Genomic DNA, 60524 nt, shown 5'->3' on the forward strand with positions numbered 1-60524 from the left:
AGATGACAAGGCACATGTTACCAACAAATAGTAGCGAGGTAAAAGAGTTTGTATATACATTGTATATATACACATATATACATTGCCTTATGTATATACAGCGGCATAAAAGGCCTTTTATGTCAGGTGAATGCCTAATGCCTGTGCAACATGCCAGTCCGCAGGGGTAGAACGCATGAGGTGCACGGTGGACCGGAATGTACATACAGTTCATCGGTTACTCACGGTTTAGCAGACGCCTCCCTGGGCCAGTAGTGCAGTGGAGAACAGCACTGGATTCTCCGAGGCACACTCGGTTGCAGGGAACACCGACCAGGTGGTGGTTGAGGTGCCCTTGATGGTGAATGGTTGTTGAGTGCCTGGGCAGCTGGGCCCCTGGTTTGAATAATGTCATGACGCCAGCACCTTTATGGTGCAAGAGGTTGAGGGTAATAGTGGTGTGGAGTTGGAAGAATGAGGCAGGTTCAAATCCAACGGTAAACTTTACTTTAACCAGGTTCTTGGTAACAGTTTAAATCCAGCAATAAAACAGTCTCTGATACACATGCAAGTAGGATGTGATAAATCCTAGTAACAGGCTGTGCTGAAGATACTGTGTCAGGCTAGGGTGATAATTTATGTACTCATGTACATATTTCTTGTGGGAATTTTAGCCAATGATCCCCCCTCTGGTATGTCACTGTCAATGTTGTGGGACTATTTGTGCGCTCATAGTTTGTATTTGGTGGCTGCAAATATGACCTGAAGGTTTTTCAGGTTCGCCTGCTATTAAAGTCAATAGGGAACTCTAGTCGACATGTGAGATGATCCCATTGCTGATTTGTGATCTCAGCGTGCCACAGATTTTTAGAACTTTGAAAATCTTTTAAAAGACAATCCCAATCCATATACCCACATATGGACATCAGATAGGGGGTTCCTCCAGCTTGGGACCCCTGTCTATCAGCTAGAATAGAGAGCTGTTCTATCAGTGAATGGCAGACATGGATCACTACACTTCCTCTGCAGGAAAAATGTCTGGCTGGCAGTGGCTTCCCCAGCATGTTTGGATGGCTGGAACAGGAGGTTCCAGCTCTCCAAATATGGCCATAGGGGTAAAAAGGATGTATCTTTATAGCCCTGCCCATGATTTTAAATGGAGGCAAATTCCTTAGTTCTTAGGATAGTATAGATAACTTTCTTCATAGTACTTCAATACACAGCTTTGAATTCTTCTTACTTCGCCTTCCTACACAGGCTATTCTGTCAAAATGGAGAATTATAGTTGTAAAGCAGCTCAAGTCTACTATTGATCCTTTACGGTTTTGCTCCAATACAATGTGCGTGATGGCATTTTTTTGCTTTATAATATTACAGTATGTGCAGTACAGCCATTCATCAATATACAAGCTCCTGGTCTGTGACTAGATCACTACAGGCATAAACACCATGTGATACTTCTCACATTATTTAAAGGGGTATTCCGGTTTTAATTTTTTAATTATTATTTTTTTAAATAATAGGAAATCATACAATATTCTAATATACTTGTATTTAAATTCTGCATACATACCTTCTTACATCAGACAGTTGACCCTTATATCTAGAAGAATAGCCCATGTATCAGTCCCATGTAATACAGCCATGGTCTAACTGAAACATGGCATCAGTCATGTAACATTCAGTAAGAAGTATTACATGGCATGCATGTGCTTAGTCGGCACACAGGACACATTCATGTCATAAGTAAATAGGACTAGTGGTGGAATCATCATTTCTTATTTTGGTTATTACAGTAACTACATCATTGTGTGCCTGTCTGTAGTGATTTGTAAAGTGGCTGCCTGTCTCTAAGTGATGTTGTTATGTTGTAAAAAAATAAAACAGCACACACAGAGATCTGCTTCTACACGGACACACATGGGGTGCTGCTGCAGGTAGTAATGCTGTATATAGTGTATATGTTCTGCTGCTTAATACACAACTATGCACCTGTTAGATACCTGGTAGTTAACTGAAAGCCAGATCACATGATACTTTTGAGCAGGGGCGGTCTGTGAACTAAAAGTGGCCCTGGAAAAAAAGGTAAAAGTGGCCCCATGTTGCAGGCAGATCCAAATTGACAGAAGGCGGGATAACAAAAATAGGCAGGGCCAGCAATACCATAGTGCAGGGCAGTATATTGCCCCAGCTGAACCAAATAGCACAGTGCAGCAGAAAATGCTGCCACCTGCACCACAGTATTCAACTGTATCGCTGTCCTGAGGACATCGATACAGTTGAATTGAGGAGGGCACCTGCGGCTGTTGGCCAGATGCTAAGAGGGAATCAGATCATTATGAACCTTACTGGCGGCCATGAAGAGGGCTTGGATGGCCCTCCTAGGCATCGGCCCACTGGGAAATTTCCCTGTAGGGTGTATGGCCAATCCGCCCCTGCTTTTAAGGGTCACATAACGGCTCACGTGACTGACATCATTTTTAGCCCCATCTAACTCTCCTATAGATGCATTTTACAGGAATAAAATGGACTGTACAATTTATTTTTCTTCAGGGAGAGGCAAATGCGTGGATATAATAAAGGTCTGCGAGCAAAATTTTAAATCGATGTAAATTAGAAAATGATTTGACACCCTATTATCTAAAGGGATTCAACAAGGTAAAAGTTTAAAAGAAGAAAAACTGCTACAAGAGGACATCGTTTTAAATTAGAGGGGCAAAGGTTTAAAAGTAATATCAGGAAGTATTACTTTACTGAGAGAGTAGTGGATGCATGGAATAGCTGCAGAAGTGGTAGCTGCAAATACAGTGAAGGAGTTTAAGCATGCATGGGATAGGCATAAAGCCATCCTTCATATAAGATAGGGCCAGGGGCTATCCATAGTATTCAGTATATTGGGCAGACTAGATGGGTCAAATGGTTCTTATCTGCCGACACATTCTATGTTTCTATGTTTAAATAAACAAATAGCATCACTAAAACCAGAATACGTTTTTAAGTCACTGAATTTGCAATGTGTTCACAGTGCAAGAAAAGGTAACTTTGGAGGGAGAAGAATTTCTGCACTCTATGGGGGAGATTTATCAAAGTGGTGAAAAGTAGAACTGGCTTAGTTGCCCATAGCAACCAATCAGATTCCACCTTTTATTTTCCAAAGGAGCTGTGAAAAATGAAAGGTGGAATCTGATTGGTTGATAAATCTCCCCCAAGATCTTTATATACATTTATGCAGCAACACACTATTCTGCAGATACCACAGAATGAAGAACAAGTGTGTGCTGTCATGCTACAATCTACCCTGAGATCACATTTAGAAAGCAGGACAATTAAAGGGGTTGTATGGTTAGGAGGCAACAACCCAATGCTCCTAACCTGTTTGCGGCCCTTAAAAAAAAACAAAAAACACCAAGTCAGTGGTTCCATGTGACTCTACCACTGCACCATTTGAGCACAAGTGACCGCTGAGACCAATGATTTTCCACAGAAGTCATGGGACTAAGCCACTTTCAGTCCTGTGGAAAAGAGAAGCGGCCAGGAATGGCTCAGTGGCACAGGCAGACAGGTGTTTTTTTTAATGGAGCACCAGTTTATAAGCACAGAGGTTGCCGGCTCCTAGGCCATACCACCCCTTTAAAACAGCCTTTTACTTTCTTATTCTAGGACTGTGTGTGGACGATTGCAGCTCATCTCTGTTGACATGATTGAGGATGGGGCTGCACTGGCACTGTTTCTGGACAAAAACAGCTATATATTTGTAAAGGGAGTTTGTCATCAACAGTATCAGTTTTACAAAGGCCAAAATGCCAGACGGGGCTCCATCCCCAAGTTATAAGCATCTTTATTTGCTAGAATCACTTCTCCAGTGGAAAAAAGATTTAATTCCATATGTTAATTAACTGTTATGTGCACTGAGGGCAGGCCCGAACCACTCAGTGCCACAGCCCTGGCTCTTTCCCCTCCCAGTGCCAATCTCTATATCTTGATTAGAAGGGGCAGGCTTCTGCAACATTATCGCGTCTATCTCTGTCAATTAAGCAGGAGAGGGAGGCGAAGGACTGGAGCAATGGAGCACGGATTGATTTGGGCTTTGGTGCACGTAACAGCTAATTAACATATTGAATATAAGCATTTTCCGCTGGATTGAAGCAGAGATCCTGGTATATAAAGGTATGACTAACACATGGGAAGGGGGCTCTATTTGGCATTGTGGGCAGTTTAAAACTGCTTTTGTTGATGACAGACTCCCTTTAAGAAAGGGACGTTTTGAGCATGTTTATATCTTTGAAATAATTTCTCTATTTCTAGTTTTCACCGTTTATTAGCAGAAATCCAGTGCAAAACACAGAAAACATTATTGCAGAGTCCCTCCTAAGGTTAACGTGTCCTTATTTGCTTCTTCAACAACATTAAGATAAAAGCCTAGAGTCCTGTAAGCCGTCAAAAGCCCTGTTCAAGGCTTACTTAAGAAGCGTCGTAGTCCAATAACAAATCCTATTAATCCTGTTTCTTGCCTTCCTCTACAGTTTGCTTTATGTCTCTGAGAAAGTAGGCTGGGCTTTGAATACATCGGAAAGCCAGTAGCTGCATCCCAAGGGTGTACAGAACATTCACTATCATGAACTCCCACCATGCTTCTCGAGGGACACGATAAGTATATGGTGTTCGGTGGTAGACTGAAGATCCTATGTGAGCAAACTGAGCCTGTGGAGAAAGATTTAGATAAATGCTTTCCAGGGTCCCATATATAAGACTAACATAGACAAAAAAAACAGCAGATGCCAACAGCAACCCATTGGGTAACTTTATTTGCGCTAAAAAGCTTACCTGTGCCATTGCACCAGCATAGACAACTGTCCAGTCCAACATCCATGTACAGCCAGGAACCAGCAGACCATAGATGGACACACACAGAAATGGGAGTAGGTAGAACATATTTACCAACATCTGAAAGGAAGAGACATTGGTCAGCTTATTCTTCTGCGAAATGTTACATGTATGTTGAACTACTCTATAAAAAAAGTGACCATTACGTTTTATGAAAATAAAACATATTTTAACCCCTTTCCAATATTTGCCATATATTCATGGCATAATAGAGGAAGAAGAAATCTCAGGAACTGTGGTTGCTACATCCCCGGCAGATGTCAGCTGGTTAATACAACTGACATCTGCCTGCAATACCCTGGATATGTCTAATCCCAGTGATTTCAATCCACAGATGCCGCAGTCAATAGTGACTGTAGCATCTGAGTGGTTAGTCAGAGATAGTGGGTTCCCTCTGACTTCCAATGGGCCCTTCCCCTGCCTATTCCTGCGGTATAACTGCAGGGTGCCAACTGGCTGTCTGAGCAGCCTGAGGCTTTAGGAAAGCTTTTAGCCTGCCACACTAATCTAAAGCCCTGTGGTAGGGCTTAATAGGAAGATGTTACAATCACTATAGACTGTGATACTATAACATATTTTTTTTTTTTATGCAAATGTTATTGTTTTTAAATACCTATATGTTATATAGGCTTTAGCAGAGCAGCGCTGGTACAGGCAGGAGCAGAGATGTTTGTAAAGCGCTCACTGTAGCTCTGCAGTGGAATCCGTACATCAGTATATCCCGATATGTCAGTGTGGTCTACGAGTTTATAGATTCCACCTGAACTTTAGTGGTAAAGCATAAGAAAAACGATATAGATTTGGTATCACTGTGCATTAACCTGCACTGCGCAGATCAATAGTGTGCAAGTGCCGACAACGTCATTCTACCTGGAAGCATTCCTCCTCTGACTCTGAAGCCACAGGCACCAACACTTCCGAGTAGAATAATATCAGCGGCGCCTGTGCACTGTGCCGGCGCTAAGTTTGTGAGTGACTGCACAAGCACCAGAAGACGGCAGGACGAGATGTCTTGCCCTGTTGATCAAATGGGAGGGGGGAGTGTATTGAGCACTGGTGCGCAGCTGTAGCAGTGCTCCTAGTGCTGCCGCCTGCCCCTTAGTGCTCCAACTAACTAATTTCCATAACTATCAAAGTAATGATTTCTCCGCAGCGGTAAAAGCTAAACCCAAAATAAAGATATAAGTTTAATCTGCTTGCCCGGTTTAATAGGGTTGATCATGCTGATAGGTACTCTTTAAGGGAGCACACTTTAATCAAGCATCACCATGAGGGGGCACTTAAGAGGACATTATACTGTGTGAGAGAAACTTAAGAGGACATCACTGTGTTAGAGGGGCCACTTGAGGGGCATACCTGTGTAAGGGGGCACTTAATGGGGCATCATTGTGTGGGGGCTACTTAAAGGGCATCACCTTGTGTGAAGGGCATTTAAGGGCTCATTGTGTGTGGGGGCACTTAGGAGTTTCACACTGTATAGGGGTCACTAAGGGGGCAGCATACTGTATGGGAAGGTACTAAGGAGGCATCATACTCTGTAGGGAGCACTAAAGGGGCACTATTACCATCTAGCACGGCATCACTACTGTGAGGTGGTTAAAAAAAAAAAATTGCCACAGAGTGCTACAGGCCACTGATGTTGTTCCTCCTTGCATTTTTTTTTTTTTTTTTGCAGCTCACATCTTGACCCTATGTCAGACCCAGGTACGTGGACCTTTACAAAAAGTACTTGAGTACCCCTGACCTATACTTTTCAAGCAGTTTCTATAATATATTAGGAAACTGTATTGTTAGCAATTCCCTAACTAATCCCATGAACCACTATGAGGCAAATAAAACCTTATTTTTAAGAGGGACCCCTTAAAAGTGTTTCTACTCCTATGGAACCTTTACTCCCGTTTCTACCTGAAAGAAGCTTGGTGTTCAGTTGAATACAACATTTGTTGGCTGCCTATAGTCTACCTCCATGATTAATGAGCATCTTTTTGTAAGCGGAAAGTAGTTTGCCATGTCTGGCTGCTGTTTTCTGGGGAGTCATTGACAAGGTTCCAAAGAGCCCCGGCATTCAAGGGCACACTGGTATAGAGGGATCTATACAGTGACCTGTATCATCTTTGCATTATAATGTTCAAGATAGATTGCTAAAGGGATCAAAAAGAAACCAAGAGCCATCATCCTCTATGTACCCTATAAAATATCTGGTGCCACTCATACCCAGCCACAGCTAAAGAGGACTGACTGAAAAAAATCTGAAGACTGAATGACTGGAGGGGTCTGCCAGCACCAGACACATTTTATCATTCACAGAACTCTTTATCATTTAATATTAAACACTTACCTGAACTTTAGGATAAGCCACAGGGTCTCTTATATATGGCTCATATTGGTAGATATAGGTAAAGCAAGAATCGGAAGGGCAGTCCAGTGCCAGCTATAGATGTAAATGAAGATATAATAAAGCATAATAAAAAACATGCAGTAAATAGGAGGGAATATATGTAAAGTCTTAAATAGCCTCAAATACACACAGTTGTACTACGGTTACATATTATATGGTCAAGAACTTCAATTGAGTCTTACAGATAGAACATGGTAAAAAAAAACAAAAAAAAACTTGTAGCTACATAAACACACTGCAAAAACTGCAGAGTCAAATTGTGGATGCTCTTTAAACTCTACATGTGACTTCATCCAAAGGTAGGCATCTACCTAGCTGTGCCCCTGTGACCATGAAAGTGCTGCACGTTTTCAGCATAGAAGCACAAAATACTAATGTAGCAGCATGGAATTAGGAGACCACTGGATACAACTATGGATCGCTAAGGTGTCAGTAAAAAAACGTATACAGCTCTTGAAGCAGCCATAGCTTGTTGAATCTAATTTGGAACACGCTAATATTAGTAATTTATCTTCGTGACTGATGAAATCATAAGGCGATGATGAAATGTTGGATTCAAAGCTATTTCTGAGAAATCTGAGGATGTACAATGCAGTCCTTGAACAGCTGTTTGATGGTACATATTGCTGTGCAAAATGTGTGCATGTCGCATTTTCGGAACCCCCGATTCTGGATCTAAATGAGCAAATTGCAACACAGAGATCCCATGATAATATAGAAAAGAGTTTGATGCGCGCTGTGCAAACACTCACTGAGGTAGATGTAGGGGAGGATGGTAGCATGCAGATGCAGGGAAGTGGAGTAGCTAGCTTAGGCCTCATGCACACCTCAACGGGGCCGCAAAAGATGCGGACAGCACTCCGCATCTGTGGCTCCGTTCCGCTGGCCCACTAAAAAAATCTAACATGTCCTATTCTTGTCCGCGCTTTGCGGACAAGAATAGGCATTTATATTGCCGGCGCCCGTTCCGTTCCACAAATTGCGAAAGGCAACACGAGCGGCTTCCGTTCTTTGCAGATCCGCGGTTTTCGGACCGCAAAAAACGTCACGGTCGTGTGCTTGAGGCCTTAATCACAGAAGGTAAGGCCTCTTGCAGATGAGCGTTTGTCACGCTGCAAGTCCGCAGCGCAGATCTCCCAGCGCTGACCGAGTCACATAGCATCATAAATCAATATAATGCTATGTAACCCTTACAGTTCTGGAATGTATTGGACAACACTGACATAATGCTGCCAGTGTTATCCAATGCATTCCAGAACTGTAAGGCCCCTTTCACATGGGCAAGAATTCCGTGCGGGTGCAATGCGTGAGGTGAATGTATTGCACCCGCACTGAATCCGGACCCATTCACTCCAATGGGGCTGTGCACATGAGCGGTGATTTTCACGCATCACTTGTGCGATGCGTAAAAATCGCGGCATGCTCTATATTGTGTGTTTTTCACGCAACACAGGCCCCATAGAATTGAATGGGGCTGCGTGAAAATCGCATAGCATCCGTAAGCAAGTGCGGATGCGGTGCGATTTTCACGCATGGTTGCTAGGTGACGATCAGGATGGGGACCCGAAACTTTATTATTTTCCCTTATAACATGGTTATAAGAGAAAATAATAGCATTCTTAATACAGAATGCTAAGTAAATTAGGGATGGAGGGGTTAAAAAAAAAAATCATTAAACTCACCCCACCCACTTGTTCGCGAAGCCCGACTCGTCTTCTTTCTTCTTCTTTGAGGATATGGGAGGAAAAGGACCTTTGGTGATGTCACTGCGCTCGTCACATGGTCCATCACATGATCCATCACATGGTCCATCACTATGGTCATGGACCATGTGATGAGCCCAGTGATGTCACCAAAGGTCCTTTTCCTCCCAGGTCCTCAAAGAAGAAGAAAGAAGACGAGTCGGGCTTCACGAACAAGTGGATGAGGTAAGTTTAATTTAATTTAATTTTTTTAACCCCTCCATCCCTAATTTACTTAGCATTCGGTATTAAGAATGCTATTATTTTCCCCTTATAACCATGTTATAGGGGAAAATAATAAAATCTACACAACACCAATCCCAAACCCGAACTTCTGTGAAGAAGTCCAGATTCGGGTCTGGGTACCAAACATGCCGATTTTTCTCAAACGCTTTGCACTCGCGTGGAAAAATCGTGCATTTTCCCGCAATGCACCCGCATCTTTTCCCGCAACGCAGCGGCCTAAGGGTTACATAGCATCATAAATCAATATAATGCTATGTGACCCCGTCAGTGCTGGGAGGTCAGGCCAGGTGCTGCGCTGCAGACTCGCAGCGTGACACACGCTCGTCTGCAAGGGGCCTAATGGAAATAGTGTCAGTCATGCTAGTCCTGATCTGGCACACCCCAAAAATGTTTTTGCAAGGTTGGCAGATGAGGAGTTTAAGGAGAGCACTGCGGCAGCTAGACACTTCCTCTGCCGGTCAGGGGAATGTCAACTCCAGTAAGCAGGGGATATGGAGAGCAGGGCAGGTCAGGTGCTGGGAGACTGGATCATTGGGGTACAGATAGGGCGATCTGTCACTCACAAATAGTGTGTAGTCTTACTGGCGCTCGAGTTCAACCAATCACAGATCAGGTTGATAGATTACTCGGAGGGGCTGGTGAAGACCTGGTGGTCATGGGGCACATGATTTTAGGGACTTAGGTCGCAAGCTCAAGGCGAGGACCTCAAATATAGTATTTTCTGAAATACTGTACTACCTGTACCAAGAGTCAAACCAGAAGTGCAGTGGGAGATCAGGAAAGTAAACAAGTGGCTCAGAAACTGGTGTAGAAAGGAGTGGTTTGGGGATCCTGGAGAACTGGGCTAACATCTCTGTTGGCAACAGGCCTTACAGTATGGGTGATGGCCTGCATCTCAATGGGGAGTGGGCAGCTGTATTGGGGAGAAGATGGCTAGAAGGTTGGAGGAGTGTTTAATCTATGGACTGCAAAAACACTGATGCACCACTTTTAGTTGTAATCTGACACAAAAAATCAATTGACAGTTATAGGAAGATCAGTTAATCTGATTGCATATAATTGCATCTGTTTTTTAATCAGCTTAACCACTTCCCATCTGGGCCATTTGCCCCCTTCCTGACCAGGCCTAATTTTTCAAATCTGACATATCTCAGTTTATGTGGTAATAACTTTGGAACGCCTTTATTTATCCAAGTCATGCAGAGACTGTTTTCCCGTGACACATTGTACTTCATGATAGTCATAAAATTGAGTCAATATATTTTACCTTTATTTATGAAAAATTCCCAAATTTAACAATATTTAGTAAAATTCGCAATTTTCTAAATTTCAATTTCTCTGCTTTTAAAACAGAAAGTGATACTTCATAAAATATTTATTACTTAACATTCCCCATATGTCTAATTTATGTTGGCATCATTTTGGAAATTTCATTTTATTTTTTTAGGACGTTAGAAGGCTTAGAAGTTTAGAAGCAATTCTTCAAATTTTTAAGAAAATTGCCAAAACCCACTTTTTAAGGACCAGTTCAGGTCTGAAGTAACTTTGTCTAGTGGACATAGTGGATACCCCCATAAATGACCCCATTGTAGAAACTACACCCCTACACCCCTCAAGGTACTTAAAACCGATTTTACAAACTTTGTTAACCCTTTAGGCGTTCCACAAGAATTAAAGGAAAATGGAGATCAAATTTTTAAATTTCACTTTTTTGGCAGATTTTCCATTTTAATAAAAAAAAATATTTAACACATTGATGGTTAACAGCCAAACAAAACTCAATATTTATTACCCAGATTCTGCGGTTTACAGAAACACCCCACATGTGGCCATAAACTGCTGTATTGGCACACGGCAGGGCGCAGAAGAAAAGGAACTCCACATGGTTTTTAGATGCCATGTCCCATTTGAAGCCCCCCCGATGCACCCTTACACAGTGGCGTACACACAATCCATGGGGCCCCCTCCCCGTCGCCGCCCCCCCCCCCCAACCTCCCTCCACCCCCAAACCGCCTAAATTTGTATTCCACCAGGTCTAGAGAGCCACAGGCTGAAGACTAATGCAAGAACAAGAAGGTATACCCCAATGTGCGCAGTCTGTTCATCCCTTTATAAGCAGATGTAGCTGAGCAGAGTTAACAAATGGCCTCAACCATAACTATGTACTTTTACTCAGAACTGCAGGTGTCAGCATCAGGTACCAGCAATGCATTGCCCACGTAAAACCAGCTACATTATGTAGCAGTGCTGGTTTTGTCATGCATTTCTTTTGCCTTCATATGGTAAAATACTCCATTGGCCTATCAATGGCTTTATAACTAAGGCTACTTTCACACCTGCGTTAGGTGCAGATCCGTCTGGTATCTGCACAGACGGATCCGCACCTATAATGCAAACGCTTGTGTCCGTTCAGAACGGATCCGTTTGCATTATTCTTTAAAAAAAAAAGTCTAAGTAAAAACAGATCCGTCCTGACTTACATTGAAAGTAACGGCTGGGCCAAACTGAACGGAGCCAAACTGATGCATTCTGAGCGGATCCTTATCGATTAAGAATGCATTGGGGCTGAACTGATCCGTTTTGAACCGTTTGTGAGATCCCTGAAACGGATCTCACAAACGGAATTAAAAACGCCAGTGTGAAAGTAGCCTTACTATATGTATTATATAGACTAGTAGCTCAGAATTGCACCAATAGCCATTTACTATTACCTCCAGAACATGTTGGGTGTAGTAGTTTCAGCCCAACTGGGCAGTCAGAGGTTGCAGGCTACAGAAATATAGCAGACTTAAAAGCCATTGATAGGCCAATGTAGTGTTTTACCATACCATATGAAGGCAATACAGACAGTAATATTGCCCAGTCAGACCCCACTCTGAGTCTGAACTCAGTGACCAATTTTTTTTTTTTACAAATCTTAATAATCTTATCTAGTCCCAATCCGGAAGGTCGGCACCGGCTTCTTTGCGCGCTCCCTTCTCCCTGCTGCGTCTCGGCGTCATGCGCCTGCGCAGCCTAGGGAAACGTCATGTCCGGTGCCTAACAGGAAATGACGAGGCACGCCGCACCCGCACAGGGAGGAGACTGATGGGGGGAGGAGACTCAAGGGAGGGTAGGCCTGGCTCTGCAGCGCAGAAACGGAACACTGGGCGGTGGGCCCCGGGCCGGCCGCCCGGGTTATTATACAAGCAGGCGCCAGCACACACAGTACTACTGCAAGGAGGGGCCAGGGGTCCACAGGCGGCCGGGCCCCCTGGAGTGCCGGGCCCGGTCGCAACTGCGACCCCTGTAAGTACGCCCCTGCCCTTACAGTAGAAACTCCCAAGAAGTGACCCCATTTTGGAAACTAGGGGATAAGGTGCCAGTTTTATTGGTACTATTTTTTGGGTACATATGATTTTTTTTATCATTCATTATAACACTTTATGGGGCAAGGTGACCAAAAAATTGGTTGTTTTAGCACAGTTTTTATTTATTTATTTTTACAGCGTTCACCTGAGGGGTTCGGTCAAGTGACATTTTTATAGAGCAGATTGTTACGGACGTGGCGATACCTAATATGTATACTTTTTCTTATTTATTAAAGTTTTACACAATAATAGCATTTTTTAAACCAAAAAATTATGTTTTAATGTGTCCATGTTCTGAGAGCTATAGTTTTTTTATTTGTTGAGAGATTTTCTTATGTAGGGGCTCATTTTTTGCGGGATGAGGTGACAGTTTTATTGCTACCAATTTGTGGGACATACGCCTTTTTGATCACTTGGTGTTGCACTTTTTGTGATGTAAGGTGACAAAAATTGCTTTTTTTGACAGTTATTTATTTATTTTATGGTGTTTATCGGACTGGGTCGATTATGTGATATATTTATAGAGCCGACCATCACGGACGCGGCAATACCAAATATGTCTATTTTATTTTTTCAATTTTTTTTTATTTTATTTTTTTAACACAATTTTTTTATTTTACACTTTTCGTCCCCCATAAGGTCATACAAGACCTCTGGGGGACATTTACTTCACTTTTTTTTTTTTCACTGTTGATTTCTCCTGTAACTGGGGCTGACATAGTAGCCCCAGTTACAGGAGAAATGCACCCCCCAGAGAGGCTGTACAGCGCAATACAGCGCTGTACAGCCTCAGTGCATGGCTGATCGAGGTCTCTGAAAGACCTCACACAGCTCCTGCACCCTCCGGTCCCGGCGATCACATGACCGCCGGGCCGGAACAGGAAGCGCATAGTCCTTCATGCTCTGCATACACAGCACTCGGTGAGCGCTGTGTATGCAGCTATCCAGAAGGCAGGGACACCTGGGCACTGTCCCTGCCTTCTCTAAGGGTTGCCCTGCTGTCACTGACAACGAGCAACCCGATCAGCAGCTGCACGATTAGCGTGCAGCTGCAGTTTCTGAATGGACGTTCTGGAACGTCTATTCAGAAATGGAGAACCACCTCCCGGACGTTTATAGTCAACGTGCGGACGGGAGGTGGTTATGGCTACATGCACACAAACGTATTTTTGTTCTGTTTTTTTTGCGGACCGTATACGAAACCATTCCTCAGGATAGGTCATCAATATCAGATCGGTGGGGGTCTGAAACCCGGCATCCCCGCTGATCAGCTGTTTGTAGAGAAGGCGTGCCAGCGCTGCCTCCTCTTCATTGTTTACCTGCTCGCCGTCACATCTGCAGCGCTGAGCAGGTGTAATTATTTCAATGGGACGGCTCGTTCCTATACAGTTCTAGGGTGTAATTACACCTGGCAGGTAAACAATGAAGCCGGGTGCCGGACCCCGCCAATCTGATATTAATGACCTATCCTGAGGATAGGTCATCAATATGAACAGCCCGGAGAACGCCTTTAAAGGGGTATTCCAGGTCCAGAGCTGAATCCAGACATATCCCCTTATTCACCCAGACTGCAAGGGCTGTTTGTTTATATTTTTACACTGCTAGGCTGAGGCTTCCACCTAGCAGTGTTGCTGGTGATGTCACTGGCAGTAATGGGCGGGCTTTAGCGCTGCCCTAGGCTATTTTACAGGCTAGGGGAGCGCTAAAGCTCACCCATTAGTTCCAGTAACGTCACCGTGCTCACTATTAGGTGGAAGCCTTCACCTAACAGTCCTTATGGAGAGCCCGGTACGTCACCGGATCTCAAGAAAATTCCCATTTAGAATGAGCGCATGGCAAGGGAAAGCATCGAAGCATTTCATATCTCATATCAGAGGGACTGCCTGGGTTAAAAAGGGGATATGTCTGGGTTCAGCTCTGAATCCAGACAACTCCTTTAACTATAGTAACCAGTGTCAGGTAGATGCTGCCAAAGCCTGTAAGATAATGGGTTGCATCCAAAGGGGCATAGATGCCACTTTACAATCACTAGTCAGACCACACATGGAGTACTGCGTACAGTTCTGGTCTCCTGTGAACAAGACAGACATAGCAGAGCTGGAGAGGGTTCAAGCTCTGAATCCAGACAACTCCTTTAACTATAGTAACCAGTGTCAGGTAGATGCTGCCAAAGCCTGTAAGATAATGGGTTGCATCCAAAGGGGCATAGATGCCACTTTACAATCACTAGTCAGACCACACATGGAGTACTGTGTACAGTTCTGGGCTCCTGTGAACAAGACAGACATAGCACAGCTGGAGAGGGTTCAGAGAAGGGCATCTAAAGTAATATCTGAAATGGGTGGACTACAGTACCCAGAAAAATGATCAAAATTAGGGTTATTTAGTTCAGAAAAAAGACATCTGAGGGGAGATCTAATAACCATGTATAAATATATCAGTGGTCAGTACGGACCCATGATCTCTTTATACCCAGGACAATGACTGTGACAAGGGGACATCCTCTACGTTAACAATACAGTGAATATGTATATGCACAGTGATTTGATACATCACATGCGCTCTCTCACAATGTTGATCAATGTGGCATAGTGCCATTCACACCAATATAGTGCCATGTATCTCTGACATGACTGTGAATACAATAAGCAACACTTCATCAAACGGAATCATATTTATACTTACCAGGCCTCTAAAAAGAGTAAATATAATAGCTCCTAAGAGATACACAATCAGTACAATATCTTTTGGGCGTTGAAAAATTCCTTCATTGTGTGCCACTGACACCTGAAAAATATATACATTTTTAGGCAAAATAAAAATAGACATTTTATATTGTAGATCACATTGGCGAATAAGGCTATTAATGCCAGAGTTACCTTTTCAGCTGGTATTTTTGTAAAGTTGTGCTTTGATCTGAATATTCTCATTCCTGCCCAGACAGGAAGAAACAGGTAGGGGACATTAAGGATGAAGGCAGGGCGTACTTCTGTCCCATACTTCCCTGAAATACAATCACACGACTCTGTAAAAATTCACTGCAGCAAAGAGATAAAAATTCCATCACAAATGAACAAGACCAAACTATCTCTCTTCATGTCACAGTACAATAGAAGTGACATTGACTGAGTCATGGGTCCCTAGTGAGATTTCATTGCTGTACAATAAGGCATAAACGCCCCCAGATCCACCATCTCTCATCCTGAAAGTGACAGAAGCATACCTTTGTCTCCCAGCGCACTATGAGACATCGACACATAAATCATAGCGACACCGTGGGATATAGGAGACAAGTTTTATTCCCATCTCTTATGAAATCAAACATTAGTTTTAACGGTTTATCCTCAGCTATGAGTCAGTGATGGAGCTGAAAGAGCAAAGTCTTGAGAGGTTTTTAGAGGGTTTTTCAATAACCAATTTAATAAATGTTATTACTCCTATAGCTTGAAAATGCCATGGATATAAATACATATATACACTGTCTTTGAATCTCATTATTGGTTATCTCTGCTCAGTCACCTGAACTTTGTCCTGTGAGATTGCATATTATTTTGTAGAATTGCTTTTAAATGGTGACTAACTTTTCACACAACTTGCAAGAAATTTTGTAATATGTTTTATCAGAGAGAAATCTCTAGTTCTTCTGTTTACCTCCGTCCAACCCCCTAATTGCTTTTCCCTTTTGAAAAATGCCTTTTTCACATCCAGTATGGATCATCTCTGCAGGAGGATCATACAAATGCAAGTCTATGGAGAGACTGCACAGCTACATAGAAAGGTTATAGCTCAGTAAAAGGGCTTCCTTCACAACCATCCAGGTGAGTACTTTTCTGTTCTGATCTTCATTATCCTGGGGCTGCTTCTGAGTGACAGTGAGACAGGTAGGAAGGAGATTCTCCTCTACTTTCTGTGTATGCAGTGGATGGCAGCTCGTCTACACCCATCAAGTCTGAGAGAACTGTAAACTAGATATTCAGCAAGCACAAAACTGCTAAAAATGTCAGATGCAAGTGATATAATGGCCATAAATAGTGATATTCCTCATGTACACACACTGTACTATTGATTAATGCAATGTATGCTGAAAACTTAGTGACACTTTAGGGTTCAATGATGGATTTGTTGGGCCAAGGTGGTGACCCCTGCCAATCTCATTTAGGCTTCAGATGGAGAAGTGCCACCTCAACTTCCGGGTGTAGCCAGACATCAGCGGTGCATGCAAAGTCAGTATTTGTACTGCTGAAGTAGGAGCCGTAGATAGCCGAAGGGAGCTATTGTGGAGATGCAAGATTGACATGGTCTTGTCAATCAAGGGGGAGTCTCTTGAGCAGCAAGGCCAGCACATTGCTGCTCCAGAAGATTTGTTAGAAACAATTTGCTCATCCACAGTGCAGGATTTGTCCCCCCGGTATAAATGCACCACTGCATATGGGGTTGAGCACTTCCTGCTTTTTAATACCACGCTAATTTGTAGTTTGTATTTAGAATTTTTGGAGGTGTAGAAACTCCTCGTCTGAATGTGCCTTTATTTCCATCCACAGGCAGCATTCTGGTGCACATGTGAGGCCCGGGCTATATCAGCCAGTCTTGGGTGGGACTCAGAGCTCTCTGCCTCCTCCCACTGTATGCATGGTCACATGCTGGAGGTTACTGGGAGATTGCTGTGAGTCGGACCTTGCGCTCCCGCAGTTCGCCCACTGGCTCCTGGTATTGCCCATACGGCACAGGTAGGTTTAGCGTTAGGTCACAAGCTACTTGAGAAACCTTGGCGCGGTGCTCTGGCTCAGACATGTCCTCACGTAGGACATGTTGGCTAATCTCTCAATTTTAACACCAGTTTGAGGGCTTAGTAAGACCGCAGAGAGCACCTGTCTTTGTTTTTGTTATATTATACCGTATTTTTCGCCGTATAAGACGCACTTTTTCTTCCCCCAAAATGGGGGAGAAATGCCCCTGCGTCTTATACGGCGAATGCAGTCAGTTTTACATCGCTGGCAGCGATGTAAAGAGAGCGAGGACTCGGGGAGGGACTGGGAGGAGGAGCTGGGGCCGGCAATAGCGGCGGGGCGGTGCAGTCACTGTACTAAAGGCCCGCCCCGCCGCTCCGGTGTACTAATAAAATATGTCATATTCAATGAATGGTTATTAAATATGCCCCTTTATGCCTAATAGTACCTTAAATCCTTAGCGCTTCAGTAGTATGCAGGCTGGGCGGGCGGCAGCGTAACTCCCTGATGTCACGTGCCTGCGCCGCCTACTTTATGAATGAAGCAGGCGGCGCAGGCAAGTGACGTCAGTGAGTGATGCGCCGCGCCGGCTGCCCGGCCTGCCGGCATTGTACTGAAGCGCTTCGGATTTAAGGTACTTTTAGGAATAAAGAGGCATATTTAATAACTATTAATTGAATAAGACATATTATATTAGTATACAGGAGCGGCGGGGGATCTGTGGATGGCACAGTTATGGGCTGGGAGGGTCTGTGGATGACACATGTATAACAGTGCCATCCACAGATCCCCCCTGTAACAGTGCCAGCCACAGATCCCCCTGTAACAGTGAAAGCCACAGATCCCCCATAACAGTGTCTGTCATCCACAGTTCCCCCCTAACAGTGTCCGTCATCCACAGATCCCCCCATAAGTGTCCGTCATCCACAGATCCCCCCATAAGTGTCCGTCATCCACAGATCCCCCCATAACAGTGTCAGTCATCCACAGATCCCCCCATAACAGTGTCCGTCATCTACAGATCCCCCCATAACAGTGTCCGTCATCCACAGATCCCCCCATAACAGTGTCCGTCATCTACAGATCCCCCCATAACAGTGTCCGTCATCCACAGATCCCCCCATAACAGTGTCCGTCATCCACAGATCCCCAGTAATAGTGCCATCCACAGACCACCTAGTTCCAAACCCACAGCACACCTTTTGGTTAAAAATATTTTTTTTCTTATTTTCCTCCCCAAAAACCTAGGTGCGTCTTATACGCCGGTGCGTCTTATACGGCGAAAAATACGGTATATACTGTTTATCACATCCACACAATTGCTATCCTGTGTAGGATGTCCATTGTGGTACTTGTGGTCCGCTGCAGGCATCCTCCATTGTATGCATTTTTGCTGGGGATTGCCATTAGCAGCGGACCACAAGTGCAGGATCTGCCCCCCCAGTATAGATGCACCACTGCATATGGGGTTGAGCACTTCCTGCTTTTTAATACCACGCCAATTTGTAGTTTGTATCATCCACAGTCATCACCATCTGATCGATGGTTGTCCAACAACCCACACCCCTCCGATCAGCTGTTCTGCAGTAGCTCTGATGCTGGAAATACACAGTTCTGTCCACTGTGTAGTAGACAGAGCTGGTTACTGTAGAAATGCTGTCATTGAAGAGCATGGGAGCAGTGCTTCAGTAATTAGTAATGCAGTAATCCAAGGCTGAGTTCTAGCTTCGGTGCTGCTGCAGAATAACTAGTCAGCAAGGTTGTCGGACACCCACTGATCAGACAGTGATGGCTTATCCTGGGGATATGCCATCACTGTAAAATCCTGGACTGCCCCTTTAAGGAATACCAAATACAGAATTACAGGAGCACAGACAATAGAGTACTATTATAGACAATAAAATGTGTGGGATGGAGCAGAAAGGAAAAAAATAGTACATTTTACTATGTCTAAAGGAGTTATCCACGAGTACAATATAAGACTTGTGCAGGTCCAATCAACTGATTGAATAGACCCCTGCCTTCCTGCGAGAGCTGCACCCACCTTCATTGTTTACCAGGCAGGGTCACAACCAAACGCACGGAGCAGTGCCTGGTGAACAATGAAGGGGTAAACAACCTGGATACTTCAGTTTAGTAGGATGTTCAGGCAAGTGAATGACAAATGATAATCTTGGCTTACCGACCACATTCCCAGGCAAAAAGACCACCATGCTCATAACCAGTGAGCCCAGCCAGTAAAGCCCCACTGTCTTGTAGTTTGTCCTGGGTAGAAAAACATGAAAAGAAGCAATGACTTGTCAGGAGTAGGGTTGGGCGCGAATATTCGAATTGCGAATATTAATCATGAATATCGGCACTTCGAGAATTTGCGAATATTTAGAATATAGTGATATATTCGTAATTTCAAATATTTGAGATTTTTTTTCATCAGTAACCCCCCTTCTTGCTTGTGGGCCAATGAGAAGGCTGCAATGTCTTTGAGCTTAGCAACATCCCTAGCAACCAATAGGAAAGCTGCCTACCCCCTACTATATAAGAACCTCCCCAGCAGCCATTTTCTACAGTTTTTAAAGTTCTGAGAGAGACAGCAGTGTCATTGCTGTGCTCTGTGTTTTCCACACTACATTAGATAGATAGTTAGATAGCTCATATATATAATACAGATAGTTAGTGGTAGATAGTCAGTGTAGGGTAGATAGTGATATAGTGTAGCTGATAGGTTCTGCTGCCCATACATACATGCTACAGACATAGTGCTGTGATGTCACAACAATACATAGTGCACCAATCAGTAATATGTAGTCAGACCTGATAAAATGTGAAGTCTCACGTACTGCGCCAAAATATTCACATCATTAGTGCCGATTAGCGCAATCGTAAATATATTGGAGCACTCTAACTGCATATAAAAACATTTTTAATGTTCTTCCGTGCCAACCATTTTCTCCAGTCTCAGGAAACTTCTAGCAGCTTGGAAAATTTAGCAAAAGTGACCCAAGCCGGTATTTCGCGCACATTACGCGAATATTACATTGTCGATTTTTAGCAATCAAGAAAATAATCTCGAATTAGCGAATATATGACGAATATTCGCCCCAAATATTAGTGAAATATCACAAATTCGAATATAGCCCCTGCCACTCATCACTAGTCAGGAGCTAGACATATTTTGTAGTCTCCATGGCCGTACACCTAGAAATAACAGTTAACAATCTGACCGGGAAAGTCGATCAACAACAGATATTTTTATCTGTATTTTGGTGTCGGTCTAGCAAATCAAAGGTATGATATCTCCTAGAAAACGAACCTCGGGGTGAGCGCCATCCTGGATTTAGAGTATGCGATGGACACTATCTCTTTCTACTACCTATCTGTAGATAATTTTGGCGTATAGCTTTGTTTGGTTTACAATAGGCGTGCTGGCTATTGATTTTTCTGTGCCCAGTCCTATTGGACTTTCACAGTATTTTACACAGAGTGTTTATTATGTTCCAGAGACTTGCGTTGCATGTCTGTTTTTATGTAACAATTGTGTGTTATCTTTATTACAAAATATCACATCTCTACCAGTAATGCCACCTTTTTCCTTCATACTCATTTTTAACCCCATGTGACTGTGCAGTTTAATAAAGACTATATGGTGTGAATTGGCTCCTTATCCTATGTATGTATATATATATATATATATATATATATATATACACACATACACTTTTCCATGGATAAAAAGTATATATATTGTGGGAAATATCTTTCCATATATCTTTTAAGGCTTGACATAAAGCTCACCATGAACAGCCTGCTTAAAGGGATGGCCCTAACTGGACAACTGCTTTTTACGATAACAAAAAAAGCTATAGGTTTAGCTGCTGAAGGGAAGCGACTATCTAATACACAGTGAAATTAAGTCCACAGAAAAACAATGGATGCTCAACCATATGCCCTAAGGACTTGCCCGTGCTTTGGACTGCAAATTGCGGTCCGCAATGCACGGGCACCGTCTGTGGGGCAGGCGCATGGGGATCGCAGACCCATTCACTTGAATGTGTCCACAATCCTTCCATTCCATAAAAAGATAGAGCAAGTTCTATATTTTTGCAGTGCGGAAGAACGGAAGGGAACCCCAGAAAGCACTCCGTAGTGCTTCTGTAGTGTTCCATTCCGATCTTCTGTTCCGCACCTCTGGATTTGAGGACCTATTGAAATGAATGGGTCCTCATCCGCGATGCGGAATGGCCATGGAACGGTGCCTGTGTAATGCGGATCCGCAGATGCGGTCCACAATACGGCAACGGGCAGCACACGTTCGTGTGAATGAGCCCTAATAGGGGACAGAGACATGCATTCATTATCAGAGGATGACAAGATTTCAAGCTATCTGAGAGAAATTCTATGGCACACCAATTTTGACTGATATTACAGAGTAGTTTTATTCATTCTTTTTGAACACTTTGTGTCACATTACATCCAATATTATTCAAGGCATAGCATGCGATTATGTACAGTTGTCCCGACGTTTCGGTCACTAATGACCTATATCAGGGGATCTGGAATCGATGCGCCCAGGAGGAAACGGATGTGTACCATAGACATCATAGACTGCCATTATAAAAATTGTCGCGCGACATTGGTGCAACAAAATGTCGCACAACAAATGTTGCAGTGTAGTTGTGCCCTATCTGTCGCTCGACAAATGTTGTCGTGTAGACCTAGCCTAAGAGCAATGATCTGCCGAACCCAGCAGTGCGCTCAAGTGCTGCAAGGGACATGAGTCCGATGCTGCTCACGGTTTCTGCCCCCTCCCCCGCCTGCGAATGATGATTGACACTGTTATTTTATGCGTAGGAAAGAAACCTGACAATCATCGCCTGCAGACAGGGAGAGCAGGGACAGCGAGGCACATCGGACTCATCTCCATTGCAGCGCTTGAGCATGCTACAGGGTTCAGCAAGTCAGTACTGTAAGGGTGCCTAGACATGATGCCGTTTTTCCAGGCAGATTTTCGTGCGGAAAAACAACAACATAATACAGTACCAACAAAGTGTATGAGATTAAACAAATCTCAGGTACACTTTGCTTTTTTTTCCTTAGATGTGGGAATCGATCTGCTGTGCGGATTTTGAAATCTGCAGCATGTCAATTGATGCTACGTTTTTCTTGTGTGTATATCACCCTCCTATAGAAGGGTGAGAGCTGTGGAAAATCCACACCAAAAACTGCATAAAAACTGCACACAAAAAAGCACAAAAAACATGATAAATAGTGCGGATTTATGTGCGGTTTTGGTGCAGATTCTCTGCAGATAAACGTGCATGGTGTGCAGCCATCCTTAAAGTACTGATGAGCAGATACCCTGTGCTGCCCCCAGTGAGGACATCTAAGTGCAGGTGACTAATTATTATTAAAGGGGTTATCCAATTTCTGAAACAGCCGGGTCCCTGTTTCTCTTTAATTGCTCTATTTATATAATTTGCAAGAATAGGGTCCTCCAGAATTCTGCAGATTTAGGTAAAAATGTCACAACACATGTTATAAGTTAATGCTATTATTTGTAGTGAATTTTAGAGCTGTCTGGTGAGCTTTTAAATGTAAAGTTATTAGGAAGTATCCAGATCTCAAAGCAAATTATTTCTTTACTTACCCACGGGCAATTGCTCCCAGCATAATCAAGTACAGCAAGTAATGTGCAGTCCCATCCCATAGGCAAATGAGCATTCCATGTGCAGTACGGAGGTATGGCTCCCCCTACAGGAAGAAAATATCAGTCATGCTACTGACATATCCATATTATAGTGGAGCTCTCTTGTTGCCATCTTTGTCAGCACACCCTTGTTAAAAGCTTATGATACCATGTCCTTGAGATAATAGCCTAGACTCTTCTCCCGTTGCAGTAAATAGCTATGCGGTATACAAGCTCCCCTGTTATAGTGTAGTGTGCATATTTGAAAAGGTGAAAGATAATACATTAGCGAACCACTGGGTTCACAAAAGGAAGGATAGTGCCATAAATGTAGAGAAAATATATAATCCCCACCCTAGGTACTGTGGTTGGATTTATTAGGACTGGCATTTCGTATGCCGGTCTTAATAAAATGTACATTGGAGTAAGATGTGCCAAATTTATTAAGAAGTGCATGCTACATAATAAATTAGGTCCATCTTCTAGCAGTCCATGCACCAGAAAAAAAATGTATGGCAGCTATAAACTGTCATAGATTTGCACTATAATTTATTCCAGTTTATGGTGTAAATCACAGTAAGGCAAACTATGGATGCCGCCCGTGTGCCATCTGCATTTTTTTGCAGACCTATTGACTTTAATGGGTCCGATACCATTTTGCCGACATATTCTGTCTTTTTGAGGAAAGCACACGGATGAGCCGTATGTCTGCTCAGCAAAATGATAGAACATGTCCTATACTTGTGTCCAAAATGAAGTCAATGGGTCCGCATAAAAAATGCAGATCCAACACTGACGGTATCTGAAATTTGTGGACCACAATACATATGTGATTGTGTGCATAAAGTCTAGATCTGTCAAGAACAGGAGGCTAAACCCACTCGTGCCAAGTCCCATTAACTTTAATGGGTCAGTGGATAGCATTTTGTGGACATATTCTGTCTTTTTGAGGAAAGCACATAGATGATCCATATGTCTGTTCCGCAAATAGATAGAACATGTCGTATACTTGTGTCCAAATGCGGACAATGGACCTCAAAAAAGTTGATGGGTCCGCAAAAAAATGCAGATGCAACACTGACGGTATCTGTAATCTCCGGACTGCAAAACGGATATGGTCGTGTGCATAAAGGCTAGATCTGTCAAGATACAGGATGCCAAGACCACTCGCGTCAAGTCCCACACACTTTAGGGTTAGCATTAAAAGACCCCAACATTTTTTTGCACAAATGATGCTTGCGGTAAATCTGAGTCTTTTGACACCAGAAAAGGCCAATTTCTAAAGTAAACTATAATGAATCTGTCAGGAAGCAACATCCTGGGTCCTCCAGAGTGAGAAGTGCTTTTTGAAGCCACTCTCCACTCTCTGACCAGTAGATGAGGGGACAGAACAGCCTTCATTCCATAGAATTCTCTAACAGGGTATTAAAATGACCACCAGAAGCTTCATTTACATTCAGCCATGTGCTCTCAGAAGAGCCAAGACCCACTTGGGTAGCCTTGGGAAAGTCAGAGAAAGCTGACAAAGCACTTAACTAGCTACCTAAGCATCTGTCACAGAAGCACTCAAGCAGTCCCATCCTATCAGACAGCACTATTTTACTGCAATCTCCACACATAGGTCTCCTAAGGGTTCATGTTATGTAGAAGACATTGCAAGTGTGACACGTGGGAAAACTGTGTTGCGTAAGCACGGTAAATACAGAAGCTCCCATGTATTTCAATGTTAGCAAGGCTTTATGAAGGACCAAGCTCTAATGACTGAAACTACACTATGACTTCTGTTGGAGGTCTCAAAGACAGTAGGCAATCTTTTCATTTCTATACCTTTTCCAAAAATGTTATAGTTACTCTATATAAATAGATCAAGCACTATCAGTCAGCAGCTCTCCTCTCATCAGGGTTCCTGTGGAATTAAAGTTCAATACTTCCATAATATGGTTCGGGGAAGTCCTGTGGGACTAAGGAAGTGCCTTCAGCACCTTTGAACCTGACTTATAATGGCTGCCACTCGCCACTCTTTTTTGACCTTAATGAGTCAAAATCAATTATTTCTTTTAGGTCTTTCTTTCTTTTTTTTTTTTGTGTGAAAGTGTAGATCCTTTAAGTTTCATTCATTTCACTCATTCTAATGGTAGCGACTTTAGATTTTCAATCCCAGCTGTCGGTTTTTCTTCAAAACGATATGCAAAGTGCTTGGACTGAAAGTCAATATGTATCTTGCTGAAATTGGCACCCATTCAAAGCAGGTGGCAATTTCTTAGAAGCAATTCTTCTGAATGTTCATTATCCATACTTACAGAACCACTGGAGAGCATGGCACATCTGCAGTGACTGCGCACTTGACTGTAATGCTCACCTCCTTCATGTAGAACTCCATAAATCCGCTGATGTAGCCATCTTCTTCCATCCATATTATTAAGTCAATGACACTCGTGAAGGAGAAGATTGCAAAAACTAAAGATGTTTGGGGGAAAAAAAGGAAGGAAATAAAAAATTCTTAAATAGATAAGTGGCATGCCAATGTTTAATAGACTAGCAAGAGGAGGACAGAGACATTAAAAAAACATCAAATGAAACCTTGTGCATTTTAAGGCACATTAAGGCACATTATAAAGAAAAATGAGTTAAAGCAAATCTTCCCACTTCAGTACTTGCAGTGTAGAAGAAAGATTCACCCAGATGGACAGTTTTCATAGTTTTCCTGAGGCTACTCATAAACTGTCCACAAAATGCAGCTGTCACAGGGACAACTAAACACCACTGAAAACATCCCTGTCCCGTCTGTAACTTGCGCTCAAAATAATGGCATATATTACTTGGACTGTAGCCTGCTCATGTGGAATAGATGGAGCAAACACTACAGGGGTCAGTGATTCCTACAACTGTACTGCAGTGAAGTGCAGAGGAGAGACAACTCTCGCAGGGATGAATGGCTGTTAATAGCCCCTCTGGATAAAAATGTGTCTCCTTTCCCCTCTGTTGTCCCTTGTTATTTCCCCTGCAGAAGGAGTCTTCTCAGCTACAGCCGAGGCTTCCCTGAAAAGCGAGGTAGAAAGCTTTACTATCGGCTGCAGTGAACAGAGGATCACTACACAGAGACCTAGCTGTGGGGAGAATGACTGAGCATGCCTGACCAGCAGCACTCTCCTCAGTAAGTGGACATGCACATTGCTATGTACTCTGACCACCAGGTGGCACCGTACTATGCAAGTAAATATAACTCCTCACAGAATGTATTTCAAAATTTTAATTTTTTTATCTATACTAGCACTCCTCAAACTGTGAGACAGTGAGGTGTGGGGCCCCATTATGATTAATTTTTTTTATGTTTTTTATATATTTTTTTACTGAAGTAAACAGTGTGCAGTGTTCTGCTCCCCCTCCTCCTTCCCTGAGGCTGGGTTCAGACCTGAGCGTTTTACAGCGCGTTCCTACGCGCTGTAAAACGCTCAACAAGGAGAAACCAATGATTCCCTATGGGAATGGCTCTCACCTGGGTGTTTTACAGCGCGTACGATCGCGCTGTAAAACGCCCGACGCCCCAAGAAGTACATGAGCTTCTTTGGGGAGTCTTGTCGCGCGTTCCCGTACATAGACTTCCGGGAACGCGCGACAATGGGCGTTCGCTTGTCTCTGTATGCGCGATTGCAAACGCCGGTACAATCGCGCATACAGAGCGCGACATCCCGAACGCTCAGGTCTGAACCCAGCGTAATGGTCTAATAACCCATACCACCTCTTCATTATCTTCATGTCTGGGTCAGCAGGAGAAGGAAAGCGCCAGGAGACAGCATATCAGTCAGTCTGGACCACCTCCAGAGTGAGTACCGGCTCAGTGCTGTGCACCCACGTCTCTCCTCCTCCATGACACAAAAGGGAATCTGTAAGCTCCAGAACACATCCCAAACTAAATTAAGAGCTGAATAGTGCAAGGCCGTCTGCTCACCAGCTCAGCACGAATTCGTGTGCGTTTCTGCACCATATCCGCACCAAAATTAGCAATTTCAAATTGCAGATTTTGGTGCAGATTAAATGTGGTTTTGCTGCAGACCTCACCCTACATTGAAAAAAGGGAAAAATCCGCACCTAAAACACAATTGACATGCTGAGGATTTGGAAATCCACACGGCGGGTCAATTTGCACACAAAAAACATCTTCAAAGTGTGCATGAGATTTGTTGAATCTTGTAGACTTTGCTGGTGCTGTACTGCATTGCAGGTTTTCCGCAAGAGAATCTGCGCTGAAAAACCGCACGTATTCCATGACGTGTGCAGGAAGCCTAAGTGGCGCTGAGTTCGATTATGTAATTTTCATCTTCATACTCGGATGCATACTCACACAAACCAGCAGTAAAATGCATCGATAGGTCTCCTCCTCTAGTCCTCTCCATTATGTGCCTGAGCTCGGAGGTCCTCTCCATGCATCTTACTGCTGGTTTGTAGGAGCACAGTGTCGGAATACAAGTGAGTATGAAGGGGAAATTACAGTAGCAAACTTTGCATCACTTACACTATACACATTACTCTATTTTATTTTTATTAAAAAAAATTTTGGTGGGGGGAGTGTTTTGGAGCTGACAGATTCCCTTTAAGTCAGACAGAACATGGCATCCAGCACTGATCACCACAGAGGTGCAGCCAGCCTGGGACTGGAAGCAAGGAAGGGAAAAGGGAGCGAGGCTGAGACTAGGAATAATTTAATTGTATGGGCAGGCGCACCACTCCAATCATATATATCATTTAATATACCACAATGTAATTATCATTTGCTTGGCCTGCTGGGGTTATTTTGCTGTATTGTCTTGCGCCAGTGGGGAAGTGCACTAGCATGGATTGGTTGGTGAGGCAGGAATATAAAAAGTTTGAAAAGTCCTGCCCTATACAATGTGTTTAAGGGAAACCAAAGTTGGTGGTCCACTTACCATAAAATAGAGGATCTTTAGGTGGGTTTCCTTGTGCAAAGAAATATAAGACGACAAACAAAGCCAAGAGCACCAGCACTCCGACGCCAGCTACAACAAGGGGGCTGAAACCAGAAGAACACCTTCCATTACAATGGCTTAGAGTGATGGTCTATTGAGTTGCTGTAAAACATAAGCGTACACATTCTACCAATAGGCCTCAGCAGCTGATACCCACTGGCTTCAACAGCCCATTTACAAAATGGCTGCCGACTGGTTGAAAGAATAACTAACACAATTGCTTGGAGGCCCATTCAGCAGGAGGAAGGGGAAGCTCTTACCAACTCTACCAAAAATCTCTGTCCTGTTGAACAGGTGACTTGCATTTATAATTCAAATGTGCTAAAATTGACTTTTTTTGCTCACACATAGTGGAGGGCAGGCCTCTGGAAGAGGAGCCGTCTCCTCTCCTGACATGTATGTTTTAGTAACATGTAATATCTATTCTCATTACTCTATGTAAGGGGTGCACAACCTGCGGCCCCCAACCATCTGGGGACAGACATGTATGTCTATGTCTTGTGGCTGCTCAAATGTATCTTTCACATATTCTCCCATTAGATGGGAGTCCTGGAAGTGTAACTAGACATTTATGGTATATACTGTATGTACATTATGCCATAAATACAGTATTTCAGTTGGTAATACCGCTTTAAGTTTTATTTTCGGCCCTTGGAATTGGTTCAGGCTGACAATGTGGCCCCCAACCAGGAAATATTGTGCACCCCTACTCCCTTTATTATTCCTGCCAGAAGTTATAAATGAATTGCAGGCAAATGAATTTGCAACGAAGGTCCAGATGGATGTTACCAGTTGGAGGTATGTCTAACATTATCCAATCAGTGTTGCAGGTGTTGTACCTGCTGCATATGGAAAACACTCTCCAAACACTGACTGTGTGAATTAGGCCTCATGCACATGACCGTTGTGTGTTTTGCGGTCCGCAAATTGCGGATACACAAAACACGGAAGGTGTCCGTGTGCGTTCCGCAATTTGCGGAACGGCACGGACAGCCATTGATATAACTGCCTATTCTTGTCCGCAAAACGGACAAGAATAGGACAGGTTATACTTTTTTTGCGGACCACAGAACGGAGCAACGGATGCGGACAGCACACGGAGTGCTGTCTGCATCTTTTGCGGCCCCATTGAAGTGAATGGGTCCGCACCCGAGCCGCAAAAACTGTGGCTCGGATGCGGACCAAAACAACGTTTGTGTGCATGAGGCCTAAGTCATTCATACCTCCCAACCTTTGAAAATCACAGAGGGACAATATGTGCAATACACATCACACAGTATTTTTCTTACTAGGCCACGCCTCTAACGCCGCCCAAAGCATAATTACTGAATCCATCGCCACTGTGGTAGCTGGGAATGGATTAGGTGAGTATAAGTTCCTTTACTTTTTTTTTACAGCACGTGGAGCCCCTGAGACAAATGTTTTCTTGCGCTTCAATATCCATTTAAATATTAGCATAAAAATCATTGGATTCTAGATTTTAAGGTCCAAATTGCACCAAATAATGACGTTATGGTCTAATATACAGGTAGAAACCAGACAGATAGTTTAGTAAGAAGCAATTTAGTTAATTTATTAATGCACATTTACTGTATGCATTAATTCCCCAGGTCAAAAAGAGGGACATTTAAGGATCAAAGAGGGACTTGGGTCAAAAAGAGGGACACTTGGGAGGCATGGGCATTATGTGAAGTGTTTGGGAAGGAGTTAACAACAATCAATGCTATGATGGCCACAAAACTGCAATAAAATAGCATTTGTTTAACTAATTACTGTAATTTTAGCAAACTTTGTATAAAGTGCAATAATACAGGTAAATATAAGAATATTTGAAATATATCTTATAAAAGAAAATGCCTCTCTTTCTAGTGGCTCACTCCCCCTCCCCCTACGCTCTCCACAGACTTCTATGGGCAGCTATGTAATATGATCCTTCAGTGAACTTGCAGTCCATCTTGGTCTCTCAAGCAAGATTTAGCAGAGAATTCAGATTGAGGCCTCATGCACACGGCCGTTGTGTGGCCGTTCCGTGCATTGGGGACCGCAATTGCGGTCGCCAATGCACGGGCAACATCCGTGCAGCGGGCCGGACCCATTCAACTTGAAGGGTCCGTGGTATGTCTGCACCGCAAAAATGTCATGTCATTTTTTTGCGGTGCGGAACCACGGAAAGAAACAGCACTGAAGCACTTCGTAGTGCTTCCGGTGTTCCGTGACTCCGTTCCGCATCTCCGGAATTGCGGACCCATTCAAGTGATGCGGGGTGCACACGGCCAGTGGCCGTGGATTGCCGACCTGCCGTTTGTGGGCCGCAATACGGCCACAGCCGCCCAATGGCCGTGTGCATGAGGCCTGAAGTGTATGATAAGTGGAAAAAGAAGTATTTATCTCTGATCAGATATATTTCAAAGTTTCCTATGTTTGCCTGCATTATTGATTTATGCAACATTTGTTAAAAAGTTTCAAATTCAGTTTCCATTTAGCCATTATGTTATTTTTCCCACTTATGAATTAAAGGGGTTATTTCATGATTAATGCACAAAAAAATATAAATCAGACATCATATAGTACATCTCAATCTCCTTCTAACAAGGCTCGCACCAGCCATGTAAATCAAATAGATCTAAAGCTCCCCCCATTAATTTCTCCAATTGCTCTGCTAGATCTTCTTCAGGCTGGCAGCTTGTGTGTTCCCTCTAATGCAGCTCCCTCCCTAGTTTCAGACGAACGCGTTCACTACAAGAAACATGCTCCATGTGGGAGCGTGATTTCCCATCCTGAATGCTGCTTTTGTCACAGGGCCTCATGGCATTATACTGATTTATAATGTTGTGTGTCCCTGCCCAACATCATCTGGAATAAACTCTACTGACATAATGCATTAGTACAATTCATTACAGCTGATGGCAGGCAGGGACACACAGCATTATAAATAATTATAAGGCTACATGCACACGAACGTTGTTGTTTGTTTCCGTGTCCGTTCCTTTTTTTTTTTTTGCGGATAGGATGCGGACCAATTCATTTCAATGGGTCCGCAAAAAACGCGGACAGCACACCGTGTTCTGTCCGCATCAGTATGTCCGTTCCATTGCCCCGCAACAAGGATAGGCATTATTACAATGGATACACCAAATAAACGGATGCCATACGGAACATCATCCTTTTTTTTTGGGCGGATCCGCAATTTGCGGATCCTCAAAACACATACGGTCGTGTGCATGTAGCCTAATGCTGTGAGGTCCCATTACAAGAACAGAGTTCAGAACAGGAAATCACGCTTCCACGTGGAGCATGTTTCTTAGGCCTCTTTCACACTACTTTTTCCGTTTTGCAGGCTTTTTTTTACGTTCCGTATATACGGAACCATTCATTTCAATGGGTCAGCAAAAAAAAACAGAATGTACTCCGTATGCATTCCGTTTGTGTTTCCGTATCTCCGTTCCGTGCAAAGATAGAACATGTCCTATATTTGGCCGCAAATCACATTCTGTGGCTCCATTAAAGTCAATGGGTCCGCAAAAAAACTGAATGCATAGGGAAATGCATCCGTATGTCTTCCGTATCCGTTCCGTTTTTTGTGGAAGCATCTATTAAAAATGTTATGCCCAGCCCAATTTGTTCTATGTAATTACTGTATATCCCATACGGAAAAACGGAATCACAACGGAAAGAAAAAACGGAACAACGGATTCATGAAAAACTGACTGTAAAACACTGAAATAGCCATACGGTAGTGTGAAAGAGGCCTTACAGTGAACTCACTTGTCTGAAACTGGCCTAATCGTCACAGATGGTGGCAGTTGAAGGATGGAACTGAGCACGTGCAACCACCTCGGCTATTCATGACATGAGGTAGACAGTAATATACGGTAATTAAAAGAATAAACAGCAGGTGGCGGTATACCAATAGGCTTTATTGAATCACTCAGTAGCGATACTAAATTTTTAATGGGATGCAATTACAAAAGTATTCAGATCTAGGTGCTGTTTTAGAAAGGGTAGACTATTTTTATGGGACAATCCCTTAAAAATACAAAAAAATTAAATCAAGATATGTACTGTACAGGTGTATATTGTAGGTGCATTTATCAGCAATGTTCTACACAGAATGCACTGAATAATTTCATTTATCTAATATCTGGGAGGCAAAGGTCACATGTGTATTGCTCCATATTACCAGGATCATAATATAAATCCACTTGTTGACTCAGCCTTACATGGGAAGATAGTAGATACGATTTTTTTTTTTTTTTTTTTTAGCAGTGAAAATTTAATTTGATCTTTTAATGAAAAGAATATGGATTTCAAAACCATAGAGAGGCTCCCAGGTAAAGGAGCATTGGTTAATGCCCATTTTACAAGCTGCTATATAATACACATTTTCCAAGAAGTGAATTATTTGATGCTTCTGCCTGGAATCAGTGACTTTTACAGGAAGGAGATGGGTATTATATTGTCATGTTTTATTCATAAACTCACAAGGAGCGAGTACCTTACAGGACAGCTTGGAAGAAGTAAGGTGAATTCTTCTCTGGCATATTAGGAAGTCTGAGGGTCTGGGTTCACACGGGCGTCATGTTTTGGCTCAGGATGCATCCCGGGTGCATTGCGGCAAACCCGTGCGAGTAGGTATTGTCAGTTTTGACTGCGATTGCGTTCCATTGTTCAGTTTTTATCGTGCGGGTGCAATGCGTTTTGCACACGCGTGATAAAAAACTGACTGTGGTACCCAGACCCGAACTTTTTCCCTGAAGTTCAGGTTGGGGTTCAAGGTTGTGTAGATTGTATTAGGCCTCTTTCACACGGGCGTTGCGGATTGGGGCCGGATGCGTTCATGGAAAATTGTGAGATTTGTGCACTAAAACAGTCCGTTTTCACTGCGATTGCGTTCAGGGTTTGCATTTTTTCCACGCAGGTGCAAAACATTGCATCACGTTTTGCATGCGCATGAGAAAAATCGGCATGTTTGGTACCCAGACCCGAACCCGAACCCGGACTTCTTCACAAAAGTTCGGGTTTGGGTTAGGTGTTGTGTAGATTGTATTATTTTCCCTTATAACATGGTTATAAGGGAAAATAATAGCATTCTGAATACAGAATGCATAGTACAATAGGGCTGGAGAAAAAAAAAAAATTTAACTCACCTTAATCCACTTGTTCGTGCAGCCGGCATCTCTTTTGTCTTCTTCTTTGAGGAATAGGACCTTTGATGACGTGACTACGCTCATCACATGGTCCATCACATGATCCATTACCATGGTGATGGATCATGTGACGGACCATGTGATGAGCGTAGTGACGTCATCAAAGGTCCTATTCCTCACAGAACAAGACAGAAGAGATGCCGGCTGCGCAAACAAGTGGATCAAGGTGAGTTAAATTTTTTTTTATTTTTTTTTAACCCCTTTTGCCCTATTGCCCTATGCATTCTGGATTCAGAATGCTATTATTTTCCCTTATAACCATGTTATAAGGGAAAATAATACAATCTACACAACCTTGAACCCAAATCTGAACTTCTGTGAAGAAGTTCGGGTCTGGGTACCACATTCAGTTTTTTATCCTTTCCATCACATTATACACAGCATGTATCCGTGGTTATTACCACCGTGTAATCCAGCAGCGGTGGCCATACATACACACTATAGGTAAAGGTGTAAATGTGTAAGCATGGCCACCACTGCTGGATTACACGGTGGTAATAACCACTGATACGTGCTGTGTATAATGTGATGGAAAGGAGGCAATATCACAATACATTAGTAAGTGCCTTGTATTAACTGCATGATAAATGCAATTTACTGAAGTGAGACAAACCCTTTAACCATAAATGTCTGGCATGAAATTTACCAAATTGTAACCACCTCAGATTGCATATAATCTACAGTATATTTAAAAGAGTTGTCCTACCATAATGACCTATTGCCCATCTACAGGATAGGTGATAAATATCAGATTGCTGGGGTCTGACTGCTGGAACACACACTGATCATGAAAAAAGGGGTCCTGAGACATTTAATTACATTACCGCCAATCTATGTACACAAGAGTCTTAAGACCACACGTTCCTTAGATCATGAGGGTCCTAGCAGTCAGACCTCCATCAATAAGACACTTATCACCTGTCGTGTCATAGCTGTTGGACCTTTTCACATTCCCTATCTTTAAGGCCCCTTTCACACGGGCGAGTATTCCGCACGGATGCGATGCGTGAGTTGAACGCATTGCACCCGCACTGAATACCAACCCATTCATTTCTATGGGGCTGTTCACATGAGCAGTGATTTTCACACATCACTTATGCGTTGCGTGAAAATCGCAGCATGCTCTATTTGGTGCGTTTTTGACATAACGCAGGCCCCATAGAAATGAATGGGGTTGCGTGAAAATCGCAAGCATCCGCAAGCAAGTGTGGATGCGGTGCGATTTTCACGCACGGTTGCTAGGAGACGATCGGGATGGAGACCCGATCATTATTATTTTCCCTTATAACATGGTTATAAGGGAAAATAATAGCATCCTGAATATAGAATGTATAGTATAATAGCGCTGGAGGGGTTAAAAAAATAAAATAAAAATTTAACTCACCTTAGTCCACTTGATCGCGCTGCCGGGCATCTCGTCTGTCTCCTTTGCTAAACAGGACCTGTGGTGACGTCACTCCGGTCATCACATGTTCCATCACATGATCTTTTACCATGGTGATGGATCATGTGATGACCGGAGTGAAGTCACCACAGGTCCTGTTCCTGCAATGAATGCTCACCACAGGTCCTGTTCAGCAAAGGAGACAGAAGAGATGCCGGGCTACGTGATCAAGTGGACTAAGGTGAGTGCTATTTTACTATGCATTCTGTATTTAGAATGCTATTATTTTCCCTTATAACCATGTTATACGAGTGCAAAACGCATTACAATGTTTTGCACTCGCGCGGAAAAATCGCGGGTGTTCCCGCAACGCACCCGCACATTTTCCCGCAACGCCCATCTGAAAGAGGCCTAAAGGTTTTCTTTGGGTGTAAAAACTAAAACAGAAATGCTCACCTGTTAAAGGCCCTTTGATCACTTATCCTCTATCCAGGGCATACAGTTACGTTCAAAATAATAGCAGTGCTTTTAAAAAAGTGAATAAAACTCAGAATCCTTCTAATAGCTTTTATTTCCATACACAAAAATGCATTGGGAACACTACACAGTCTATTCCAGATCAAAACATGAAGTAGTGGATGGTTTGTGTGCTGGCACATGGTAGGGTACTTCTTAGTCACACAAAAAACTACCTCAATTCGGGAACTTTTGGTGTAATAGCTGTTTATTGTGCAATGGAGAACACGTTTCAGAGTTTATAACTAGGGATGAGCGAACTCGAACTGTATAGTTCGGGTTCGTACCGAATTTTGGGGTGTCCGTGACACGGACCCGAACCCGGACATTTTCGTAAAAGTCCGGGTTCGGGTTCGGTGTTCGTCGCTTTCTTGGCGCTTTTGTGACGCTTTCTTGGCGCTTTTTGAAAGGCTGCAAAGCAGCCAATCAACAAGCGTCATACTACTTGCCCCAAGAGGCCATCACAGCCATGCCTACTATTGGCATGGCTGTGATTGGCCAGAGCACCATGTGACCCAGCCTCTATTTAAGCTGGAGTCACATAGCGCCGCCCGTCACTCTGCTCTGATTAGCGTAGGGAGAGGTTGCGGCTGCGACAGTAGGGCGAGATTAGGCAGATTAACTCCTCCAAAGGACTTGATTAACTGATCGATCTGCAGCTGTGGATCATTGAGCTGCTGATCCTCAATTGCTCACTGTTTTTAGGCTGCCCAGACCGTTTGTCAGTCACATTTTTCTGGGGTGATCGGCGGCCATTTTGTGTCTTGTGGTGCGCCAGCACAAGCTGCGACCAAGTGCATTTAACCCTCAATGGTGTGGTTGTTTTTTGGCTAAAGCCTACATCAGGGTGAAGCTGTCACACCAAGTGCATTTAACCAGCAATAGTCTGTTCATTTTTTGGCCATATACAAAATCAGGGGCAAGCTGCGCCTGTCACCAAGTGCATTTAACCCTCAATGGTGTGGTTGTTTTTTGGCTAAAGCCTACATCAGGGTGAAGCTGTCACACCAAGTGCATTTAACCAGCAATAGTCTGTTCATTTTTTGGCCATATACAAAATCAGGGGCAAGCTGCGCCTGTCACCAAGTGCATTTAACCCTCAATGGTGTGGTTGTTTTTTGGCTAAAGCCTACATCAGGGTGAAGCTGTCACACCAAGTGCATTTAACCAGCAATAGTCTGTTCATTTTTTGGCCATATACAAAATCAGGGGCAAGCTGCGCCTGTCACCAAGTGCATTTAACCCTCAATGGTGTGGTTGTTTTTTGGCTAAAGCCTACATCAGGGTGAAGCTGTCACACCAAGTGCATTTAACCAGCAATAGTCTGTTCATTTTTTGGCCATATACAAAATCAGGGGCAAGCTGCGCCTGTCACCAAGTGCATTTAACCCTCAATGGTGTGGTTGTTTTCTGGCTAAAGCCTACATCAGGGTGAAGCTGTCACACCAAGTGCATTTAACCAGCAATAGTCTGTTTATTTTTTGGCCATATACTACATCAGGGGCAAGCTGCGCCCGTCACCAAGTGCATTTAACCCTCAGTAGTGTGGTTGGTCAAGCTGTGACACCAAGTGCATTTAACCAGCAATAGTCTGTTCATTTTTTGGCCATATACTACATCAGGGGCAAGCTGCACCCGTCACCAAGTGCATTTAACCAGCAATAGTGTGGTTATTTTTTGGCCATATCCCAGTCTAATTCTGTCACTAAATCCATACCGGTCACCCAGCGCCTAAATACTAGGCCTCAAATTTATATCCCGCTAAATCTCTCGTTACCGCTGTCCTGTTGTAGCTGGGAAAGTTATTTAGTGTCCGTCAAAGCACATTTTTTGTTCTGGGTTGAAGTACAATTCCCAATTTAGCAATTTCATAATTTAGTGGTTTCTGCTATATCAGAGCTATTTGAAATCTATCCCTAAAAGGGTATATAATATTCAAGGTGCACATTGGGTCATTCAGAATAACTTCACACACACCCGCTACTGTGTATTTTCAAGTCTAATTCTGTCACTAAACCCATACCTGTCACCCAGCGCCTAAATACTAGGCCTCAAATTTATATCCTGCTAAATCTCTCGTTACCGCTGTCCTGTTGTAGCTGGGAAAGTTATTTAGTGTCCGTCAAAGCACATTTTTTGTTCTGGGTTGAAGTACAATTCCCAATTTAGCAATTTCATAATTTAGTGGTTTCTGCTATATCAGAGCTATTTGAAATCTATCCCTAAAAGGGTATATAATATTCAAGGTGCACATTGGGTCATTCAGAATAACTTCACACACACCCGCTACTGTGTATTTTCAAGTCTAATTCTGTCACTAAACCCATACCTGTCACCCAGCGCCTAAATACTAGGCCTCAAATTTATATCCTGCTAAATCTCTCGTTACCGCTGTCCTGTTGTAGCTGGGAAAGTTATTTAGTGTCCGTCAAAGCACATTTTTTGTTCTGGGTTGAAATACAATTCCCAATTTAGCAATTTCATAATTTAGTGGTTTCTGCTATATCAGAGCTATTTGAAATCTATCCCTAAAAGGGTAGATCATATTGAAGGTGCACATAGGGTCATTCAGAATAACTTCACACACACCCGCTACTGTGTATTTCCAAGTCTAATTCTGTCACTAAACCCATACCTGTCACCCAGCGCCTAAATACTAGGCCTCAAATTTATATCCCGCTAAATCTCTCGTTACCGCTGTCCTGTTGTAGCTGGGAAAGTTATTTAGTGTCCGTCAAAGCACATTTTTTGTTCTGGGTTGAAGTACAATTCCCAATTTAGCAATTTCATAATTTAGTGGTTTCTGCTATATCAGAGCTATTTGAAATCTATCCCTAAAAGGGTATATAATATTCAAGGTGCACATTGGGTCATTCAGAATAACTTCACACACACCCGCTACTGTGTATTTCCAAGTCTAATTCTGTCACTAAACCCATACCTGTCATCCAGCGCCTAAATACTAGGCCTCAAATTTATATCCTGCTAAATCTCTCGTTACCGCTGTACTGTTGTTGCTTGGAAAGATATTTAGTGTCCGTCAAAGCACATTTTTTGTTCTGGGTTGAAGTACAATTCCCAATTTAGCAATTTCATAATTTAGTGGTTTCTGCTATATCAGAGCTATTTGAAATCTATCCCTAAAAGGGTATATAATATTCAAGGTGCACATTGGGTCATTCAGAATAACTTCACACACACCCGCTACTGTGTATTTTCAAGTCTAATTCTGTCACTAAACCCATACCTGTCACCCAGCGCCTAAATACTAGGCCTCAAATTTATATCCTGCTAAATCTCTCGTTACCGCTGTCCTGTTGTAGCTGGGAAAGTTATTTAGTGTCCGTCAAAGCACATTTTTTCTTCTGGGTTGAAATACAATTCCCAATTTAGCAATTTCATAATTTAGTGGTTTCTGCTATATCAGAGCTATTTGAAATCTATCCCTAAAAGGGTAGATCATATTGAAGGTGCACATAGGGTCATTCAGAATAACTTCACACACACCCGCTACTGTGTATTTTCAAGTCTAATTCTGTCACTAAACCCATACCTGTCACCCAGCGCCTAAATACTAGGCCTCAAATTTATATCCTGCTAAATCTCTCGTTACCGCTGTCCTGTTGTAGCTGGGAAAGTTATTTAGTGTCCGTCAAAGCACATTTTTTGTTCTGGGTTGAAGTACAATTCCCAATTTAGCAATTTCATAATTTAGTGGTTTCTGCTATATCAGAGCTATTTGAAATCTATCCCTAAAAGGGTATATAATATTCAAGGTGCACATTGGGTCATTCAGAATAACTTCACACACACCCGCTACTGTGTATTTCCAAGTCTAATTCTGTCACTAAACCCATACCTGTCACCCAGCGCCTAAATACTAGGCCTCAAATTTATATCCTGCTAAATCTCTCGTTACCGCTGTACTGTTGTTGCTTGGAAAGATATTTAGTGTCCGTCAAAGCACATTTTTTGTTCTGGGTTGAAGTACAATTCCCAATTTAGCAATTTCATAATTTAGTGGTTTCTGCTATATCAGAGCTATTTGAAATCTATCCCTAAAAGGGTATATAATATTCAAGGTGCACATTGGGTCATTCAGAATAACTTCACACACACCCGCTACTGTGTATTTTCAAGTCTAATTCTGTCACTAAACCCATACCTGTCACCCAGCGCCTAAATACTAGGCCTCAAATTTATATCCTGCTAAATCTCTCGTTACCGCTGTACTGTTGTTGCTGGGCAAGATATTTAGTGTCCGTCAAAGCACATTTTTTGTTCTGGGTTGAAATACAATTCCCAATTTAGCAATTTCATAATTTAGTGGTTTCTGCTATATCAGAGCTATTTGAAATCTATCCCTAAAAGGGTATATAATATTCAAGGTGCACATTGGGTCATTCAGAATAACTTCACACACACCCGCTACTGTGTATTTCCAAGTCTAATTCTGTCACTAAACCCATACCTGTCACCCAGCGCCTAAATACTAGGCCTCAAATTTATATCCTGCTAAATCTCTCGTTACCGCTGTACTGTTGTTGCTGGGCAAGATATTTAGTGTCCGTCAAAGCACATTTTTTGTTCTGGGTTGAAATACAATTCCCAATTTAGCAATTTCATAATTTAGTGGTTCCTGCTATATCAGAGCTATTTGAAATCTATCCCAAAAAGGGTATATAATATTCAAGGTGCACATAGGGTCATTCAGAATAACTTCACACACACGCTTCTGTGCATTTCCAAGTCTAATTCTGTCACTAAATCCATACCGGTCACCCAGCGCCTAAATACTAGGCCTCAAATTTATATCCCGCTGAATTTGAATACAATACATTGGGCCAAATAATATATTTGTTGTTGTGGTGAACCATAACAATGAGAAAAACATCTAGTAAGGGACGCGGACGTGGACATGGTCGTGGTGGTGTTAGTGGACCCTCTGGTGCTGGGAGAGGACGTGGCCGTTCTGCCACATCCACACGTCCTAGTGTACCAACTACCTCAGGTCCCAGTAGCCGCCAGAATTTACAGCGATATATGGTGGGGCCCAATGCCGTTCTAAGGATGGTAAGGCCTGAGCAGGTACAGGCATTAGTCAATTGGGTGGCCGACAGTGGATCCAGCACGTTCACATTATCTCCCACCCAGTCTTCTGCAGAAAGCGCACAGATGGCGCCTGAAAACCAACCCCATCAGTCTGTCACATCACCCCCATGCATACCAGGGAAACTGTCTCAGCCTCAAGTTATGCAGCAGTCTCTTATGCTGTTTGAAGACTCCGCTGGCAGGGTTTCCCAAGGGCATCCACCTAGCCCTTCCCCAGCGGTGAAAGACATAGAATGCACTGACGCACAACCACTTATGTTTCCTGATGATGAGGACATGGGAATACCACCTCAGCATGTCTCTGATGATGACGAAACACAGGTGCCAACTGCTGCGTCTTTCTGCAGTGTGCAGACTGAACAGGAGGTCAGGGATCAAGACTGGGTGGAAGACGATGCAGGGGACGATGAGGTCCTAGACCCCACATGGAATGAAGGTCGTGCCACTGACTTTCACAGTTCGGAGGAAGAGGCAGTGGTGAGACCGAGCCAACAGCGTAGCAAAAGAGGGAGCAGTGGGCAAAAGCAGAACACCCGCCGCCAAGAGACTCCGCCTGCTACTGACCGCCGCCATCTGGGACCGAGCACCCCAAAGGCAGCTTCAAGGAGTTCCCTGGCATGGCACTTCTTCAAACAATGTGCTGACGACAAGACCCGAGTGCTTTGCACGCTGTGCCATCAGAGCCTGAAGCGAGGCATTAACGTTCTGAACCTGAGCACAACCTGCATGACCAGGCACCTGCATGCAAAGCATGAACTGCAGTGGAGTAAACACCTTAAAACCAAGGAAGTCACTCAGGCTCCCCCTGCTACCTCTTCTGCTGCTGCCGCCTCGGCCTATTCTGCTGCTGCCGCCTCGGCCTCTTCCTCCGCCTCTGGAGGAACGTTGGCACCTGCCGCCCAGCAAACAGGGGATGTACCACCAACACCACCACCACCACCTCCGTCACCAAGCGTCTCAACCATGTCACACGCCAGCGTTCAGCTCTCCATCTCACAAACATTTGATAGAAAGCGTAAATTCCTACCTAGCCACCCTCGATCCCTGGCCCTGAATGCCAGCATTTCTAAACTACTGGCCTATGAAATGCTGTCATTTAGGCTGGTGGACACAGACAGCTTCAAACAGCTCATGTCGCTTGCTGTCCCACAGTATGTTGTTCCCAGCCGGCACTACTTCTCCAAGAGAGCCGTGCCTTCCCTGCACAACCAAGTATCCGATAAAATCAAGTGTGCACTGCGCAACGCCATCTGTAGCAAGGTCCACCTAACCACAGATACGTGGACCAGTAAGCACGGCCAGGGACGCTATATCTCCCTAACTGCACACTGGGTAAATGTAGTGGCAGCTGGGCCCCAGGCGGAGAGCTGTTTGGCGCACGTCCTTCCGCCGCCAAGGATCGCAGGGCAACATTCTTTGCCTCCTGTTGCCACCTCCTCCTTCTCGGCTTCCTCCTCCTCTTCTTCCACCTGCTCATCCAGTCAGCCACACACCTTCACCACCAACTTCAGCACAGCCCGGGGTAAACGTCAGCAGGCCATTCTGAAACTCATATGTTTGGGGGACAGGCCCCACACCGCACAGGAGTTGTGGCGGGGTATTGAACAACAGACCGACGAGTGGTTGCTGCCGGTGAGCCTCAAGCCCGGCCTGGTGGTGTGTGATAATGGGCGAAATCTCGTTGCAGCTCTGGGACTAGCCAATTTGACGCACATCCCTTGCTTGGCGCATGTGCTGAATTTGGTGGTGCAGAAGTTCATTCACAACTACCCCGACATGTCAGAGCTGCTGCATAAAGTGCGGGCCGTCTGTTCGCGCTTCCGGCGTTCACATCCTGCCGCTGCTCGCCTGTCTGCGCTACAGCGTAACTTCGGCCTTCCCGCTCACCGCCTCATATGCGACGTGCCCACCAGGTGGAACTCCACCTTGCACATGCTGGACAGACTGTGCGAGCAGCAGCAGGCCATAGTGGAGTTTCAGCTGCAGCACGCACGGGTCAGTCGCACTACAGAACAGCACCACTTCACCACCAATGACTGGGCCTCCATGCGAGACCTGTGTGCCCTGTTGCGCTGTTTCGAGTACTCCACCAACATGGCCAGTGGCGATGACACCGTTATCAGCGTTACAATACCACTTCTATGTCTCCTTGAGAAAACACTTAGGGCGATGATGGAAGAGGAGGTGGCCCAGGAGGAGGAGGAGGAGGAGGAGGAAGAGGGGTCATTTTTAGCACTTTCAGGCCAGTCTCTTCGAAGTGACTCAGAGGGAGGTTTTTGGCAACAGCAGAGGCCAGGTACAAATGTGGCCAGCCAGGGCCCACTACTGGAGGACGAGGAGGACGAGGATGAGGAGGAGGTGGAGGAGGATGAGGATGAAGCATGGTCACAGCGGGGTGGCACCCAACGCAGCTCGGGTCCATCACTGGTGCGTGGCTGGGGGGAAAGGCAGGACGATGACGATACGCCTCCCACAGAGGACAGCTTGTCCTTACCCCTGGGCAGCCTGGCACACATGAGCGACTACATGCTGCAGTGCCTGCGCAACGACAGCAGAGTTGCCCACATTTTAACCTGTGCGGACTACTGGGTTGCCACCCTGCTGGATCCACGCTACAAAGACAATGTGCCCACCTTACTTCCTGCACTGGAGCGTGATAGGAAGATGCGCGAGTACAAGCGCACGTTGGTAGACGCGCTACTGAGAGCATTCCCAAATGTCACAGGGGAACAAGTGGAAGCCCAAGGCCAAGGCAGAGGAGGAGCAAGAGGTCGCCAAGGCAGCTGTGTCACGGCCAGCTCCTCTGAGGGCAGGGTTAGCATGGCAGAGATGTGGAAAACTTTTGTCAACACGCCACAGCTAACTGCACCACCACCTGATACGCAACGTGTTAGCAGGAGGCAACATTTCACTAACATGGTGGAACAGTACGTGTGCACACCCCTCCACGTACTGACTGATGGTTCGGCCCCATTCAACTTCTGGGTCTCTAAATTGTCCACGTGGCCAGAGCTAGCCTTTTATGCCTTGGAGGTGCTGGCCTGCCCGGCAGCCAGCGTTTTGTCTGAACGTGTATTCAGCACGGCAGGGGGCGTCATTACAGACAAACGCAGCCGCCTGTCTACAGCCAATGTGGACAAGCTGACGTTCATAAAAATGAACCAGGCATGGATCCCACAGGACCTGTCCGTCCCTTGTCCAGATTAGACATTAACTACCTCCCCATAACCATATATTATTGGACTCCAGGGCACTTCCTCATTCAATCCTATTTTTATTTTCATTTTACCATTATATTGCGATGCTACCCAAAGTTGAATGAACCTCTCCTCTGCCTGTGTGCTAGGCCTAAATATATGCCAATGGACTGTTGCAGTGGTGGCTGACATGAAGCCTGATTCTCTGCTATGACATGCAGACTAATTCTCTGCTGACATGAAGCCAGATTGTCTGTTACGGGACCTCCCTCCTCTGCCTGGGTGCTGGGCCTAAATTTATGACAATGGACTGTTGCAGTGGTGGCTGACGTGAAGCCTGATTCTCTGCTATGACATGCAGACTGATTCTCTGCTGACATGAAGCCAGATCCTCTGTTACGGGACCTCTCTCCTCTGCCTGTGTGTGTGCTGGGCCTAAATATATGCCAATGGACTGTTGCAGTGGTGGCTGACGTGAAGCCTCATTCTCTGCTATGACATGCAGACTAATTCTCTGCTGACATGAAGACAGATTCTCTGTTACGGGACCTCCCTCCTCTGCCTGGGTGCTGGGCCTAAATATATGCCAATGGACTGTTGCAGTGGTGGGTGACGTGAAGCCTCATTCTCTGCTATGACATGCAGACTGATTCTCTGCTGTCATGAAGCCAGATTGTCTGTTACGGGACCTCTCTGCTCTGCCTGTGTGCTAGGCCTAAATATATGCCAATGGACTGTTGCAGTGGTGGGTGACGTGAAGCCTCATTCTCTGCTATGACATGCAGACTGATTCTCTGCTGTCATGAAGCCAGATTGTCTGTTACGGGACCTCTCTGCTCTGCCTGTGTGCTAGGCCTAAATATATGCCAATGGACTGTTGCAGTGGTGGGTGACGTGAAGCCTCATTCTCTGCTATGACATGCAGACTGATTCTCTGCTGACATGAAGCCAGATTGTCTGTTACGGGACCTCTCTCCTCTGCCTGTGTGCTAGGCCTAAATATATGCCAATGGACTGTTGCAGTGGTGGCTGACGTGAAGCCTCATTCTCTGCTATGACATGCAGACTAATTCTCTGCTGACATGAAGCCAGATTGTCTGTTACGGGACCTCTCTCCTCTGCCTGGGTGCTGGGCCTAAATTTATGACAATGGACTGTTGCAGTGGTGGCTGACGTGAAGCCTCATTCTCTGCTATGACATGCAGACTGATTCTCTGCTGACATGAAGCCAGATTCTCTGTTACGGGACCTCTCTCCTCTGCCTGTGTGTGTGCTGGGCCTAAATATATGCCAATGGACTGTTGCAGTGGTGGCTGACGTGAAGCCTCATTCTCTGCTATGACATGCAGACTAATTCTCTGCTGACATGAAGACAGATTCTCTGTTACGGGACCTCCCTCCTCTGCCTGGGTGCTGGGCCTAAATATATGCCAATGAACTGTTGCAGTGGTGGCTGACGTGAAGCCTCATTCTCTGCTATGACATGCAGACTAATTCTCTGCTGACATGAAGACAGATTCTCTGTTACGGGACCTCTCTCCTCTGCCTGGGTGCCGGGGCCTAAATATCTGAGAATGGACTGTTCCAGTGGTGGGTGACGGGAAGCCAGATTCTCTGCTATGGAACCTCTCTCCAATTGATTTTGGTTAATTTTTATTTATTTAATTTTTAATTTAATTCATTTCCCTATCCACATTTGTTTGCAGGGGATTTACCTACATGTTGCTGCCTTTTGCAGCCCTCTAGCTCTTTCCTGGGCTGTTTTACAGCCTTTTTAGTGCCGAAAAGTTCGGGTCCCCATTGACTTCAATGGGGTTCGGGTTCGGGACGAAGTTCGGATCGGGTTCGGATCCCGAACCCGAACATTTCCGGGATGTTCGGCCGAACTTCTCGAACCCGAACATCCAGGTGTTCGCTCAACTCTATTTATAACTCCTTTCTCAAGTCTTGGGGGCGTCAGCAGCAAGAGTGCCAGATGGCTGGGAGCCTCCTCTGGTGCGTGTTGCTGTGTAGGGTTCCGCTCATCTCAAATCAAAACATGAAGACAAATATATCAAATTTGTGTTGTTCCTCTAAAAAATTTTGAAGAAAACTGAATATTAGACTGTTCAAAAAAATAGTAGTGTTTGTATTCTTCTTTACAAACTCAAACATGCACTATATAAACTGAAAAGGTTTGAAGATTTTGCTTTGAACCACTTTACTAATATTTAGTTGTATAACCACTGTTTCTGAGAACTGCTGTACATCTGTGTTGCATGGAGTGAACCAACTTCTGGCCCCTGTGAACAGGTATTCCAGCCCAGGATGATGGGACTACATTCCACAGTTCTTCTCTATTTCTTGGTTTTTCCTCAGAAACTGCATTTTTGATGTCACCCCCACAAGTTTTCTATTGGATTAAGATCTGGGGATTGGGCTGGCCACTCCATAACGTCAATCTTGTTGGTCTGGAACCAAGATGTTGCACGTTTACTGGTGTGTTTGGGGTCGTTGTCTTGTTGGAACACCCATTTCAAGGGCATTTCCTCTTCAGCAAAAGGCAGCATGACCTCTTCAAGTATTCTGATGTATTCAAACTGATCCATGATCCCTGGTATGTGATAAATAGGCCCAACACCTTAGTATGAGAAACATCCCCATATCATGATGCTTTCCCCACCATGCTTCACTGTCTTCACAGTGTACTGTGGCTTGAATTCAGTGTTTGGGGGTCATCTGATAAACTGTCTCCGGCCACTAGACCCAAAAAGAACAATCTTACTTTCATCAGTCCACAAAATGTCTCTTTAGTCCAGTCAATGTGCTCTTTGGAAAATTGTAACCTCTTCAGCATATGTGTTTTTTTCAACAGTGGGACTTTGCGGGGGCTTCTTGCAGATAGCTTGGCTTCACATAGGCGTCTTCTAATTGTAACAGTACTCACAGGTAACTTTAGACCTTCTTTGATCTTCCTGGAGCTGATTGTTGGCTGAGTCCTTGCCATTTTGGCTATTCTTCTATCCATTCAAGTGGTAGTTTTTCGCTTTCTTCCACATCTTTCAGGTTTTGGTTGCCATTTTAAAGCATTTGCGATCATTTTAGCTGAGCAGCCTATCATTTTCTGCACTTCTTTATATGTTTTCTCCTCTCCAATCAACTTTTTAATCAAGATACGCTGTTCTGAACAATGTCTGGAACTACCCATTTTCCAGCATGTACAACATTTGCTGCCTTCCTTCCTTAAATAAAGGCAATAATTGGCACCTGTTTTTCAAAGAATGAATGACCTCACTCATTGAACTACTGCTATTATTTTGAACATGCCCCTTTCAATAAGTGATTGAATTACAGAGAATCAGCAGCATGCATGTCATGACTGTTGGGTTTCTATTACTCTACTACACCTGCTAGTAAATTATTTGCCATGTAGAAATATAATTTCTACCAAAAACATTGATTGATCACGTTAGTAATGTCTGCTATTATTTTGAACACAACTGTATGTGTGACCTGCCACACCATCAAAAAGGGGGAACAGGACTGGTTCCTGGAATCAGTGGGGGGGTCGCAGAATCGGACCCCACTAGTCATATAGTTATGCCCTATGGTGTGGAGAGGACAATTTGAAAACCTGGACAACCCCTTTAAATCCTCCACCACTCCACCAGTATCTCTTTACATGGCTGCAGTGATGACTGTAAATACGGAATATCATCACTGCCGCCATGTAAACCATTTGTGTCCATACTGGAGAATGTGACGCACTGTGCAGAATTTTTCAGTCATAAGTCCAACCCCTTTTGCAAGTCATAACCTTTAACAAGCAAAGGTGCTAGAGGAGCAAGGTGAGCAAAGGGCACAAACAGAGTGTCATAACTGAAACATTAGGGTCACCTGAGGAAGGGTAGTAGTGTGGATTCTGGAGCAGGGGGAACTGGAGAAGAGGCAATATGAGCAGGGCATTTAGAGTGGGGGCATCTGGAGCTGGGGCGCTAATAGGGGTGCACCTAAAGCAGAGGCATTAGGGTCGCCTGAGGCAGGGTAATAGCGGTGATCCTGGAGCAGAGGTATTAGGGGGGCAACTGGAAAATATGCAATATTAGTGGTGCGTTTAGAGTGGGGGCATATGGAGCTGGGGCACTAATAGGGGTGCACCTAAAGCAGAGGCATTAGGGTCGCCTGAGGCAGGGTAATAGCGGTGATCCTGGAGCAGAGGTATTAGGGGGGCAACTGGAAAATATGCAATATTAGTGGTGCATTTAGAGTGGGGGCATCTGGAGCTGGGGCACTAATAGGGGTGCACCTAAAGCAGAGGCATTAGGGTCGCCTGAGGCAGGGTAATAGCGGTGATCCTGGAGCAGAGGTATTAGGGGTACAACTGGAAAAGATGCAATATTAGGAGTGCATTTAGAGTGGGAGCATTGGAGCTGGGTCACTTATGAGGGTGCACCTAAAGCAGAGTCATTGGGGGGACCTAGGGCAGAGTCCCCCCAATGCCACTCTGAACTCTGCAGAGAGCAGCACACATTCATAAATCTGTCTGCTATAAACAAATCCCCATTTCCTCCTTACAGTCTCCTACAGTTCACTACTGTCACACACCTGACAAATCAGCTCAGCACCGCAGAGGAGTCTTTCTCTCCAGCAGCCAGTTTTCTGACAGCAGGGAGGGCAGGAGGATGGCTAGACATATTCTCTCCTCCTTCACTGCCAGCAGCCCGGGAAGTTTAGACTGCGGGGCCTTCTGTACAATTTACACCAGTAGGAGGCTGCATCTCTGTGCGATACTGCCACTTTGTGGCTACAATAATTATCTCTCCTGAGAAACAAGAGAAATAATTACTCCTCCATCTTATCTCCAGGCGCAGGAGACTGAGGGCCCATCAAGGAATCCCCTGCCTCCCCAGTGGGCCAGTCCGGGCCTGGCCCCATATGTATTAAAGGGGTTTCCCGAGATTATTTAACTGATGACCTATCCTCTGGATAGGGCATCTGTATCTGATCGGTGCGGGTCTGACACCCGGGACCTCCACTGATCAACTTGTTTGAGAAGACACTGGCATTCAATGACCATTGTACAGCAACCGTGCTTGGTATCGTGCTCGGCCCCATTCACTTCAATGGGGCGGAGCTGCAACTAGGCCATGTGACTAGGCAAGAGCGAATCGACTTCAGATGAAACATCCAAATTCGATTTGCATAAAACTTTGTTCCAATGCTGTACAGAGTAGGAGCTCCATACAGTATTAGAATGTATTAGCTCTGATGAGCCGAAGTTATTGCTTCGAAGTTTCGCGAGACTTCGTAATAACTTCCTAAATTAATTTGTACTGTATCCAAACCAGAGTTCAGGAAATGTTTTTTTACAGTACAATTTATGAAGTTATTACAAAGTTATGAAGCAATAACTTCAGCTTATCAGAGCCAATACATTCTTAGGACTCATTCACATGGCCGTATGAACGGATCCGCACCCGTTCCTCAAGGTCTGCGGATCCATTAATTTCTATGGGCCCTCAAAAGATGCGGCCAGCACACCGTGTGCTGTCCGCATCCGTTATTCTGTACCGCAGCTCCACAGAAAAGATAGAACATGTCCTATTCTTGCGGACAAGGATAGGCATTTTCTATTATGGTTGCAGCCATGTGCAGTCCGCAAATTGCGGAACGCACATGGCTGGTATCTGCAAAGCACTACGGCCGTCTAAATGGGCCCTAATACTGTACGGAGCTCCTGCTCCGTACAGTATTTGAACAAAGCTTTATGCGAATCGACTTCAGATGTTTTATCCAAAGTCGATTCACTCATCCCTACATGTGACCGATGAATGTGTCATCACTGGCATAGGACAAGCAGCAAGAAGGCCAGTGCCTTCTCGAACAGCTCATCAGCAGGAGAGCATACATTATAATAACACATTTCTACTCTTTGGCATATTTTCATGTTAGCTTTGCCTAGCACAATGTCAATCAAAGCATAATGGGCATACTAACATCCAGAACAGCATGACCAACGGTCCTCACCAGCTCTGCCCAGATGACTCTTGGTAAGCCATTTACACTTTGTTTTTTACTATCTTTCATTGTCACAGGTTCCCTTTAACAGAGCATGTTTAACGCCTCTTGCACCCGAATGTTTTTTTTCCGTTTCCGTTCCGCTTTTTGCGTTCCGCATATGTAACCATTAATTTCAATGGGTCCGCAAAAAAAACTGAATGTACTCCGTATGCATTCCGTTGCCATATTTCCGTTCAAAGATAGAACATGTCCTAATATTGTCCGCATAACGGACAACGATAGTACTGTTCTATTAGGGGCCAGATGTTCCGTTCCACAAAATACGGAATGCAAACAGATGTCATCCGTATTTTTTACGGATCCTTTTTTTGCGGACCACAAAACATTGAAAAAGCCATACGTTTGTGTGCAATAGGCCTAACACTGTAACATCAGGGGGTTGGTTTATCCTCTGAATATCTAGTGACAGGTTCCCTTTAACATGGGATGGAAATGCTACAGAGTTGATTCCGCACAAATTGTGTGTGGTAAACTGTCATTAGACCGGAGCATGTCAATTTATTTTATTTTTCCTGACCGGATTTCATGCAGATTTTCTACATTCACTTCATTGTTGTGAGTAAAAATCTGTACCAATTGATGCAGATTGCCTGCGAACACCCGCGGATTTCAGTGCGGATTCTCTGCACGTAAATCCTGAAGGTGTACATTTACTCTTAGGGTTTGGCTACATCTCAATTTTGAACACGTGCCGAAGTATTGCAGGGGGTAGCCATAGAAATAAATGTGGTCGCAGTACGAATCGCACATTTGCTGCGAACTCAGAATTGCAAATATTGCAACACTGCTGGATTATTTTTTGGGTGGAGATTCTGGGGTCACAGCAAATGTTGTGCTGCGACCCCATTGATTTCTATGCTAGCACCGTAAAACTGCGATCTTTGGGCATGGCAGCTGCACAGTCCCACAGCTTATTAGAAGCCGAGGTGCAAATGCACTAAGGGCTCATGCACATGAAGGTGTGTGGCCCGTGCTGCTGAATGCTAATAGTGGGTCCGCGTCCATGATCTGCAAAATTCAGTCCGCACCACAAAAAAGTGGAAAACATATTTTTTTTGTGGTGCGGAAGCATGGACCGAAATCTGCTTTGTGCCTCTGTTCCATATCTTGCAGACTGCAGACCCATCCAAGTAAATGGGTCCACATCCATGATACGGAGCGCACATGGCTGGTGCCCCACTGTTTGTAGGCCACAATACGGGCATGGAATGTATACGTTTGTGTGCATGAGCTCTAAGCTGTGTCAGCTTCTGATGCGGTTTTTTGAGCCAAAGCCAGAAGTGGATCCAGCAGAAAGAAAAAATAGAAGTTCTTTTACATTTATTATTTCTTTCCAATCCACTTCTGACTTTGTCCTCCTTCACACATCTATGATGACATCTAAGGCCTTGTCCACATTTCCGTGTCAGTGAGAAAAAAAAAAGCGTACGTATTTCATCCGTGAAGATGTCCATAAAGGATCCGTGGTTGGTCCTTGTGTCCATTTTTACCATCCATGTGTCATCCGTAATTCCCTGACGTTGTTCAGCTGAAAATTAATTTCCAAAGAATCTCCTATCAGTCTTCAGTGAAAAACAGACGCACCACTGACCCATAGACTTCTATGGGCATGATTGGTCTGCATCATGGATCAAAGTAGTGCATGTCTCAGTGATTTTTTTTTACGGACCCATGGTGAGTAAAAAATTACTGAAATGTGATCAGGCACATTTAAATCAATGGGTACGTGTGCTCTCCGTGGAAAATGCGGACAGCACACGTCAGTGAAAAACAGAAATGTGGACGAGGCCTAAAACAAGATGGTTCAGAGGTTAATTTGTGAAGAATCCCTGTTTGGGCCACGTGTTCATTTTATTTGCACTTATCCGTATTCCACAGACACTGCTAGGCTGAAAGCTCATTTTCAGAGCATATCCTAGCAATGGTCTATTATGCCATCCGTGCTCTGTCAGTGATATAGCTATAGCCTATAAGGAGGGATCCGTAATCACAGACACAAACAGGTCATGCTTCTGTGATGTCACCACAAACCCACTGTGAAAACCATGGATGTGTGAATACAGTACGTGCATTAAAGTCAATGAGGCACATTTACTAAGTGACTTGCGACTGTTTTAGGAGTCCTCTTTTTTAACCAGCCGTGCAACAATATTTTATCACACAGCCGGTTTTACGTCATGTCTGCCAGTTCGGCAGGTGTGGGGGGTCATGCCCCAGCAAGTAGACTTATATTTACACCTGAAAACAGGCATAAATGTTACCCAAAAAGTATGGCCACACAAGATAGATTTTCCAGCGTCTCCAATGAGGATTTGTCACAAATTGTGCTGCGGATTTCACTCAACGTATTGCAAAGATCCACAGCATAAGGCCTCATGCACACGGTCGTTCACTCCATAGTGCTTCTGTTCCGCACCGCATCTCCCGGATTGCGGGCCCATTCAAAGTGCACGCGGCAGGTGCACGTGTATTGCGGACCCGCTGTATGCTGTCCGCAATACAGCCGTTTGCACGAGGCCTAAATTAACTGGCTGTAGATTTAAAATGGGCATGGCAGGTCAATTTATCATGTGGCTTTATTCACAGCGTGTGGATGAGACTTCCTAAAACCTCTTATTGGTACTGTAAAACGCTGCCAATTTTCTGTACACAAAGCCACGGTGACAAACCCACAACGCATCCAGGCGTGGATGTACACTAGATCAAACAAGCCTCATGCGCACCACCGTGTCGATTTTGCAGTCCACAAATTGAGGAAATATAGATACTGTTCATGTGGCATCCACAAACTGGTGTAATGGAAAACTAGCTGAGTTGCCCATGGCAACCAATCACAGTCCATCTTTCATTTCTCAGAGCTCCTTTGGAAAATTAAAAGTGGAATCTGTTCTACTTTACACCAGTTTTGATAAATCTTCCCCATTGGTCCGTGGTCTGCAATTTGTAGACGTATTCTTTCTTTTTGCGGAAATGAAATACAGATGCAGTAAGCACATGGATGACTCGCATCCTTTCCACAAACGGATAGAACATGTCATGTACTTGGCTGCAAAATGTTTACCACAGACCCAATAAAGTCATTGGATCAGCAAAAAAAATTGACGATGCAACACGGACTATAGTCTGTATCTGCAATTTGCAGACAGCAAAATACATGCAGTTGTGTGCGTGAGGCCTAATATGTAGGACTCCAAATAGTGGTAGAGGTGTATAAATTGTTGAAGGGGAAAAAAAAAAAAGCTTTCTAATGGTATATTCAGATGTGGCGGTCGTGCGCCACATACGTTTTTACTAGTTGTAATGGTTTAATCAGCTTTATTTCAGAATGGTAAAAAGATGTGTAGTGAGGGATGAGTTGCACTACAGAAGACCAACAAGACACCCCATTTAGTCCTCATGACCTGACCCCAGCCCCTTAATCAGTACATATTAGTGGAAGTCGGGCCCCACAGGAAGTGGGTTCCTCAGAAGTGCACATGCATGGTACAGAGAGGGTACTCACTCAGACACGGCTGACATGGAGTTCACCATGTAGGCAATGGGGATGGCGGTGAGGGAGAGTAACAAGGACCCGGAGGGCTCTGGGAGACCCATGGCTGCCATTTGTGTGTTTCTTCAGGTGTTTCCCGGCTTACAGCAGGTGAAGCCTGGGACAGGTCTGACTGCAGTTTAGAGCTGTGGGAGGAGGGAGCAGCTTGTCTTTCTGGCCATACAAAGTTCACTGGTTTTGTGTCTGCTCACATATTACGACATGCCCAGGCTGCTGCTGATAACACCGTGCTCACCCGCACACAGCTACTGGGACGGTCTTCTCTATAGTACTTCTATATGTTCCTTCCCACAATAAACCAGTCATTGTACAAAATCCGTGCGCTGTACATAGACAAAATGACAGGTAAGACTAGGTGCTCTCTCACACACACAAAGGGCCAGATTTATCATTAGCTCAGGTCAGAATAATGGAGTGAAAAAGTCCCAAAAAAGTCCCAAACACTAAAACTGCGCACAAATTTGCGACTTTTTTCTGCTCTGCACTATGCTCTCCAGTTTTCTGAAAGTGGGCGTGTTTTCTTATGTAAATTAATCTCTAGACAGATTTACTATTGGGACTATTTAAAAAGTCGCAAAAAAGTCACAATTTCACTCCAGTGAGGACCATGCTTATCTTATGAGACTTTTTAATAGAACATGCGACTTTTTCATAAAATCGTGCGACTTTTGTAAAGCTGCTTACTGAAGGATAAACTGCTACCGTCAAACCACATTTATTACAGTATTAAAGGGGCGATCATAAATCTGACTTGGCTAAAACTGCCATAGTGGAGTGAGCTGTCAGAGTAATGATAAATCTGTCCCAAAATGTTTTTTAATGCGGTTTGGAGAAGATACTTCTTTGTTTCCGTGGTGCGGTTTTTAAAATACCTCATGCGTAAAAAAAACAGCACTGTATGGATTAACATGCAGATTCCTCTTTGAAAGCAACGGGGAAGTTCTGCATGCATTTTTGGTGCTAAACCCACACCAAAATACTCTGTGTGAAGCTAACCTCATAGGTACAGCCGCCCCTCACCAATATGAAGATTGAGCTGAGATCTGCATGTTTTCCAGTGAGGAAAACTGTCTTTTTACCTCACTTTTGGTGTCCTTGAGGGTTTATGAACTGTGCAGGAACAGAATATGACTGCTGAGGTCAACAGATTTAAAGAGGTGTCCCATTTCTTATATTGATGACCTATCCTCAGGACAGATCATCAGAAACAGGTCAGCGGAGGTCCCATTCCTGCCCCCACCGATCAGCTGTATGATGAGAATGCAGTCCTCATATGAATGCTACCTTCTCTTCACTGTTCACAAGGTTGCCAACCCGAATTTTTCTTTTTTCTGGGAGAATTATCCTGAAATCACAAGCATCCAACATCTTTTACGGACAAATTAGAAAACCATAGTGAATGATAAAGATTATGTGATACATGTCTGTAGTTACTGATAACACCTCATTACCAGCAATTACTGTGAGCTGTTAAATGATGATAATTACCAACAAATAATCTAGTCAAGAACCACCAGGCTTAAAAAAAAAAAAAAAATATTATTTTCTTTTTTTCAAAGACAGAGGTAAAAATTCGCCTATTTCTACAGACTGTGCAAAAATTTCTGGATGGTTGGCAACCCTGGCAGTGAGCAGTGTAATTCCATCTCAGCCATCCCATTCACTTCAGTGGGAAGGAGCAGTAACACTCCGTCCACTCTTTCCCACTGAAGTGAATGGTGAATACAGAGCTGAAGTTACACCTGCTCGCAGTCGACATCGCAGTGGAGTAAAGGCAGCACTCACACGAGCACTGCATTCTCTTCAAATAGCTGATTGGTGGAGGTGCTGGGAGTGGGACCCCTGTAAATCTGATATTCATCACCTATCCTGAGGTAGTCATTAATATAGGAATGGCACAACCCCTTTAACCACACCCCAATTTTTCTGCATGATGTTGGTACACAGGAAACATATGGAGCGGGTAACAAGTTTAGGCCTTGTTCACATCTCTGTTTGCAGATCCGGCAGGCTGTTTCAGCACAGAGCAGCCTGCTGGATCCCCATTGACCAAAGTGGTGTCCGGCGGTGATCCGGTCAATTTCCGGCATAAATGCTGGGTTTCGGCCGGAAGAAAACAGTTGCACGCAGGAGTTTATGTCTGGCTGAAATCCAGCATGTATGCCGGAAATCGGCTGGATAACCAGCAGTGCAGTAAAGGATCTGGAAGGCTGCTCTGTGCTGGAAAAAACAATCCACAAACAGATGTGAACAAGGCCTCAGCCTGGCTGTGTAACACAGCTGACACCTGGCCACAGTGACCAGGATTGTAAAGTCCCGGAGAGCGCACTGCGCATGCACAGCCACCCTCCATTCATTCATTCCCAAGGGAGTGCCAAAAAATAGCTTTTGAAATGAATGGGAAGCATGACCACCTCTCCAATCATTTCTATTGGGCTAACGGAAATAGCTGAGCTAGCATTCGCCATTTCCGCGGTCCCATAGGAATAAATGGAGGGTGGCTGTGCATGCACGGTGCGCACTCTCTAGGACCCACACCTATCAGACATTGGGGGCATGGTGTATGGTATGATGTAAGGCAAGCGATCAATGATTGTAAAAAATAATTTAAAAAAAGCCCACAAATTAAAATTGCCCTTTTCCCAATTTTACATATGCCATGAACAGTAAAAAAAATAAACATGGTATAGTAGCGTCCAAAAGGTCTGAACTATTATAAAAACATCATTTTTGGTAAATGCAGTAAAATAAACAAAAAATACAGCCTTTTCTGCTTAAAAAAAAAACTATAAAAAACGTTGCACTATTTTTGGCACTTTTTGTGAATTTTTTTTTCGTTTGCTGCGGTTTAAACAGAGCAATTGCTGGGGGATCTGTGGTTGCTGACAGGCTGAGGCCTTCCAGAGGAAGGTCTTAAAGGGACTCCTTTTTATATTTGTATTTTCTATCCTGAGAACAGGTCATCAGTATTAAAATCCCAGAAAACCCCAGGGCAACTATCAGGAGATTTGTACCTATGAAACTGGCTGACCTGTTGCCCGTGCACTTTGTAGTTGAAGACATCTGTGTTGGTCCCATGCTCAGATGTGTCCACGTTGCTGAGAAAACGTAAGTTTTAATATATGTAAATTAGCCTCTAGGTGCAATAGGGGCATTGCTGTTACACCTTAGGGGCTCAGCTCTGTCTGCAACTGCTGCACCCTCTGCAGTTTGATTGACAGAGCCAAGCAGTTGAAACATGATCACACCTGCCTGGCACTGTCAATTTAAGTGGAGAGGACTCAGCAGTTGCAGAGAGAGCAGAGCCTCTAGGTGTAAAGGGAACACCCTTGTTGCGCTTAGGGCTCACTTGCACACATTAAAACATTTTTCTCAGCAATGCGGGCACATGTGAACACGTGACCTATTTTTTATGGCCATTCTAAAGAGGCCAGATTTTGACTCTTGCCCATTTTCTGATACTACAGAGATAATAAAGCTAGAATTATCAGCTTTTGTGAATTGTTATGGATGACATCACCCCTTGCCTGGATAAGAATGGTAATTAAGAAAGCCAGATCACATTCCCTGTAGAACACTTTCCTCGTTTAGGACTTTAGCCCAGGCTTAATAATGGAAGAAGGTCAAACTACTTAGGAAATCCAAAGCATGTTTGATGACTTGTGCCTGGACTCTGCTCTACTCCTTATCTGCTACCCTGCAGATACGCACAGGACTCTTGACCTGACCCATATTCTGCCAGTAAGTTTCATTTTTACCCAAAAATGTAAGTTGAATAAAAAGGTAACCCTAAAGTCCTGATCATATATAAGGAGTTATTCTTATTGTTGAGAAAAGAAAAAACCCAAAATTGGAAGAACAGATAATGCAAGATAGGTACAAAGGGAGGACTTGGTCATGATCTGCACTCCAGAACTCTGGCTTTTGCTACTTTTTGGGCCTATTTGCACAAAAACTCCCCCCCCCCCAATCATTCAATCCAGTTTTGAAAAGTGTGGTGCAGTTAGGCATGTTAAAAGTGCTTTTTTTTTTTTTTTTTTTTTAGAAAATCCGGAAGTCATCTCACCTGTGGACAGAAGATCATCTCCTCAGTACTTGAAACCGAACTCCGCTTCAGTTTCAAGTTTTAGGCCCCTTTTACACAAGCGAGTTTTCCAATGCGTGACGTGAACACATAGAACCTGAATCCTGACCCATTCATTTCAATGTGTCTGTGTACATGAGCGTTTTTTTTCACGCATCAGTTCTATATTCTATGTTTTTCACACAGCCCTGGCCCCACAGAAGTGAATGCAAGCAAGTGCGATGCGTTTTTCACTGATTGTTGCTAAGGCTACTTTCACACTTGCGTTCGCTGCGGATCCGTCTGGTATCTACACAGACGGATCCGCGCCTATAATGCAAACGCTTGCATCCGTTCAGAACGGATCCGTCTGCATAACAGCTTTTTCAGATCCGAGTTTTCACATCGTGAAAACTCAGATCCGACAGTATATACTAACACAGAGGCGTTCCCATGGTGATGGGGACGCTTCAAGTTAGAATATACTAAGAACTGTGTACATAACTGCACAGGGGGCTGTGATACGCACAATTAACCCCGCAGGTGCCGCACCTAAGGGGTTAATTGTGCGTATCATAGCCCCCTGTAAGAGGAGATCAGGTGCTGCCAGGCAGCAGGGGCCAGACCCCCCTCCCTCCCCTGTATTAAATTCATTGGTGGCCAGTGTGGCCCCCCCCCTCCCTCCCCTGTATTAAATTCATTGGTGCGGCCTCCCCTCTTAAGGGGAGGGCGGGGGGAGGCCGCACTGGCCACCAATGAATTTAATACAGGGGAGCGAGGGACGGCCGCACTGGCCACCAATAAATTTCAAACTGGGGAGGGAGGGGGGTCTGGCCCCTGCTGCCTGGCAGCACCTGATCCCTTACAGGGGGCTATGATACGCACAATTAACCCCTCAGGTGCGGCCCCTGAGGGGTTAATTGTGCTGATCACAGCCCCCTGTATGAGATCGGGTGGTGCCAGGCAGCAGTCATGTACACAGTTCTTAGTATATTTTAACTTGAAGCGTCTCCATCACCATGGGAACGCCTCTGTGTTAGAAAATACTGTCGGATCTGAGTTTTCACGATCCAACTCAAATCCGATGGTATATTCTAACAGAGGCGTTCCCATGGGGATGGGGACGCTTCAAGTTAAAATATACCATCGGATTGCAGAAAACTCTGATCCGATGGTATATTAATAGGGACTTCAGACTTTACATTGAAAGTCAACGTCAAACGGATCCGTCCCCATTGACTTGCATTGTAAGTAAGGACGGATCCGTTTGGCTCCGCACGGCCAGGCGGACACCAAAACGCTGCAAGCGGCGTTCGGGTGTCCGCCTGCTGAGTGGAACGGAGGCGAAACGGAGCCAAACTGATGCATTCTGAGCAGATCCGCATCCACTCAGAATGCATTGGGGCTGTACGGAACCCCGAACGCATATGTGAAAGTAGCCTAAGAGATGGTGTTTGTAAACCTTCAGTTTTTTTATCACGCGCATAAAAATGCATCAAAAGACATTGCACCCGCGAGGAAGAAACTGAACTGAACGCAATTGCAGACAAACCTGACTGAACTTGCTTGCAAAATGGTGCGAGTTTCACTCAATGCATCCGAAGTCAATCCGTCACGCTCGTGTGAAAGAGGCCTTAGGCCTCTTTCACACAGGCGTCTTATTTTTGACCCGGATAAGAGGCGGGTGCATTGCGGGAAAATGCGCGATTTTTCCACGCGAGTGCAAAACATTGTAATGCGTTTTGCACTCGCGTGAGAAAAATCACGCATGTTTGGTACCCAAACCCGAACTTCTTCACAGAAGTTCGGGCTTGGGATTGATGTTCTGAAGATTGCTATTATTTTCCCTTATAACCATGTTATAAGGGAAAATAATACATTCTAAATACAGAATGCATAGTAAAACAGCGCTGGAGGGGTTAAAAAAAATATATATATATTTTAACTCACCTTAGTCCACTTGATTGCGAAGCCCGGCATCTCCTTGTGTCTCCTTTGTTGAATAGGACCTGTGGTGAGCATTAAATAAAGGTAAAGGACGTCACTCCGGTCATCACATGGTCTTTTACCATGGTGAATCGCCATGGTAAAAGATCATGTGACGTACCATGTGATGACCGGAGTGACGTCATCAAAGGTCCTTTGCCTGTATTTAATTCTCACCACAGGTCCTATTCAACAAAGGAGACAAGGAGATGCCGGCTTCGCGATCAAGTGAACTAAGGTGAGTTAAATTATTATTTTTTTTAACCCCTCCAGCGCTGTTTTACTATGCATTCTGTATTCAGAATGCTATTATTTTCCCTTATAACCATGGTATAAGGGAAAATAATAATAATCGGGTCTCCATCCTGATCGTCTCCTAGCAACCGTGTGTGAAAATCGCACAGCATCCGCACTTGCTTGAGTATGCTATGCGATTTTCACGCTTCCCATTCACTTCTATGGGGCCTGTGTCGCGTGAAAATCGGACAATATAGAGCATGCTGCGATTTTCACTCAACGCACAAGTGATGCATGAAAATCACCGCTCATGTGCACAGCCCCATAGAAATGAATGGGTCAGGATTCAGTGCGGGTGCAATGTGTTCACCGCACGCATCGCACCCGCATGGAAAACTTGCCCGTGTGAAAGTGGCCTTAAAGTGCTTTCCCACTTTAAAAATTACCTACCAAAGTTACACTCGCGACTTCGTGAATAACTTACTTCGGCTCATCGGAGCCCATACATAATACTGTACTGCAACAAATCTCTGTACAGTATTATTCCGAAGTTTTGAACTAAGCGACTGCGGATTAAGCATCCAAAGCTCACTTCGTTCAACTCTAATTATATCTAAGTAGCCATTTTTCTGCCTGCAGAATGTTCCACACCTTTTGTAACAAAAGACACTGTAGCAATCTTTTAGAGGATGTGTTAGGGTGTGTTCACATCACTTTTTTCATTTACGTTTAGCGTGCATGTCAGGGAACCTCCAGACGTACATGCTAAATGTATCCATAGGGTCTCAGTCAGACGGACTACAAAAAGAGTACCCGTTTGCCCTCCGTCTGGCTGGTATACATAAGTATACTGCAAAAAAAGCAGGGAATAGCGTAGTAGATTGCATTATTCCATTCTGCAACTTTCTGTAAAAAAAAAAAAAACGATCCGTTTAACGGAGACTATAATAGCCTATGAGTGACGGATGCCTCTATATAGCATCTGTCACTGGCCTCCGTTAAACGGATGCCTCAGAGAGCTCCTATGATGTCACTGCCCATATATGGACAGTTGTCAGAGGATCTCCCCAAGGAAGAGATCAGAGGGAGCGCGGAACAGCCCTGCCTGCTAGAGTCTGCTATATACTGGTAAGACGGTCAGATCATGTCTGACATTGTTTGCATGGAGAGGGGGAAAGGAGGGGCAGTTAGAGCCTGAAGGCAGTTCAGCAGCTTGTG

At 44.2% G+C, this 60524-nt stretch overlaps 1 protein-coding gene across 1 annotated transcript; it reads right to left on the reverse strand.

Annotated features, from left to right (window-relative positions):
- Positions 1 to 4283: 4283 nt before the first annotated feature.
- TM6SF2 (transmembrane 6 superfamily member 2) lies at positions 4284 to 53163 on the reverse strand. Its single transcript, XM_044285545.1, has 10 exons — positions 52973 to 53163; positions 27935 to 28038; positions 25369 to 25466; positions 22971 to 23074; positions 19509 to 19591; positions 15479 to 15603; positions 15285 to 15386; positions 7202 to 7294; positions 4804 to 4923; positions 4284 to 4680 (listed from the first exon to the last, which is right to left on the reverse strand). Exons 1-10 carry the CDS (start codon positions 53071 to 53073, stop codon positions 4474 to 4476), a joined length of 1137 nt encoding a protein of 378 aa, XP_044141480.1. The 5' UTR covers positions 53074 to 53163; the 3' UTR covers positions 4284 to 4473.
- Between the last annotated feature and the right edge of the window lie 7361 nt (positions 53164 to 60524).

Source organism: Bufo gargarizans, chromosome 1 (assembly GCF_014858855.1).
Source record: "Bufo gargarizans isolate SCDJY-AF-19 chromosome 1, ASM1485885v1, whole genome shotgun sequence".
In the NCBI taxonomy this organism is placed as follows: Eukaryota; Metazoa; Chordata; class Amphibia; order Anura; family Bufonidae; genus Bufo; species Bufo gargarizans.

Excerpts from the sequence above, each read along its gene's own strand:
- TM6SF2 (XM_044285545.1), bottom strand. The coding sequence starts at position 53,073 with ATGGCAGCCATGGGTCTCCCAGAGCCCTCCGGGTCCTTGTTACTCTCC. Across the intron at positions 25,467-27,934 it reads TAAAGATCCTCTATTTTATG|TTTTTGCAATCTTCTCCTTC; the intron begins GTAAGTGGACCA and ends AAACATCTTTAG. Across the intron at positions 4,681-4,803 it reads ATGCTGGTGCAATGGCACAG|GCTCAGTTTGCTCACATAGG; the intron begins GTAAGCTTTTTA and ends CTTTCTCCACAG.